At 36.3% G+C, this 72,089-nt stretch overlaps 2 protein-coding genes and 2 long non-coding RNA genes across 5 annotated transcripts in view; 2 read left to right on the top strand and 2 right to left on the bottom strand.

Annotated features, from left to right (window-relative positions):
• Positions 1-9,252, bottom strand: part of LOC131691991 (zinc finger Ran-binding domain-containing protein 2-like) — a 218,233-nt gene extending 208,981 nt beyond the window's left edge. The window contains exons 1-2 of one of the 2 annotated variants that reach the window (XM_058978811.1): positions 9,019-9,252; positions 8,610-8,902 (exon numbers count right to left, since the gene is read on the bottom strand). In XM_058978811.1, the coding sequence (XP_058834794.1) occupies positions 8,610-8,902; positions 9,019-9,098 (373 nt within the window). In that variant the 5' untranslated portion in view covers positions 9,099-9,252. The remainder of the gene's footprint in view (positions 1-8,609; positions 8,903-9,018) is intronic. The other variant, XM_058978810.1, reaches the window with a different exon arrangement.
• Positions 9,253-32,961: 23,709 nt separating this feature from the next.
• Positions 32,962-33,842, top strand: LOC131692327 (uncharacterized). The gene is made up of 2 exons (XR_009305960.1): positions 32,962-33,412; positions 33,499-33,842. It is a non-coding gene; the product is annotated as an uncharacterized LOC131692327 (long non-coding RNA).
• Positions 33,843-35,680: 1,838 nt separating this feature from the next.
• Positions 35,681-36,355, bottom strand: LOC131692326 (uncharacterized). Its single transcript, XR_009305959.1, has 2 exons — positions 36,110-36,355; positions 35,681-36,023 (listed from the first exon to the last, which is right to left on the bottom strand). It is a non-coding gene; the product is annotated as an uncharacterized LOC131692326 (long non-coding RNA).
• A 396-nt stretch (positions 36,356-36,751) lies between these two features.
• On the top strand, positions 36,752-70,453 carry LOC131692325 (uncharacterized). The gene is made up of 12 exons (XM_058979308.1): positions 36,752-36,767; positions 54,532-54,685; positions 59,486-59,770; positions 60,634-60,687; positions 60,954-61,346; positions 66,231-66,547; positions 66,645-66,820; positions 66,917-67,191; positions 68,904-68,996; positions 69,056-69,257; positions 69,515-70,228; positions 70,284-70,453. Exons 2-6 carry the CDS (start codon positions 54,535-54,537, stop codon positions 66,362-66,364), a joined length of 1,017 nt encoding a protein of 338 aa, XP_058835291.1. The 5' UTR covers positions 36,752-36,767; positions 54,532-54,534; the 3' UTR covers positions 66,365-66,547; positions 66,645-66,820; positions 66,917-67,191; positions 68,904-68,996; positions 69,056-69,257; positions 69,515-70,228; positions 70,284-70,453.
• Positions 70,454-72,089: the final 1,636 nt, after the last annotated feature.

Genomic DNA, 72,089 nt, shown 5'->3' with positions numbered 1-72,089 from the left:
TACCATTGCGACCACTGTGCGCTGGGCTGATAGGGTATCAAAAAATCAATACAGAGAAAATTCGGATAATATCCGAATATTTAGCATGAAATTGAATAATATCTTCAACCTTGCGAGACCAGTCATTTATCATCTTTTTTGAATGATTTTAACACTCCCCCCTCTCTCATGCCATTTCATCCCATGATAGGTTCGTTGCATCAAACCATCTTTGCCTCAAACTTTGTAATTATTTTAAGACAAAGAACATTTTCTTACGAGAATTTACATAAAAAATATTCTGGTTAGAACCAGGCTTGATTTCCAACGCACTAAAAATTTTTTAGCCTTGAATGCACTGATTCAACGTTAAAATCAGCGAAAAAGTTGTGAATCCACTCCAGGTCCTAAAGAGGAAATCAACGTTTTCTTGAAAAAGGCGATACTAGCAGTGACACCATTCAAAGAAAACCAACAGTGAATATTTCCAGACTTGGTTTTATTTCCTATTTAAGAACTATTGTGTTTTTTTCATCCTAGATTGCATGATTCAGTGATCGAAACCCAAAACTTCATAAAGTATTTATAATTATTAAATTAAAATTTGTTTTTGCTATTGAAATTGACAAAATGATAGCATCGCTCCTTTGGCGATTGTTTACTTTTTCAGTCCCACCTATGAGCATTGAAGTATCGCCCTTGCGTTTTTTTACAATAACTACCGTTTTACAGCACCGATTTATTCCGGGTTTTTTTCAATAGCGATCATTGTTACTTTTTACAGCTGGTATCAGCTTGATAATCCTAAAAAAATACGAAAAAAACAGTTTCGCCTCTAAACTGTTAGCAAAAAAAGTATCGCCCTGTTTGTTTGCATGGAGCGAGGAGGGCGAAACTTTAAATAAACAAACAAAAATACAATTTCGCCCGTTGTATTTTTTGCTGTAGTTTAAGAAAGCAATATCGCACAATCCAAATTTTTAGGTTAATTTGTTGCGTTTCAAAGCCCTCATTCGCATGTATGAAAAAAGCCTTACGTTTACATTTGTAAGTATAGCCCTTTTCACAAAAAAGCGTTGAAATAATTTTGCCTTAGGAAAAAAAGATATCGGTTATGAAATTTGGTATGAAATTTCATACCCTGAACTATCAGCAGAATTTTCGCAATTGTTTCACCAATTTCTTCCATTTTTTCGCACTGAGCCACATCTTTCACACCTCTCATGGCCATTCGTTCTCAATCCGAAACAAGAATTAGTGATTTAGAAGAGAAATTCAATAATATGTATTGTTCATATTTTTTGGTATGAATTTTGTCCAACTTGTGACATTCGAAAACACAATGGAATTTTATAAAAAATATTGAACATGCACATTATAAATTATAGGGTAATAATACCGTTCGCAGAAGACTAGATGTTTTAAGACGCCTTTATTGTATAACAAGTATGGTCCAGAAATGTGTTTTGCGTATGAAATTGCATACGCTAGGACATAATGGGTTAACGATTTGCTTTTCTCCCAATTCAAACGCCAAAACAGCACAATAGAGTAGAGCACTCTAGTTAGAGTGTGGCCAAGAGGCCATGACGCATCCAAACGAACATGAAATTTGACGTCAAATACGTCAGATTTCTGCTCGTTTGGATACGTCAAACGCGTCTTGGCCGCACTCTAACTAGAGTGCTCTACAATAGAGTACTTGACAATCTGTAACTGTATTAGTGTGTTCAAGGGTTTGTTTTCCTCCACCTGTCATAGATGGAGGAAAACAAATCGAAAATAACTTTTCGGTCGGATTATTTTCATGATGGATTATGGCCAACCGGAATTGTACGTCTCACGAATAAGTTGTACAGCGACATACACTGAAATGAAAATATCTTTTGTATTTATTAGATTTGTCATATGAATCACACCACAATTATTTATGTAGAATTTATATGAATACATATGAATGTTACACAAAGTTCATGTTAAACCTCAGTGATATCCAATAAATTTGAATCCAGCGCGGTCAATATGAATATGATTAGAAAAGCATATTCAAGTTATATGAATAGCTAATGAGCTCAACCATCTCGTGGGTGTAAGTAGTGGGTTGTAAAACGAAGCCTGACAAGAAAAACAAAATGGCGGACCGAAAGCAAATGTTTTTGTTTGGTAAGGGTTTTTAACAAAATTAAAATGGTAAAGATACGTTCTAATGGAATTTTTTTTATTTCCACCAGGTAATGGTTTCGAATTACACGAGTTGATATTCTCTTGAACAACTAACCACAGAAAACAGACATCAATTTCAAGCTTTTAATTTGTTTGAAAAATAAAGATACATATTCAAAGGTAATTGAACTATCACCACCAAATGCGAAACTGTCGCAATTTCGTTAAGTAGGTGAGTGTTACTGAATTTAAAGGCTGGTCATATAGAAATTAAAAACGGCCAACATAGTTATGCACCGAGTTAGGATAGGCTGGTATGGCGTAGGGTTGGGAAAACCGTGGCTTTGCCTGAAGTTGCCATTTTCTCCTCATACAAATGCTTCGATATATATATATATATATATATATATATATATATATATATATATATATATATATATATATATATATATATATATATATATATATATATATATATATATATATATATATATATATATATATATATATATATATATATATATATATATATATATATATATATATATATATATATATATATATATATATATATATATATATATATATATATATATATATATATATATATATATATATATATATATATATATATATATATATATATATATATATATATATATATATATATATATATATATATATATATATATATATATATATATATATATATATATATATATATATATATATATATATATATATATATATATATATATATATATATATATATATATATATATATATATATATATATATATATATATATATATATATATATATATATATATATATATATATATATATATATATATATATATAAAGAAAATTGTATTCGACAGAAATTTGAGCCAAGTTCCAGCGCATCACAATCGTTTTAGATTTGCTATAGGTCAAATTTATCCCGGTTTAATTTGTTAATGGTATTCAAATCCATTGGAGCAGTCATACTCAATATATATATAAAACCTATCGTGTATTTGCTTTCTTTTCCAACTGAGCATGAGCATGACGATCGTAAAATTCGTAGAAGTAGCCTTCGTGATTGACCAGAACAAGCGAATGAACGATAATCAACGGATGGAGCCTGGAAGTAGCTATCCATCCTCTATGTGCACGTTTCGAAAGTTCTATACGCCACGTCTTTACAGTAATCTGGTAAGGAAATTAATGTTATTATAGCAAACGTGGTTATGGAGATTCTGTATATCTCTGCATCTCTACGTTTACTACGGGAAGGAGCTAGTGAGATGGGGTAAATAGTTACAAATCTGAATCCACCTTGATAAGCGATACGATCTATGTAACTCGGAGAAGAATTAGCGCGTGTTTTTTACTCTGGGCAGCTGGCTGTCGAGAATTTCAAATCAATTCGGAAATTCTGAGATAGTTAAAAATGCAACTTCATTCACGGATAACCGATGACCGGGAGTATAACTTAAATATGAAGTAAAAGAAACTGATTTACTGATTTAATATGGCAATGTGCTAAAATAGAAAATGCCATAAATGAAGAAATGATTCTAGTTTTTGTTGCCTCTTACGAAAACGTTATGTTGCTTCCTTTTAAATTTCTTTTAAACTTAACCCGTTGCAGTAACGCTACTAGATTGACATTTTAGAAACAATATTTAATGTGACGACTGCGTAATTAAAACTGTAGAATTTATTTGTTTTTATTAAGTTTTATGATAGTTTTGAGCCGTATATAGATTAGAACAGTAAAGTAAAAAAAATGAACACAAGTATATTAAAAATTGATGTGCATATGAAGTCTTTTATGGGTTGTTATATTGGACAGCATTCCATTGCTAATATAGAAACATTAAAGTGTCTCAACACAGACATTCTTACTACAAGTAGGTGAAAAGGTGAAAAGTTTTTCGATAGCTCTATTATAAAAAAACAATGGAATATTCTTTAAATAGTTTTTGCAAACAAAAATACCGAAAATACCGGTTTATGATGGTTATAAAACCGGTATTTCGATATTGAATATTTGGACGGCTTTACCGGTTCTCGGTAACGGTAAAACCGGTACTCCCAACCCTAGTATGGCGGCTAAAAGTGTTGACATATATTAGTTGAAACGTTTACACAAGTACTATAAACTTGTTCGAACATGGATCTACGTTCTTTGTAATAAAACTATCAACGGTCAATATTATTGTTGATAGCCTGTCAATTGAAACTTCTGCGATATCGTGTGCAAGAGGGGATTCCAGATAACCTACAGGTTCGCCGAAATGGTAATCGAAATGAAAAATGAAAGGGTTGTGTACAGAGCACGACCACGGTGACATGAAAAAATGTATGCTACACTTTGCTATACACCAAATATATTACAAAACCGACCGCTTCTATAAATCCCATATGAATCATAAATGTATGCCATTTGTAGATGCAAAGGCTTTAAATCTAATTAAACAATCATTCTACGATTAGCGTGCGCCGTGGAATGAAATGTCAAACGCGTCCATGAAGTAGAAGAGAAAGGTGAGCAAAATTGCCATTTCCTAATGTGTTGGTATTTTGTCTAAAACATTTGGTATGCTACCAGGCCTACCGAACGTAAATATCAATAGATGGACAAAATTACAGTTGGAGCTCAGTGTTTGTTTAGTTTTATTATTTCGGGAGTTTATCTGTGTAATTTGTTTGGCATAATCTGCGTTTTAGTGTTGCGAAATATTTTTTCATCAGTTTTCATCGTACAAGTGGCATACTTAATTTCAACTACAATATTGCTGGAACTCAGCTACAACGCGTTGATCACGTAAAGGACACATCGAAATGCGTAACACTAACTACGCTTCCAATAGTCCAATTATAGTGATGGTTCGTCGCTTCAACGAGTTTGTCGAGCACTTCGTCTTTGATACCAATTCATCACAATTCCGTTACCGTTTGCTGTTAAGTTAATTATTTTTAGTTTAGTTAATTAAGACTTATTGTCAGTTGAACACAAATTTTTAAATACAAATGTAATTTCCTTCTGCTGAAAAGGTAACACACTGCACATTGGTCCCAAAGAGAAAAAAAGGGGTTTTTTAGATTGCGTCAAAACTGTTGACTTTAGCAATGTGGTGTCTTTGAGAAAGTTTCTTGGAGTAGAACTCCCCTTCTTTTGGTTTTATCGGATTGATGATTAATCCCCCGAATAGTGAGTTACGAAATTTATTTTATTCAATAATTTAGATAGACAAATACTTCAGCAAAGTTGTAGAGAAACTAGTTGCAAACATTTTACCTGAAGACTCTAACCACAGAGAACAGACGTCCATCTTCAGCATTCAACTTGTGTAAAATCTCTAACGGTTTCGAAGGTAGTTGGGATATCCAAACCAGGTGCGCTACTGTCGTCATGTTTTTTTTGTGGCTGAGTTCAACTGAATTGACAGCGGTTATTCCTCTACCCAGTCAAACTAGTCCGGAACCGGTTCGGACTTCCAGCATGAATTCCAGCTCAAATGCATCAACCGATGGTGGCGCTAGTGTTTATCGTATATTAATTCAAATGTTTACACACGTTTTTTAAATATTTTTGTTCGATCATGGATGTCTGTTCTCTGTGCTTTAACTCTCTATTTTTTCATGAAAAACATGCAAATGGTTCAACATTTGTTCAGAAGCACGTCCTAGTTCTAATGATAATTTTAAAGACATTTAATTTCCAACGACATTTTGATCATGACTATCGGTGGAGAAATAACGGAGTAATTCGACTTTGCCTAAATTAGGAATTGCTCCCACGACTCTTAAGGGGTTTATGTGGCACTGCTACTATGATCAGCATCGCACCACAGCGGTTATTTCGAAAGAGAATTTTCCGCCTTAAGGGCTCATGCACGACAATTTCCAATTTGGGAACAATTGAATACGTTGCCATTTCCCAATCGATTTTAATAATCAAAATGTCGTTGGACACGAAATTAAATGTTCTTTCGAAGTATCATTAGAACTAGGCCTCTAGGAAAATGTTGAACCATTTGCATGTTTTTCAAGAAAAAACTCAAAAATTTGGCAATTTTAATATTGTTGTCCAAAAATGGCGCATTATTTCTTACAAAACAGCATCATATGGCTACCTTTGGGAAGGTATATTTTTCTTCTAACTAGAAATGTTGATAAATCGCAAATCGGCTGAAAACTGACAGCGCAATTAATTTATTGCAGAAAGTCCCAAAAAATGGTTTAATTTTGCTATAATTCAAGATTTTCTATACCCCATCTTTAAAATAATTTTTTAAAATGCATTTGAAGTGCTTTACAACCTGTACTAGGTCTCTTGAAAAGTTCAAAATTGCTGTAGCACCGTGTAATAAATTGAAGATTTTCCTTCCTAATTGAGAAATGTTGCCACATCTACTATAATGTATTGTAATGTACTGAGAACGAGAGCTTGAAAAAATTGATATCCCTGCGTGAACTTAAAAGAAAACAAAATTCAATTGATGCCCGCTACTATGAATGAAATGTATGGTTCGTTCCCCTTGTAATTCATTCTCCCGACACAGCGCATTCAGGTTCAGGCATGTTCGGTTTTAGAAGCAAACTGAATTTTGTTTCTATGCCAGCTCGGAGAGGGATTATTGAGCAAAAGTTCACCAGATATAGATTCTGCAGTTCACTTATGCTCGAAAATGATAAACGGTACATTTTGAATTTTGAAGACGAGTAGTCTGCAAAAGCTTTAGAGCCTCAAAAAAATTGAAAAAAAAAATTCCTTCAATCAAAAGTTCCATTTCACCACTGCACAGTGGTCCAGATCGCTAATTTAGGAGGAATTTTTACTTTCTGACAAACCTGTATAATTTAGCCGTATCATGTCTTAGGATGAATTTGTTAACAAAAAGTAAAAGATACGACAGTAATACTAAAAAAACGTTTTTTTCAGGAACACCCTAATCTTTTTTTTTAATTTCTTGTATAACAAAAACTAAAAGAGATAGAGCTTTAATATATTCAACAAATTTATTCAAAATAAGTTACTTTACAACTTTGTGGAAGACTGTGGAGCTCTATCTTTCATCAGTAAAAAGTTTATTTTCGTATTTTAGATAAATTAGAACCACTCTAATAACTATTCCAATAAAAAGAAGCATCTTCTGATGTACACAAAATCATCCTAAGACATGATACGGCTAAATTATACAGGTTTGTCAGAAAGTAAAAATTCCTCCTAAATTAGCGATCTGGACCACTGTGCACTGGTACCAATGGTATACAAATATGTTCTGAATTAAAAACTATTAAATGTTTAATTTTTTATTAAGATTACAGTTGTTTCACTACAGTCTAAGAATGACTGCATTATTTTAATTAAGAATAATAAGACGATCGGTATACTATGAATACCATAATTTTGGAGCACATCCGAAAACAATCAGTTCAGATTCATATAATAATTACGTAGAAAAAGCTCTTTATCTAAATAACTAACATTTCTTATAGATTTAATAAACCATCATACGCTTTAATACGTTAAATATTCCTTATACATTTATCAAATTGTCATATACATTTCATTGGACCACCCAATGTTTTTAATATGATAATTATCAGATAGTTATTATATGGTGCGCTGATAGATTTGGGTCTGACACTGGAATTTAAATGTTATATGGAAACCTGATATAATTGAATTTGTGAGGAATGCAACATTCAACATGATATCCATATAAGTTTGATATACTTTTGAAAGTCTACTGTAGCAATCATTGGAAATTCCAATAGTGCTGAGTTATATGAATATCATATAATATGGATGTAGCGATTCCGCTCAGTGTAGAGCATTTCAACACCATTATAAATACTTTACGAGAGCTAATTCAAATGTTTAAATTGGCTGACAGTTTTATATATGACAGCTGGAGGAAAACAAACCCCCAAGTAGTGTAAGTGAAATCATTTGCATAGAACTCTATACAAACGCAGCTGGATAAGTCTATAAATTGTAGGTGGTAATACAGTTGCCATTGCCACTGCCGCAAAGGCCCAAAAGCATTGGTGGCATTATGTTTGTCACTGCCTTAGAGGCACGAAAACATATTTGATATATTTGTGAGCAATCAAAAAGGCTCTTTTATAGATTACATGTAAATCCATGTAAAAACTGCATATTGGACTAGAATGACCCTAACAATCATATTTATCTTATAATAATTGATGAATTGTAATTTTTACAGAAAGATTGAGCTTAGAAATACCAACTGTTCTCAAATGGTCATTTTGGGTTTGCTAAGGTCCAAAAAATTATGAAGTCCTTTCAATAAGTATATGATTGCAGTGGAGGAAAAATAAATTAGCGCCGCGTAATTATTGAGGAGAAAAAATAAGAATTGTTGGTAGCAATATAGTTGCCACAGCATTATAAAGAGTTAAGGCCAATATTAATAATCTTGTATGAAACTTGAAAAACATCTTACCGGTTCGTTCCTCCACTTCGCAAAACCGCGGTGCGCTACACAGGTTGCATGTATGGCGGCGTGCCCAGTTAACATTGGCACATTTGCTGCATTGCCAATCTTCAGCACTGAAAAGACCGCGAGACTTTTCAGCAGCCACCTTTCCTATCTCGATTCCTACTTTTTTTTTGCTGCCACAACTAGGATGAGACTCAGCACCGCTCCCACTGCTACTGCTGTTACATTGTTCGGATGGTCGTTCGCGGCTGCATCTGTTACATTGGCTACGACGAGCAAAATTCAAATTTTTGCATCTGGTTGTATTACATTCAATCACATATCCATAATGTAGCGTTGTAGAATATAAACAAGAGTCAGATCAATATTTTTTCTTGAACCCTTATTGAAAAACCAAGACTTCGTTCCTTACTCGTTATCCGGACAAATCCAATCACCATCTTTACTGGATCCAGTTCTGCGAACATCTTCCGACTTGCCCTTAGCGCTCATTTAAGGTTTGGTGAGCTTTTCTGTGGATACGTTTATAACAAATTTAATTTTAATTATGAGGTTTACCTTCTATTCTGATATTATTTTGGTTTGTTCCTAGGATAGGATAGGATCCGCAAGTAGGCTTCTTCTTATTTTTGCCAATCCCTGTAGTAAACGACACACCCCCACACGACCAATGTTGCCAAAATATTTGATTTGTTTCGGTCGTGTATTTGTTCTGATTAAAATATTCTATATAATGTACCAATTTCACACTTCTGGAAAAATCAAAGATTTGGTCTTTATATCCATTTAAACGAACATAACGTTTTTTTTCATCGGAATACAGCAAAACAAAATAATATATATTTGTTGTTGGACATTTCGAAAAATATCTCCATGCCTCTTCATTTTTGTATACCCGAATAGAAATGTACAGTAACAAAACCATGAATTTCACTGTGACAGTACAGTAATTTTACAATAATTTACAGTAAGCTTTAGTGTTATGCTACTATACAAAAACAATAAACTTTAACGTTTTTACAGTAAATTTCAATGTAAACTAGACTTTTACAGTGAAAAAGGGGGGGGGGGGGGGTGGTTATGTATCTTAACATTAAAAAATCAATTTTTCTCCATAAATTTTTTTCGAAAACAGTAAAATTTAATGTGAATGCACTGTATCAGTTTATTGCTGAACAGTGAAATTTATTGTTACATGAAATTTAATTGTAAATCTGCTGTGAGAACTTGGCATCGAACAATGTTGAAATAGTAATAATTACAATATTATTATTTTATGATTGTTAGTGGTGTAAATGCTTTTGTAAAATTCTATCCGGGTATTGCTTTCTGAGTCAAGTAACCTCTGTCACAAGAATAATCTTCTCTGTTCGGATTTATTTTAAATATTTAATTTAAACTACTTTGCTGCAAGGTTTAATTTTTGATTTGGAACAATGTATAGGCGCTATAGGTTTGCTCCAGTACTTCATGTGATTTTTTCGGAGAAAACAGAAGTATAAAATACACTCTCCTATTTACACCGATGATCGATGCAGTTGAAAACTGTAAAATTCAACTCTATCATTAATACCAAAGGAAGAACAAGAAGCGGTTTCCGGGATAACTTTCTCCCTGTTTGCTCCAAAGTACTTTCAATTTACTCGGTGCTGGAACTAAGACAAATTCTACATGAAGTTCAAAGTATTTTCATACTTACGCCTGTTACTCGGTTTGATTTCGAATAGGCATTTCTGCATTATTCCGCACACAGAACAGAATCCATGATAACCGCGCTACTGGATCTCTGGGGAACTTCAGTTCTGGATAATCATATTATGTTTGTTTTCGTCTGACAAATAATGCCTTGCACTTCATAATTACAGACAGATGTTATGGCAAGAAAGCGGTATCTCGAGAATACAAAAAAAAACAACACAGTAAGCAATCGTCGTTTTATGTTTTATATCACAATATGACAACACTTCCAAGCAGCCCTTTAGTGCTTTTAGTTTCCAAGCCAAACGTTTGCCGATGTCTCTTTCGTCCAATCACGAGCTGGTTCAGAATTGGTTCAAAAACAGGGGACAGAGTTGACGGATCCTATCAGGTTTAAGGACGACTCAGACGATACATCAGCTTCCGTCAACGTCAACGGAACGTCACCGTTCCGTCAGGATAAGTTACATGCAGTTAAATGGAGGCATTCACACACAACATCAACGGCACGGAACATTTCTACGTACGGCACGTGTGAACGGGCGCAAGAGAAACGAATTTAACTTATCCTGACGGAACGGTGACGTTCCGTTGCCGTTGACGGAGCTGATGTTTCGTCTGAATCGCGCTTTATTCCAATCTAATGGCGATTTCGCTTGAACCTGAAATTGAGTCAGGTTCTAACCCCAACCTCTGTCAGTTCATACGTTTTGACAGCAGTTGGGGTTAGGAAATGACTCAGTTTCGCCTCAAACAAAAACCACATAAGTCCGCTATTGAGATATACAGACTTTGACAGTAGTCAACATATAGTGGGCCTAGCCGCCTCTGGACTTATCCAGCTGCGTTAGTATTGTACCGCTTTGACGTTTAATTTAGGAGGAAAACAAAATCATTTGCACTGCGAATTGGGAGGAAAACAAACCGCTTGTGGGCTTAAGGGAAGGGCGGTAATATCCCCATAGAAAATTTGACAGTTGAAAGATTGCGCGATACACCGATGAAATCGGTTGCAAATTTAGTCGACATATCAATTCAACTACCAGTCCATACCAAATCGGTGAGTGCCGATGTATGTTTCTCCTCGAACTACTAATCGGCAGATTAAATCAGTATTCGTTGCCAGCTGATTAAATCACTAGAGGAATCGGTAAACAAAGTATTGCTTCTTGTTGCTGATTAATTTGAGGTTATAGTTCAAGTGCTGGAGCTTATATTCACAGTTTTATTTGCGTTGTTAACAGAGAATTCGTGCAAAGTATAAGGCAAGTGGAAATATAAGATTTGATTAGGAACACTTAAAATGTCCAGTAGATGGAGTGTATGGAGAAATCGAAAAAAAGCAGAGAGATTTAGGAAGTACGACCAGATTTATCGGCAATGCATGGATTCTGATGATCCGGAAAACCATTCGGATGAGTTCGGATCCGAAAGCAATGAGCCTTGCACATCTGGAATCGCAAATGAAAATTCATTCGAACAATATTTGGAAGAGAGTCCTGAAATTGAATGCGGTGTTAATGGCAGTGGAAAATGTTGGGCACAGTAGAGGAAACTACTATTCCCCTGAAGTGTAGGCTTGCTCATTTTGTGTCCCAGTTTCACCTAAGCGTCGAAGCCACAAAGTGTTAATTAAATATCCAACGTGCCAAAGTGACGATCTACTTTACTGGAAATTCCAATGGATAAAGTAGTTCCGAAAAAAGTTGCACCCGGTGAATATATTCACTTTGGTATTCAAAATACTATTTACAATTTCGCCCAAGATTCAATAGTTTCAGCGATGCTGGAAATCATTCTTGACATCAATATTGATGGACTTCCCATGGCAAAGAATGGCAGGTGTTTGTGGCCAATTCTCGCTGCTTTTCCCGATGTTCGGGATATCTCACCCTCTGTCATTAAATGTAATTCAGGTTTGAAAGAGCCTTCTAACTTCGACGATTTCCTTGCTGATTTTGTGTTGGAAGTTAATGAGCTATCGGAAAACGGTGTAGCACCACAGACTAACAGACATATCACTATGAGGGAATTCCCTCAAAAAACATCGATCCGACAATTTTCCCAGAACACTAGCTCCACCTTTTATTCACAGTCCCAAACACTCATTTACTGGTGGGTTACCCCTCAGGTTTGCGAACAATTTTTCACTAGTGGTCTATCCCCCATATGCTTGTTCATATGTCAGTGGCGCCATAATTTCAAATGTGACCACAGTCCCAACTACAAACATATTTAAAATGACCGTTAAAGCGGGCGAAGTTTTGTTTTTGAGTGTCATGTCTGTCAGTCTGTGGTAGCACTTCAACGTGAATCTGAAAAACCAAAATTGAAATTCTCTATCCGCTTGTTTATATGTCATCGTCCTGCAACCTGCAAAATAAGCGGTGTAGTATCACACGTTAGCAGACATGGATGCCCCAACTGCATTCAGATCGGCAATCGCATTAATCGAGTGACCGTCTATTCCTCCGAGGAGTGTTTTCCTCAAACTGATACCTCTTTTCGTAGGAGAATCTGTCCTGGCCATCATAAAAATCAATGTGTTTACGGAGTGGAACGGATAAATGGTTTGGATATGGTTCTGCAATTAGGAATTGATTCTATGCACGCTTGCCACCTTGGTGTTACAAAAAAGTTGCTGGTGAGTATGTTGGAGAAACTAAAAAGACCGTGTTATTCAGGCCAGAGATTACAGAAGTCTGTCCGAGAACAAGCTGGACGGTTCTGCTCTGATCTGGGAGCCTTCATTCCACAAGAATTCGCTCGATGTCCAAAAGCTTTTGAAGAGCTGCCACATTTCACTCCTACAACTAAGCAGATAGAATTGGCTCGAAACTTTTTGCGAGAGTTTGTGCAAGAGTTTTCTAGGTTTTACGGGTTAAATAGCCTAACACATAACGCCCGATTATGTTGAACTATACGGAAATCTTCCATCCATAAGCGCTTTCAAATATGAAAACTTTATGCAAGAGCTTAAACGAAACCTATCGAAGAACCATCAACTTCTACAACAGCTCCATAAGCGAACAGTTGAACAAAATAAACTAGCCGAGGAAAATGCGCATCAAAAGCAGTTTTTCGGAAAATTTAAGCTAAAAAGTAGTTTATTTGGCTGTGCCTTTGCGTATCGTTCTTGTTATTTCAATAACATTACGATTCGTGCCAATACCAAAGATGACTGCGTATTGATTGGTGGAACTCCAGCAAAGGTGATCTGTTTCGCACATATCGAGGGTCGTAGCGGAATAGTATTTCGAGAATTTTCGGGATTGCGACCATTTTTTCGAAAGCCCATTGATTCGATGGAAATTGGTGTATGGTTTGCTACAAAGATGGACGAGGAAGATCAGTTTGCTGATCTAAGCAGTTTGGGTGAAAAGCTAATGAAACTGCCTTTCAATGATAGTTTTCTAATAATATCATTGTTACATTTAGGATACGATTAACTCTACCTAACCATGTTTTATGTTTACATTATTTTATTAGAGAAAAAACCAAATAAACCTTCGAAAATATCTGGAGAAAGAATTCGCTCGGCTTCATTCGAGAATCGATAGAGGTAAGCATATTGTTTCATGTTATTCTGATCATATGTAATAAAAGTTTTCTTTCGTCAGTGGAACAACAGGAACGAGATATGCTAGCGCATCAACGAGCCACCCGAAATCTTCTGGCACAGTGTTGTGATCAGCTAGGAGAACTAAACGAGTTCATGAAACAAAATGCGAAAGTGCCGGAAAAGGGAACATTCCCCATCCGAGCCAAACAGGAAATTGCTGCAGCAGCTCAAAAAATTTTTTTAGCCCAGGGCAAACGGAAAATCTAAAAAAGGAAATAGTCTATGTCGTCAACAGTGCCAAGAAGGAAGAATGGTTACGAGCGGTAATAACTGATGAAGTAACATCGGGGTTTCATCGATCTGAAGATATACGAAATTTGAACTTCATTAAACATATTATCGGTGAGTCAGTCTGCTTTGTACGAAAGTTTTACTTTTAATTAAAATGTTTTCAGAAAACATAACGCTATGGTACAGCAAGCGAAAGCTCGGGTCTACGCCCAAAGACGACGTGATACCAAAAAGGTACAAGAAAATGCTCAATCCACAGCAAGAGGAGATCCAGTAGGTTCAAAAAGTAAACGATCGGTTCTGCGATCCAGTACCGCTGAAAATGAAAGCGATTATAAAGAAGAATGTACAGAAGCAGACACTAGCATCGCTGAATCGGCATCAGGACCAGAGTGCTCCGATCGCCAATCCCCATCGCCAGCATATTCTCCCATGAAGATGATCGAATAGTTCCTGCTCTAATCCTTGAACATTTTGTATTACACTATAATTTAATTTCTTTACCATTTCAAGCGTAAAATAAAAATATCATTCAGTGGAACATTTTGCTCTATCTCTCTGTTTAATCAGGACCCATCGCATGATTATTTCTATGTTAATCGTTCGATTAATATCACTATTTAATACAGTTTGATCTGCACTGTACTGGAAATTGTCTGTGTATTAATCAGTGTATTTCGTCGCATTCAGTGCATGTGTATTTGACTGTCAATTTCGTATATGTATAATCTGTGTACTTCGTCGCTTTTAGTCTATCGATTTGGTGTGTTTTCGAAGGTCGATTTCGTACAGCTTCGCATCGAGGGACGCCCTTTATAAAAAATCGTAAAAGACGATGCAACAATCGATTGATTCATCGGTAGAAGGATCGGTCGATTTTACCGACGGAAACCGATTTCGTCTGCCAAAAAATCGACTTTTTTTCTATGGGGATAAAAATGCGAGATCTCAGTGTGTGTATTTTAAACGTCAGATATCTCACTAGGTCCATGTCGCCCGTGCAATAGCATTGGGTTGTTTTTATTTTAACAAAGGCAGATGTTGGCTAGGACAAAATGGCTGCCTAGCAGTAGGCTGAAGACAACCCAGTAAAGGTCAGCCGGAACTGAACTGGAATTCTGGCTGGTTCCAGTTCGTATTCCGGCTCCAGTGACAACCGATTCTAACTAGAATTCCAGTTCATTTCCGGCTGAGCTTAACTGGGAAGACGTGACAATCGGTTTCTTATTTTTCCTTCGACATTTTTCTTTTCACACATTTTCACTATAGTTACTATATTCATAGTTAGGCGGACACAAAAGCTGGAAAACTCTCCCACATTCGGAAATGGCTGCCTCAACAAAACGCCTGCTTCACGGCTACCAGGCCCGATTCAGTGACGTTTCCACTTGGATGTCAGATTCCAAAATGACAAGTAAAATTCGCCCGCTCCAAATGTGTGCGCGGTTATTACTTTTTTCCGCCATTGTGTAGTTACCGGTTAAAAGACTTGCATTGCATTTTTAAAGTATTTTTTCTACATTGGTAAGTATTCAATTTGTAACTATAAGGACCGATTTCTTTACTGTCGCTTAACACTTAAGCCAGGTTTAAACGTACTGGTGAATCTGGTTTAAAGTTAAGCAAGGGTGAAGAAATCGGCCTAAAGGTTATATTCCCAAATACACCTGAACTGCGTCGGTTGCTTTTGAGAAAGCGTCTCTCCGATGCCATTTCCTTGAATACCTCGTTTCCAACGTCGAATTTTGGTTTTGCCAGAAATTTGTACAAACCTACACGTAAATAATAACCAAATCTATCTCCTGGTGGCATCGGGTCGTTGAATACCAAATCAGTAAAATGAAATTAAAAAACAAACATTTATTATAAATTATTTGCTTAATCATTTTAAGTTTTTCGGAGCACAGAGAACAGACATCCATGATCGAACAAAAATATTTAAAAAACGTGTGTAAACATTTGAATTAATATACTAAAAACACTAGCGTCGCCACACCAACCTATCCCAACTATCCGTCAAATCGATTCCGGAACCGGTTCGAAATCCTGGATGGATTCTGCATGAAATCTAGCTCAAAGAAAACAATCGATTCCGACTCTATCGGTTGACGCATTTGAGCTGGAATTCATGCTGGAAGTCCGAATCGGTTCCGGACTAGTTTGACTGGGTATAGGAATAACCGCTGTCAATTCTGTCGCACTCAGCCACAAAAAATCATGACGACAGTAGCGCACCTGGTTTAGATATCCAAACTACCTTCGAAACCGTTAGAGATTTTACACAAGTTGAATGCTGAAGATGGACGTCTGTTCTCTGTGTTCGGAGGGTTCGCCGCCAATTGTCTTGTGCAACATATGTATACACCTTATGCAGATTATCTTGAATCTGTTGTGTATTTGTCAAAATTTAACCACACAAAATATTAACCTTTTGTTTCAGAGTATCATCGTGCATGTGCAGAATCAAATAAGCGTTGGATTTGCAAAAAAGCTATGAAACTAGAAAAAAAATAATTAGAATTATTCTAGAAAAAAACTGCGGTGGAAGTTTTCGGAGCTCCATTGACACGTAAGGAAATTGTGGAGGAGTTTTGCGAATTCGCGAATAGGTAAGCATTTCGATTTTCTCAATAAATAATACTTTATAATCAAAGGATTGTTTTTTAGTTTATCGTGAAAAATTTCCGGCTGCTAACCAGCCAAACGAACTCGAACCGGTAAGTACTGATTTTTAGCAGTTTTATAACATATATTTTTTATATAACGTTCATATTCGACTCGAATCATATTGAAGACTTTTTTTTTCAATAGGCCCAATTCACAAAAGAGAGCCTCTCTTTGTTTACTTTCTCTTTCGCAAATTACTCGGTCACCTTTCTGATCTCCTTTCAACTGTTTGTGTGATAACCTAGTAAAAACCTCGGTCTTTCGAAACATGCTAATAAATGTTTAAAAAGTTTTATGGTTTGCAGTAATAATCGAAAGAGAAAGCAAAATAAGAGGGCTCTCATTTGCAGATTGGACCTAATGAAAAAATGTCTTCGTATGCCGTTTTCATTGAAAAACACCGGAATAAATGTTCTGCATGAAAAAGTGACGTTTAGGATCGAGTCCAAAGACTTGAAGCGGTGCAAAGCCGCTAAGAAACCGCCAGGCGAGGTGGTCATAATTTCGCTATCGAAAGCGCAAACAAACTTGTGATCCACTCGTTTGCCCGGTATACTCAAGCATAGGATCTATCCCTATAGTTTAAGGACAGTATGAGAAAAAAGGCATTAATAATGTTTATTTAGTAACAGGATAGTATTTATTAGCATAATTTGTGTGCTGTCCGACTTCGCTGCTTCTTAGGCGGACTTAAACTAGACATCACCCCTATGTTTGAGTAGCAAATAGATCACAGGTTTGAAATAAACAAAATGCATGAAGTGAATAAGCTGATAAAGAAAATATTTGCGAACAGAATTAAAATAACGTATAAAATGAAGTTATTTAATAAAACGACAATCCACCCAGCAGTGAGATGAGACATTTCTTACACATACCATTGTTGGATCATGTGAAGTAGGCAGTTTTTTAAATCCGACAAACGTTTAAACCTTCGAACGATGTGTTGAACGCACATCAGTCAAAATGTTAAATCGTTATTATATGCTCCACCTACTTTTAGCAAATGATTTAATCGGTATGTGATTTAACTAAATAGCTACTCGAAATTCTCTTTTCGGCAAGTTTAACATACCGTATAGTATATATAACGCACTACTGAGTCATACGAACTATTCCGTTTTTCCAAACAAGCTTGTCTGCCGAGTATTAACAACAATGTAACATGACATTAGTGCACATACATGGAGGAAGAAGAGGGGGGGCGGTTTGGTTATCTAATTTTTCGACTATCACATCACATGATTTGGTATTCTTAAGATATGTATAACAAACAAAGATGTGGCACAAGGTGCTTAAAGCACACGAACATCCTGTCAATCCTATTCTTTATTGGATTTTCTTCTCTAAAGATATCACCAAATGATGTATTGGCAATTTGGTAAGAGCGTGAAATAACATATGAATTTTTGAGATAAAACACTAAAAACGAATTTGAGACGTACTAGTGGAGCAGGGATAATAACAATTTGCAGTATGGTTGGAGGGCAAATGTATTTTAGATCATTTTTTCTGCGAGACATTGTTTATAGGTGGCCCCCAATTAAAGAATATTTCATAACGAATATCACGTAACGTCGATATCAGATTGAGGACAAGTTCCCTCTGGTTCGTGGAAAATTGGGAAGCATCATCAATTTAAGCACAGAGAACAGTTGTTCATCATAACAGTTTTTGCAACCGACCGAGACGGTTGTGCCTCCAGGTGGAAGGTTTTGTTCTCGAGAGAGTGACGGAGTGCGAGACGCTGTATGCGTTATTGTGGGAGAGAGAGAGAGACCAGCTTGTTAAGTGAGTCGACAGTTGATACGTCGGAGGCGTGGTCAACGGCATCCTCGACAAGTGGTGTTTTGACAGCAAACCGCGGGTAGACGAATTTGCCTACCGCGGTGGAAGAAATCGACAGTGATCGTGCATGTACACACAGAAAAAAATATAGTGTATTGGTGTCGTCGGGCAATTCTAATCGACGAGAGGGAAGCGTCACAGGTAGACCCATTTGCTCTATTTGTCTACCGCAGAAGTGGTACGACGAATAAGGAAAACAAGTGGCACCGAAAAGTGCCGCATCGACAGTGGGATTTTCGCAGCAAGCCACAGGTAGCCACATTTGTCTACCGAGGTGGTGGAAACAGAGAGAGCGCGCTTGTGGTGGTGATACCGACGAGCAGCTTAATCGGAGAGAGTTTTGAAGTGTTGCAGGTAGGACTATTTCTCTACTGAAGAAGCAACGCGACGAAGAAGGACAGCAAGTGTCACATTGTCAAACAACGGGCACCGAGATTACAACGTAACACATGAGGTGTGTTCTACCGGTGTCTTCGTCACCTAATAGATAGCAGATAATAGGTATATTTTTCATTCCTTTTTGTGATAGTTTTTCTTACTAGGTAAAATGGATGAAGAGATGGGAGAACGAGTAACAGACCCTCCCCCTAAGCCTTCTGCTGAAAATGTAAATCCGACTAGAATTAAAATTTACCCAGAGTCGTCAACGGGACCATGGATTGTATTTATTAGGCGTAAAGCAAAGGCGCTAAATATCATTCAAATTTCTAAAGATTTGACTTCGCGATTCTCGGATGTAAAAGAGATCGTCAAAGTTAATAAAGATAAAATACGCATTGTCGTTGGTAGTCTCAAACAAGCCAATGCAATTGCTTCTTGCGAGCTTTTTACGCGTGAATATAGAGCGTATATTCCTTCAAAGGATATTGAAATTGATGGGGTCATCACAGAATCGAGTTTGACTGTTGATGACTTAGTTAAGCATGGGGTTGGTCGTTTCAAAGACACCATACTTAAAGACGTAAAAATACTTGTATGCAAGCAATTGCATTCAGTATCACACGAAGGAGATAAACAAGTTTATCGACTGTCTGACTCATTTCGAGTGACTTTCGCTGGGTCTGCGCTGCCCAACTATGTCATTATCGATAAGATTCGTCTCCCTGTTCGCCTTTTTATCCCTCGTGTAATGAATTGCCTTAATTGCAAACAGCTTGGCCACACAGCCACTTACTGTTCCAATAAGGCACGGTGTGGCAAATGTGGGGGTTCTCATCAAGAGAATACATGCAATGAAAATTCAGATAAATGTTTAATGTGCGGAGAAAACTCGCATGAGCTCCCTGCACGCCCCATTTATAAATTGCGTGAGGATAAAATTAAACGATCCTTGAAGGAGAGGTCTAAGCGCTCCTATGCAGAAATGTTGAAAAATGCTACCCCTAAACCCATCTTCTTAGAACTTACACATCTCTATTTTCGGAACAGTCTGACTCTGACGGAGCGTGCGAAGGTACATCATTTGTTTTACCCGGAAATTCCAGAAAAAGAAAACAGTCTTCTTTTCTCAAGCTGCCAAGAAAGGGCCTTAAAATTTCTCCACCAATAGATAAACTGCGCCCAAAACCGAAAAATTCCGATTCAAAACCGAAATCAATTCCGCCCGGTTTTGGGAACGTACAATCCAAACAGAACACCATTACTGGAAATAATAAAATTTCGACTTCCTCTGAGCCACAGCCGGGGGTAGGATTATTGAAATTTTCTGAAATTGTTGATTGGATTTTTAAAGCATTCAATATTTCTGAACCACTAAAGAGTATACTTTCAGCTTTCCTCCCAACAATTAGAACATTTTTAGAGCAGCTGATTGCTCAATGGCCCATCCTTGCAGCAATTATATCTTTCAATGGTTAATTCAACTCCTAAGGTGAAAGACTCCATCACTGTTTTACAGTGGAATTGCAGAAGTATCATACCAAAAATTGATTCCTTAAAAATTTTACTGCATAATTTAAAATGCGATGCTTTTGCTCTATGTGAAACATGGCTTACCTCAAACATTAATTTCAACTTAAATGATTTCAACATTATTCGCCTAGACCGAGACACCTCGTATGGAGGAGTGCTTCTAGGAATTGAAAAGTGCTATTCTTTCTATAGAATTAACATCCCCTTGTTTGCGGGCATTGAGACTGTAGCTGTCCAAACCAACATTAAAGGCAAAGACATGTCTATCGCTTCTATATATATACCTCCCAAAGTTCAAATTGGACAACGTCAAATTTTTGAGGTAGTGGAATCCATGGCTGCTCCGCGTCTGATACTGGGAGACTTCAACTCGCACGGCGTATTGTGGGGTTCCCTCTACAATGATAATCGATCCTCTTTGATATACAATGTGTGTGACGAATTTAATATGACAGTTTTAAATACTGGCGAAACAACACGCATCCCCAGACCTCCTGCACGTCCAAGTGCGTTAGATCTATCTCTGTACTCGACATCACTTCGGTTAGATTGCACGTGGAAGGTTGTACCTGATCCTCACGGTAGCGATCATTTGCCAATCGTTGTTTCAATTAGCTGTGAATTAGGCCTTACGAATTCAATCAATGTCCCTTATGACTTAACACGAAATATTGATTGGAAAACATACGAAACATTAATTTCCACTTCTCTTGCTTCGACAGAAGAGCTACCCCCTACCGAAGAATATGAATTCTAAGCGGGTTTGATTATTGAAGCAGCAGAACAAGCCCAAACGAAATGCAATCCTGGAATGACAATAAATAGACGCCCCCCTAATCCTTGGTGGGACAAAGAGTGCTCTGATGCATATGAAGCTAAACAAGTTGCCTACAAAGAAGTTATGAAACAGAAAGGGGGTATACGCGAGAACTTTGAAAATTATTTCATTTTGCAAAACAAATTTGACAGTATACGTCGTGCCAAAAAGTCTAGTTATTGGAGACACTTCGTTAATGGCTTGTCAAGAGAAACATCAATGAGTACTCTTTGGAACACAGCCAGAAGAATGAGGAATCGAAACGTGACTAATGAAAGCGAAGATTTTTCGAATCGTTGGATATTTAATTTTGCCAAGAAAATTTGTCCAGATTCTGCTCCTGGGCAGAAAATCACTCGCGATGCTCCCACAAGTAACGATTTCATAGATTCGCTTTGACAATGATGGAATTCTCAATTGCACTCCTCTCATGCAACAATAATGCTCCGGGACTAGACAGAATTAAATTCAACTTGGTGAAGAATCTGCCTGACCTAGCAAAAAGACGCTTGTTGAATTTATTCAATAAGCTTCTTGAGCAGAACATTGTCCCGCACGACTGGAGACAAGTGAGAGTTATCGCTATTTCAAAACCGGGAAAACCAGCCTCCGATCATAACTCGTATCGACCGATTGCAATGCTATCCTGCATCAGGAAATTGTTGGAAAAAATTATCCTACGACGTCTCGACAATTGGGTTGAGGCGAACGGCTTGCTATCAGATACCCAGTTTGGTTTTCGGAGGGGAAAGGGAACGAATGATTGTTTGGCGCTACTTTCGTCAGAAATCCAACTCGCTTACGCAAAAAAAGAACAAATGGCGTCTGTGTTCTTAGACATAAAAGGAGCATTCGATTCAGTCTCCATTGATGTTCTCTCGGAGAAGCTACATCAATGTGGTCTTTCACCGATATTAAATAATTATTTATACAATTTATTGTCAGAAAAGCACATGCATTTTTCATATGGCGATTTGGCGACACTCAGAACAAGTTACATGGGCCTCCCACAAGGCTCTTGTCTAAGCCCCCTTCTCTATAATCTTTACGTGAATGACATTGATAATTGTATTGTCAGCCCATGCACTTTAAGACAACTTGCAGATGATGAGGTGGTTTCTGCCACAGGACCAAAAGCTATAAATTTACAACAACCATTGCAAGATAGCTTGGATAATTTATCAATTTGGGCTTTAAAGCTGGGCATCGATTTCTCTACGGAGAAAACAGAGTTGGTCGTTTTCTCAAGGAAGCGTGATCCAGCTCAGCTTCAGCTTCAGTTGGTTGGTAGAACGATAGCCCAAGTCCTGACTTTTAAATACCTTGGAATTTGGTTCGATTCTAAAGGCACATGGGGAGGCCACATTAGGTATCTAATAACGAAATGCCAACAAAGGATAAATTTTCTGCGAACAATAACTGGATCATGGTGGGGTTCTCATCCAAGTGACATGATAAGATTGTATCAAACAACAATACTTTCAGTAATGGAAGATGGGTGCATCTGTTTCCGTTCAGCTGCGAACACTCACATTATTAAACTGGAACGGATACAGTATCGCTGTTTACGAATTGCCTTAGGTTGCATGCAGTCGACCCATACGATGAGTCTTGAAGTACTAGCGGGAGTTCTTCCTTTAAAAGACCGATTCTGGGATCTCTCTTCTCGTTTACTTATTCGATGTGAGGTTATGAACCCACTGGTAATTGAAAATTTTGAAAGACTTGTCGAGCTTCAACCCCAAACCAGATTCATGACAGTGTATTTCAATCACATGTCACAAGAAATAACGCCTGCTAGGTATGTTCCCACATACGTCAATATACTAGATACTCCTGAATCCACCTTATTCTTCGACACGTCCATGCAAGCAGAGATTCGTGGTATTCCGGATCATCTACGCTCGCGGGAGATCCCTAAAATATTCACAAGTAAATATCAACACATAGACTGCCTTAAAATGTTTTACACTGGTTTCGGTATTTTCAACAATAATTTTTCAATTTCTCTCAAACTTGCAGAACCCGCCTCTGTTTATATAGCGGAACTAGCAGCAGTTCACTATAGTTTGCAAATAATTAATACTTTACCCCCGAACCATTACTTTATCCTCACTGATAGTCTCAGCACAATTGCAGCTCTACGCTCAAAGAGGATTGATAATCACGATCCATTCTTTTTGGGGAAGATACGAGAATCTCTGAGTAACCTAACAAGAAAATGTTATAAATTTACCCTAGTGTGGCTCCCCGCCCATTGCTCTATTGCGGGCAATGAGAAAGCTGATAATTTAGCCAAGATTGGTGCACTAGATGGTGAAATATATGAAAGACCCATCGCTTACAATGAATTTTATAGCGCTTCTCGACAGAGGACACTTGCTAGTTGGCAAACATCTTGGGACAATGGAGATATGGGACGATGGCTACACTCAATTATCCCTAAAGTATCAACGAAGGCATGGTTCAAAGGATTGGATGTAAGTCGGGACTTCATCCGTGTGATGTCTACGCTCATGTCCAATCATTATACTTTAGATGCGCATCTCCGTCGTATTGGGCTCGCTGAAGCTAATCATTGTGCTTGTGGAGAGGGTTACCACGACATTGAGCATGTTGTTTGGTCCTGTACTGAATATCGTGAAGCCAGATCACAATTAGTAGATTCTTTACAAGTCCGAGGAAGACCAATCCATGTTCCTGTTAGAGACATCCTGGCGTATCGCGATCCTCTATACATGGAACTTATCTATCATTTTCTAAAAACAGCGTCTGTCAAAATTTAATTAAATTCATCTCCTCGTACTCTCATCCAAGGCTAATCATTCTTGGTGAGTGTGTCCTAGAATATTCAGTTTTTAAATTTAGACAATAACAGAAAAAAGTAAATAAATACACCCGAAAATACTAGATCATTATGAAATACAACAATGTAAGGAAAAAAGCAAACAATAAAGTGATTTCAGTGTTAGTTTTAGACAAATTACTAGTATAGTTAAAATTAGTCTTAAGGATTTTTGTAACGTGCTATGTAAAAAAAGAAACTGGCGTAAAAAGCTTTTGCAAATGCCGTGTCAAATAAACGTATGAAAAAAAACAGTTGTTCATCTCAAGCATAAAAGTTGTGTAAAAGCTTTATGGCACATCCAAAGGTAATTGTGATGTTATCACCAGAGGTGGTTCTGTCGTTATTCCGTTTATTGAATTGACAGTGAACTACACAATTGATGTCCAAGTGACCGTCATAATTATATTAGGATATGCCAGTATGTGACCGTAGTGTTCTAGCGGATATGTGTTCAATTGTCCAAACAAGTATTTCAAGCTTGTTTGTTCGAAGCTGCCTGTTGTAACATATTAAAATCAGCAATCATTAATACACACTAGAACAGGAATAATAACTGGCAGAATAGTTGCAGGGAAATAGGTATTCGTGGACAGTACGGTTACCAGTGCTCTCTGATTTATTTAACAGTCGATTGATCCGCTTCAGATCAAGGGGACCCAAAAGAAGATCAGACATAAAATAGAAGCGGAATCAACGCGAAAGTTTAATTGCATTATTGACGACTTAGCACGCGTTGTTAGGAGCATGATACATTGGACTAGTCAAAATAGAGGACTTCGAGACAAATAGGTACAAAAATCAAGTCCTCCTCCCGAGGACCGGTGTTTACTTGGCAGATAGTTCCAACTTCGTCCGATTTTGCAAATTTTTTCTCGCGGAACGGACCGAGATCCTTTAAGCTATAAGCTGCAGTCCTATCAGCCCGCTAAAAACATGACATTATGGCACATACATGCCGACATAGACCCAATTTGTTGAGCTGAGTCGATTGGTATATGTGATTCGGTCCTCCGAGCCTCGGAATAATTTTTAATTTTTTTTAGCAAATTCCATACATTCATTTTGTAAGAAATGTAAAACAATGAAGATGTATTGGAGAGCCATCGTTTCAGAAAGTCCCAGCATCTGAAGAAGTGGCTAAATAAACAATGAACTTTCTAGTGATTCTATTCTATTTTTTCGCCTTTTAGTTTTTGCTCGTTTTATTTTGCTGGCGTCGTTAAGGTTGGACAGAGAAAGGGTAAAATGCGCAAACGAAAAAAGCAGTTTTTTCCACACCGTATGTCAGATCTTCATAAAATCAATCAGCAGTACTGTAACAACATTCTACATACACTGATTGATTTTTATGAAGATCTGACATACGGTGTGGAAAAAACTGCTTTTTTCGTTCGCAAATTTTGCCTATTCTCTGTCCAACCTTAAAGTTGTTCTGGTGTCTCAACTTTATTGAATGGTCTTTAAATGGGGCTAAGGGTTAGAGCGTAGGAAAAAAACGCATTGCGAATTTTTTTAGAAATTTGGGTGAAACGAATTGATCGAAACTTTTGTACATTAGGGTAACCAACCAATTTTGGACGTGAACGTCAAAAAATATTTGCTTGCCTATGTTTTTTAATGCAATACATGTACACTGAGCAAAATTTACTTTCAGACATAAGGATTTTAAATGGATTTTATAAGTTTGTCTTATGATTTGGAGGGGAAATTTTCCAAATCCATCTCTTATTATTTTCATAAGACAGTCTTATGAAATTTATGAAAATGTCCGAATGAACGCCATAGGTGCCCATTTATGAAAATTGCTGATATTTATAGGCAGAAAATATAGTAGAAATAATGATTTCCATAGAACAGTCTTATGAAATTCATTACAATGTTCGAATGAATGTCATAAGCTTTTTTTATGGATATTATTATACATTTATATAAAAAATAGAACATGGCTGACATTTCTCGAGCATTTTTAGTAGACAAAAAATCAACAGTAAAAATCAACCTTTAGAGGATATTAGGCTTTACACCAACCGACATAACCCCAAAATGAGCCGGACGAACTTCGTTTAACAATTTTCGGTGATTTGTTTACATGGGAGTACGTGAGTTTGAAATTAACAGATGGGAACCCGTTGCACTCGAACTCACGCAACTGACAAAGTAAACAAACCACCGAGAATTGTAAAACATTAACGTAATTCATAATGAGTTCATTGGTATGGTCATCTTGTTGAACTAAATTCGGGACAAATGAACCGCCAAGTGTAGATCCCTTCAGAAGATTGAAGAGAAAACTCATTAAATGGTAAAATTTGTACATAATGAGCAACGATACGTCAATATTTCGTGGGAAACTGGGCTTAGACAACTGAATGATAATGATTGTTACTTCTCAAATGATTTTGATAATCATAAAATACGCGTCAGACACTAATTATATGCACAACTTATTTCATTTCAAATAATCGGATATCTTCGGTAAAAATCATAACCATGTAAACAGATTTAATGCTCACAGTAATTTATTCAATGACATAAAAACAATTTAAAATTGTTGCAATTTGACTGAAAATCTCACTTCTTTTGTTTCAAACAGCGGTAATCAAAAAGTGCTGAAACTATTAACTCCTGGTTGGCCGTCCAGGCCAGTACTGAATTCATAAGAAACAATTATGAACTTTTCACAAAAGTGACGTTTATGAAAAACAAAATACAATTTTATAGAATCAATAACAGATCTCATATGGGTTTCATGAGAAAATCTTATGAAATTCTTAAAGGCATATATTGGAGCGAAGTCATAAGATTGTTTTATGAAATACATTATTTGTACGTCTATAGAGTGCATGAATAAAGATCAATGAATACATAAGCCTGCCTATGACATTCTAAAGCGTTCAATGACATCGTCAGAAGGTTGGTTCATATGCCGAGACTTATGAAATTTTCAGATGCTTTTTGCTCAGTGTACGAGTCTGCTCCATAATTACTGTTCTTGAAAGAAAACTGTCAATGGAGGTTTTATACATTGACATAAACTCGAAAATAACATTTCTTCACAGCATAAATTTTTAACATTTTGGACCCTTCCACCAACGACCTTCCACACTAATTCGGACAGTGTTCCAAGCATATTTTGGACACACTGAATATGACTGAATATATTTTGGAAACAGTGAAGTTTTTTTCTACTAAACTGACCTACTGACTCGTTCTCTTTGCAGTATATTTAACCCTTAAATGCGCAATGTTGTTTTAAAACAACATTGCGAAAACCATCTCAAAATTATCATAGTAACGTATTAAAACTGTGAGACAATTGTCAGCATATTTGAAAAAAAAATGGTTTGCGCCTTTAAGGGTTAATGCATGAAAGAAGAACATAAGCAAATCAGTGACTGCCAATCAAAAATGGTCATTAATCTTTATATGGAAGGCTGACTGCATGAAGTATTTTTTTAGTTCTATTATTTTGAGAAATAGAAAAACTTTTGGTAGAATTAGGTTACTGCAGCAGGCACGTAGCCAGAGGGGGGGCTAGGGGGCTAAAGCCCCCCCCGAAACTTTTCAAAAATAAATTTAAGAAGCAACATGTTTTTCGGTAACTCGTAAAAAAATTGTATCTTGTTTGGTTTCAACAAATTAATGGGAGAATGGTGAGGAAGATTGCTATTTCGAGCCACCGAAGACATCGGTCACGATATCTACTCAGTATGCCGAGTCTGATAACACACTTCCTTTCATATTGTGTGACTCGTCGGAAGAACAAAAGAAACTGTTACTTTAATTCTTGCTGGGGTGATCCGTCGGATGATTGAATCGTAGAAGCAAGAAGTGGTGCTCCAGCCAAACGTGGAGGCTATTGACTTCTGGAATTTTTGCATAACCGAATTTCATGATGGGGAATATTTGCTGAAGGTGAAAATAGAGGTTATGCTTACGAACATCGCCTTTAACGAGTTCTACCTTGTCAGGCATTCAGTACTTATGTTACTCAACAAATTAGCCTAGGCGAAACCAGTCATTTTGCAACTTGTAATACGTGGTTGATTCTCATATATATGGATGATGAGAAAATCAATGTTCGTCTACAAGATCTGATACTTCTTACTTGAACCGCGGGCGAACGACCAGGAGGTTAAAGCCCCAATAAACAAACTTAACTTCTTTGAACCGTGGCTATTAAAAGATTCCTGTCACATTTGGAAAAAATGTAATTTATTATAAAGGACTCATCTAGGAATTAGACGGGTAGGGTCAGCTAGGATTTCGTCCTAGCTGACCCTGCACGCACAAAACGCAATGCGATAATATCATCATACACGTTACATCTTTGCACATCCATAGTCTCCAATACGATTACCTGAAAAACAAACAATTGCCAAATTTGTGGCTGCTGTTCATATAATATTGACGGCAAAAACTGCGTCTAGTATCTCAAAATTAACAGTCAGCATCATCATTGAGGAAGTCGACACTGGTGGCCCGTAAGGGGACAAAACAAAAATGAAATCAGATATTCGCGAACTGCCATGTCCATAGCAGTTACCACGATAATAATACGGAAGTGTACAAGATTGATATGAACGACCACCAAGACGCGGTTGGTTATGAAAAATATTTCTCAATCAGTAAACAGGTCAATCGCACGAGATCTGTTGGACAACCATTAGCGTTTTATCATTTTCATTGTTTACATCGTGGAAATATATTAAAGACTCAAGGCTTCATTTAGCTAATGCATTGAACCGACTCAAGTAAACGAATTGTATAATAAAAAATTAGAAGTTTCATAGAAAACTGAGTACAAAAACTGTCCCAAAATTAACATTTATCGCTAGTAATGGTATCTAACAAAACTCATTTTATGCTAGATATTGGCCTGAATAAAGAAAGTTAGTTAAATCATACGCAAATTGAATTTCTGTAATAGATTAGAGCAATGTGCGCTTAATATAAACGTCAAGCATCTTCCAAACTGTTTTCTTACATTCTTTAGCTAAAAATAATTGACACGTATTTTTTGGTTTGGCTAAATATTATATTTTTTTCAAGTTATTCGCTTTTGAACTTTTGAAGTCTATAAAATTGAACATTTTTCAATCACTGATAACTCGGAAACGACTCGATATATGGAAAAAAATATTAAATAAAAAAGTTGCGTTTTCAAATAAGCTTACCAAAAAAATCACAATTTTTTTGTTATATAACTTATGAAATTTGCAACAAATTGAATTTTTTTAAGGCTGGACCAAATTTTTTATTTATTATTTTATTTAAGTATTAAAATCGTGTTAAAAAGATTGTGTAAAAATTTGGCAGTGGAATTCTTTGCGAGATATTACAATTATAAACATAAAACATGGCAATTTTACACTAAACGCCCAGCGAAAGGCCTGTTATAACTGAAATGTCTCGTAACACTTCGAGTTCCATTCTGAATTTTTCACATAATCTTCTTAATATAGATATGTAATCAAAATAAATTTGATTTCGGGGGACTTTAGAAAATATTTGCTTTTGACATGAGAATACCCCCAAAAAAGTCTTAAATTTGCAGAATGCGAGTCATTCCACGATTTACAACTATAATTTTAGTTCCCTTCAATTTTTTTGCACTCTTTAGCTGAAAATTATAGACACGATTTTTTTACTTTGGCTGAATTTGACTTTTTTTTTTCAAGTTATGAGTTTTTGAACTTTATAAAGTACTAGCTAATACCCATCGCACGTTGATGCGACTTTCAACGAAATAGGAGGAAACCATAATTTGTTCCGAAGCGCCTTCTTGTAGGCAGATAATCCCCACCAATAGCACACAAACACGCTCCATAACAAATTCCTACTATGCATAAATTTTTACGGCAATTGGTTAAGCCGTTTGGGAGTCCATAAATCACATACATACAAATATCGACTTTTAATAATATAGTGATTTTTTAAAGTTTTATAAATTTAATAGAATTGGACATTTTTCATTGCCTCATAACTGAGAAACTATTAGATTTCTGGAAAAAAGCATTAAATAATAAAAGCTGCGTTTTCAGAAGATCTCGGCGGATTTTTTTTTGTAATATTTGTTTTTGTTAAATAATTTATGTATTATGCAAATATTAGTAACAAATTTTTTTCAGGGTGGAGCCAAAAAAATCTTTTTAGCTTTTTCAAATAATTTATAATTATATCGAGAAGATTGTGTACAAATTTCAGAAAGAAATTCGAAGTATTTTACGAGATATTTCAATTACAATAGGCCTATCACTAGGCGTTTGGTGTAAAATTGCCTTGTTTTAAGTTTATAATTGTAATATCTCGCAAAGTATTTTGATATCCACTCCCAAATTTTTGCACAATTATTTTAACATGATTTTTAATATTTAAAGAAAATAATAAGTAAAAAATTGGTCCAACTTTAAAAAATTCAATTTGTTTCAAACAATTGCAAATTTCATAAGTTATATAACAAAAAGAAATTGCTATTTTTTCAGTAAGCTCACAACTTTTTCATTTAATATTTTTTTCCATATATCGAATCGTTTCCGAGTTATAAGTGATTGAAAAATGTTCAATGTTATAAACTTCAAAAGTTCAAAAACTAATAACTTGAAAAAAAATCATATTTAGCCAAAATAAAAAATACGTGTCAATTACTTTAACTAATGAATGCAAGAAAAAAAAATGGAAGGAATTCAAATTTTGATTGTAAATCAGACGTGGAATGACCCATATATTTTGATCCTATTGATCACCAAAGATCCTCCTTCCTAACTGGGGTATGCCAAAAAATTATGTTAGCATGATGCATTAGAACTGGTAATAGTTACAGGACGCCAGATCAAGAAAATAGAAGTTGAACCATCTACAATTCGTTTGCTAAATCAGAAGATTTTGTGCAAATTTCGACATTCTCTTCGATCGAACATTTTATGGATATTTTTCTACTCATTTCGATTTAGCGTCATCTACACCTTTTAAACGTGTAGCTTAGAACACCTTGCGTTTTCCAGCACTGTCAAGGATTGTCATATTCGGTTAGCGCATAAATACTGAGAACTCTAGAATATCCATTGTTGCAACGAGAGTAAATTGTAACTTGTAAATAAAAATAAATAATAAAAATCAAATTAAACATCAATAATTCGTTGATGTACTATAGCCTTTCTTGTGACAAAGAACATGGATTGTCTTAGATTTGGCTTTGTTTTCATTAAGAACTTTTCAAAATTTCGTTTAGTTTCTAGTGACAATATGAAGTAATTAGAACTAAAAGCTTTATGCAGGAGCGGGTAAAGCGTAGTTGGTAAATTGATTACCTTTTACGCAGCTCATCACGGTTCGTTCATCAATCCCGCACATGTAGGGTTAGAAATTTTTCTAAAGAAATTTTCTAACCCAAAAAGAGGCGAATAACCATAAGGTTAAAACCTGTATAATCGAAATAAAAAAGCTTTATACAATAATTTTTTAAGCCCCTCCCGAAATAAACTCCTGGCTACGGGCCTGTACTGCAGACTTAACAAAGCAGCATTAAATGTTATGCAATAGTGTTAACAATAATATATTTCGTGTAACAATTCATCTGTACCAGTATTACGGAGTAACATCCTCAAGCGGATGATAAATCAAGGTTCAAAGTTCGTCAGGAATCTTCTTGTACTAAATATTAATTTTTAATTATTTTGTTTACGAGGTGGTTTCTTGTTATTCTTTCTAAGCTCAGTTTTTCTTTATTTCTCTTCCTTCACTCTCCTTTTTTCTTCAGTTTTCGCCTTGTGGTACTCAACTGTTCGGCGCAATGTTAAAACAGCAGGACTACGTCGCTTGAATCGTGATGTTCCTGTTCGTGTGAGTGTTTCAGGCGATTCTAGGAATTCAGCAAGCACACTCTTATTATCATTATTTAGCTGTGATATGTCTCTTAGATTTGTCAACATATAGCTCGTCTAATTCAACAACGAACTACAAATATTCTTCAACATGGATTTCAGAAGTCTACTCTTTGGTCATATTATGGTCTTCAATGAAATGTTCCTCAATCGTTTGATTTTCGACATCCATAGGTTTGAACATTTTTAAATAATTTGACCAAAAATAGCAGGCGACCTACTGTTACGAAATTTTTCACTTTTTGATTATTCTAACTCGATAAACAAATAGCTGTTAAGAAAGAAAATCGAGGGGTGTCCAAAATAAGTTGATATCAATTTTTTAAGACATATTGTGGACACCATTTATTTAAGATTTTTTAGATAAAACATTACGAAGAAACCTTTTCAAACACGTAACATGCATAATACCAAATCAGACAAACTAATTAAATCGGTAAAAAAATATTATAATAGACCTTTCTCGTCAAAAAATTTTATAAGCTGAAATGCTTCATTTTTCATCCTTAAATCGATTCTGCGTATTCTCGTGAGAATTTGATACCTCCAACTATTGAAAAAATCAAAAAATCTTCGAAGTGCCCATTTCACCCAGCATTCTTATGCCTTATCTTACCTTGTTTCCCCATACTATTACACCATTTGGATGAATTTTTCGTGGGGAATAAAAAAAATTCCTGTCAGTTACGGCAAGTAGCCCAGAACAAAGTTCTGGCGGGCTATTCGCCGCTTGCCAGCGTTCTTTTAAACTTGCCTAATCGCCATTTCGTTTACTGGGTTGCTATGCTGTAAATGAATTCATTTGAGTGCAGGAATGCCAGGTGCCCAGATTAATCTGTGTTTTACAGATGTTCAATATTTTGCAAAGATTTTTGAAATGGTACAGATTTCCACAGTTTTCTGTTATAATGAACATACTAGCACAGATTTCTCAATTTTTAGTACCTCGTGTAACAAGAAACTATAAAAAAGGTCTTGGCGGCTTCTTAATTTGAGACAAAACCCGCCAGATTTTTACAAATGCTGCGCACGGATATAAAAATATTACCTGGCAGCCATGTTTGAGTTTGTCAAAAATATTGTTTTGATATGAGTGAACTCTCTCTTAGCCGTCCGCAAGTGACACAACAAGGAACTTTCTGCTAAAATGAAAAGAAACTAAAATATTAATCCACATTATTTTTTTCTGTTGCACGTAGGCACGGAAGAGCCTAAAAGATAATATTAACATATGTTCGATGTAACGGTGAGCGTATTCAGGTCAATGAAATGGCATTTAAGGTAGGTCCCAACTGAGTCTGATAATTTGTGTAACCGTTTTCATTTCAAAATGCATTTACTAAATCGTTCTTTCGTTGCTTCGACAGAACAGTAATAAGCAAACATTGGAACTTGATAGCTATTGGTGTTACGTTTTTTTCGTAATACTCGTTTCAGCCAATGGTTCGGCCAAGCAATTTCAGGAATATACACCGGCTCACCAGTGTTTTTCGAATGACGGAAAGTTAAATCGCTCCAGCAGGCACCGCAGGCACCAGCATACATCTCGATCGGGTGTGATTAGCCAAAATAACTGCAATGTACAATCAACAGAAGACTATTGACAACGTTCCGTGGTGCGTCAACTGAAATTACAGTGTATATTACATTTGTGATACTAAGCACCAATAAATGCCTTCTGGACCTGTATGCCAGAACCGTGCCATATCTAGAGGGTGCCTCCTGCTTCAGTGCTGCAGCAGCAGAAATGGATTTAAGTAGAATTGATACTGCCGATGTGTCAGTAACTATTCTATTAAGTAAAACTATAATTATTGCCGTTTTTGTATGACCCCGAAACTGGGTCTGGTTCTAACTTCAAACGCTGTTAGTTTATACATTTTGACAGCAGTTAGGGTTAGAACCTAACTCGTTTTCAAGGAAAGACAACATAAGAAATGCACGAAAAGATTTATGGGTTATGTTAATATGCCACATCGATAGTTGTCTAAAAAGGAATAAAATATACAATACTTATACTATCAAGAATATTTTATATTTGTTTTGTTATTGCAACCTTGTTTTATAAAGTTCCATATGCATAACGCATTGAATAAAATATTAGTCTCACGTTTGACATTTTTGATTTGCTCTTACAAGCGTTACATTTTTTGCCCATTTTGTTATTCAATCATGAGTGCGAATTACACGATCCGTCAGTCGTCCATCACCCTAGAGTATGCAACCGGTAAATGAAAATGACGTGAAACCGTTCACGTCATCGGCATGGAATGTTTTGGCTTACAGAAGCATGAATTCCAACTTATCTGAATGTAACGATGCGTTTAGTTCACGTTATTTTTCGTTGACGGAAGCTGATGTATAGTGCGAGTCATACTTTATTTCACATTAAGACAAAAGGGGCCAAGCACAACTGACGTAGCATTTTGTGGGGTATGTTGATTTCGTGACGAAGTGTGATGAAGCGGAGGATAGAGTTACCAGTTGAGCGAAGTAGCATTAAGTTTCAAAATAAACTTGATAGACATCCAAATTTATTGATTCCAGAAAGGAATTACCCCATACCCAGAGGAAATAATCCATAGGATTACCAAATACATTCAAGAAGACATCTTTCACGCGGCCAGTTGGCGATTCGTGGAATTTCAAGCTCGTCGACGGACACAAAACGGTTCGCTCTCCTGATGGCTAGTAGAAGTGCGATTTACACGATACATCAGGCTTCCGTCGCCGGTACGTAACGTCAGACCTAACCTCCATTTTTTCTATTTTTAATTCAAAGATTAAGCATTTCTAAGACCATTCCCGATAAAATGAAAATTTTGAGATGTGTGCTCATTTTTTTACGATTTTTGAAACTTTGAAAAATGCAAGAATGTTGAATATATTTTTCACCAAGTCAAGAATGGTGAGATGCAAAATTTCTGTTTCGGCAGCACTGTTTAACCAAATTGCTGTTAAATTGTTGTCAACACTGATAATTAATTTTGGTGAAATGTGATCGCATGTTCATTCAAGCTTATTAGCTATTTGAGCGTAGTCTTAGGTTATGTTTATGTTTACATTGTAAACATAAACATAACCTAACACTGCGTACAATCCGTAGAATGAGTTTTTTTCGGTTTAACGCTTACTTTTTTCCAATAGCATCAATTATGCCAACTGGGATTATATGCCGTTCACTTTCTAACCTGGTCCCGGTCAACTCATTCGGCAATCGATTCGGAATCCTGAATGGATTCCAGATCAAATGTAACAACCGATTGAGTCGAAATCAGTTATGGTATGTGAACTGGAATCTATTCAGGGTTCCGGAACTGGTTTGACCGCGGAGTGCTTTCGGTTAACAATTATCAACCAACCCAGCAAGTCAAGAAAACTCCAGATCTAACGCCTAAAGTGGTGTCGGCTATCAAAATCCCGCGACCAACTCTAGCAAATTTGTTTCGAAAAAAGCAAAGTTAATAGAATAGTTACTGACACATCGGCAGTATCAATTCTACTTAAATCCATTTCTGCTGCTGCAGCACTGAAGCAGGAGGCACCCTCTAGATATGGCACGGTTCTGGCATACAGGTCCAGAAGGCATTTATTGGTGCTTAGTATCACAAATGTAATATACACTGTAATTTCAGTTGACGCACCACGGAACGTTGTCAATAGTCTTCTGTTGATTGTACATTGCAGTTATTTTGGCTAATCACACCCGATCGAGATGTATGCTGGTGCCTGCGGTGCCTGCTGAAGCGATTTAACTTTCCGTCATTCGAAAAACACTGGTGAGCCGGTGTATATTCCTGAAATTGCTTGGCCGAACCATTGGCTGACACGAGTATTAAGAAAAAACGTAACACCGATAGCTATCAAGTTCCAATGTTTGCTTATTACTGTTCTGTCGAAGCAACGAAAGAACGATTTAGTAAATGCATTTTGAAATAAAAACGGTTACACAAATTATCAGATTCAGTTGGGACCTACCTTAAATGCCATTTCATTGACCTGAATACGCTCACCGTTACATCGAACATATGTTAATATTATCTTTTAGGCTCTTCCGTGCCTACGTGCAGCAGAAAAAAATAATGTGGATTAATTTTTTTTTTCTCTCTTTATGGCTCAGACCTGTCGGTCCATAAAGCCAGGTCTTGTGGATTGTTGTGTTGCTAAATGCATCAATTTATATACGTTTCGAATATATTTTGGTGATCTGTGAGCAAATGTAGTGTGTGGGTTTTTCTTGGTGTATTTTGGTTTTTATGGTTGATTTTTTTGTATTTGGTTACTATAACTCAAACATTTTTGTTAATCTTTCGTAGATACTGAGCTATTGATTCATATGTTTCTGGTTTTGTTTCTGCAAGGATTTCTGTGAGCGGTTTTTTATTACTTAAATATGAGAAAGAGATTCTAATGAAATTGAACTTTTGACAGTCGTACAAAAGGTGAGTGATGTCTTCAGTTATTGCGCATTGTTCGCATCGGTCATTTGCAATCAAGTTCCATTTAGCTAGTCGTTCTTTTGTGGCTGTATGTCCTGTTCTAATTCTAGTCAGTCTTATTATGTCTATTGTTTGTAAGTTAGCCTTTGTTAGTAGTCTGTTTTTAAACCAGGGATGTAGTGATACTTGTTTTGCGTGTTCGTAGTGAAATCTCCCTTTTTCTTCCGAAGTCTTAGTGTAATGTTCTTGCCATATTTGCATCAGTTCGTTTCTAACTTTCAATTGTGAACCTCCCAAACAGAAGTTTATGTCATCTATTATATTTCGTTTGGTGCCCAATTTAGCTGCGTGATCTGCTCTATCGTTTTCTGTTTGTCCTATGTGTCCTGGGATCCATTGGATATAAATTATGTTTATTTCTGATTGCATTATGTTGTTCAAAAATTCTGTGATTAGATTGTTTTCGTTTTTATTCTGTTTTTGTAGTAATTTGCAAGCACTTTGTGAATCTGTGAATATTGTCACCTTTTTGATTCCCTTTTGTTTTACATATTCTGTCGCCCGTAATATGGTAGTAATTTCAGCGTTCATTATCGTGAATCCTGATTTTAATCTGCCACTATATGAGATTCTTTCCTGAGGGTCATAGTATCCGTATCCTACTTTGTTATCAATTATTGATCCGTCTGTGTATATATGATAATAGTGTTGATATTTTTCTTGTATCAGTTCTTCCACTATTTGTTTTTGTAATTTTATCGGCAGGTTGTTTTTTGTAGTCCGCGTATTTCACTGTTTATTGTTAATTTTCTTTGTAATTCGTCTTTATTTGTTTCTAGGATTTTTCGTTTTTCCATTTAATAGAAATGGTAGTTATTAAGTGCTGCTGCTTTCTCTAGATATGATGTGTGTTTTGGGATTTGATCCATACTCATGATATTATAGAGTGTTTCAACTATAGGACTATTGTTAAAGTACATCATTTTTGAAATTTGTTTCATTGTTAGGTATTCGGCTCTGAGCTTGAGAGGTAATTCTCCTGCTTCGTATAGTAATACATGATTTGGTGTGGACTGAAGTAATCCGAGTGATGTACGTAATGATAGATGATGCACTGATTCTAATTTTGAAAAAACTGTTTTTGGTGCTGCTGCTATTATTGATAAACCATAATCTAAATGTGGCCTCACTATTGCTTTGGATAATCTTAGCATTTGGTCAGGGTGTGCTCCATTTCTTTTTTTACTTATCATTTTCAAAATGTTAATCTTTTTCTTAGCCTTTATTATTGTACTTGTAATATGGTTTTTGTATGATAGTTTGTGATCTAATTGTATACCTAATATTCTATGACTGGTTACAATGGGGATTGGGCTATTTTGTATTTTAATACTAACATTTGGATTAAATTTGTTTGTAAATATTATGGAAGCTGATTTACCCGGGTTTATTTCCATACCTATACTTTTAAAGCTTGTAGATAATCTATCCAGAAATCTGCACATTTTGTTGGCTGCTGAAGCTACATTAATACCTGTTGAAAGTGCTGTGAAATCGTCTGCAAACTGTATTAGTTCCTCAGCTTCTTTAACTGTTGAATTCATTATTTTCGTATATATGTTGAACAGCAATGGTGAGAGTGGACAGTCTTGGGGGAGTCCCTTGTTTGTTGTGTTTACTATTTCCGTCCCGTCGTGGAGGGTTAAAATCATTTTCCTTGTTTTTAAATATTCATATATCCAGTTTGTTATTTCATATGGGATTTTCTCTTCAATCAATACATTCAGTAGAATGTCTACTTTTACGTTGTCAAAAGCTTTGCTGAGATCGATAAATGTGGCTATGATTATTTTTCCTTCTCTTTTCGCTTGGTGTATTCTGGAGACTATTGTATTTACACAGGTGATAGCTGACGTACGTTGTTTGAAACCAAATGAATTAATGGGAATAATATTGTTTTGCGTTAGATAGTCTGAGAGTTTGATTTTTACTGCATTGTTAATTATTTTAATGAGGATACTTATAATTGATAGTGGTCTATAGGAGGTTGCTATTGTTTGATCTTTGCCAGGTTTTAATAATGGAGTGATTTTTATTGCTCTCCATTCTTCTGGAATTCGACATGTCTTCAGTACTTCGTTCAACAGTTCTATTATTCTGATTTGTAATTTTAAATTCATGTTTTTGAATATATAGAATGAAAATTCGTCTACACCGGGTGTTGAATGATCTTTTTTTGATTTTATTATGTTCAGGATTTCTGTGAAGTTTATTTTGATGTGACTAGAAACTGGTTTTGGGTTGTATTCTATTTCTTTTGTGATGGTAGGAAAATTTTGGTGCATGAATATGTTTGCCAACTGTGGACTGTTTAATAAGAATTGGTTGTTTTTTGCAGGTCTGCCTCCGTTTATCATTCTAACCGTGTTCCATAACTCTTTTTGGTTCATATTCGGATCTATTGTATTTATTAGTTCATTCCAGCATTTTCGTTTTTCTGTGCGTATTTTCCTTTTAAGTATGGCCCTTGCTTGTTTGAAGTTTACGAGATTTTCAATTGTGTTGTTTTTATGGAATTCCTTGAGTTTATTATTTTTTATTTTTAATAATTGTTCTATTTCTGCTGTCCACCACTTCTTTGGAGTTATGGTTTTATTTTTTATTTTTAGGTAGTATTTAGATGGCTCTATTTGTTCTTTGATTATCGGTGAAATGTCTGCTGGTGTGTGGATCATGTGGGGTTGTAGTTGGTTGATTCTTTGTATTGCTTGGTTTTTGTTCAAGTGTTTAGTTGGGATTTGTTGTGGAGCTGTATTTTCTATTTCGATTTTGATGACTCTGTGGTTACTGTTAAAATCTTCGTTGATTACAGTCCAATTAACTTTGCTAGCTAGATTGGAAGTTACAAATGTTAAATCTATCGCTGAAGGTATTGTATTCGGTGCTTTTATCAGGGTGCTAGTGCCGTCGTTCAGTAGTATACAGTTTGCGTTCTCTATTAATTTTTCGATTAGTTCTCCTCTTGGACAATTCTGATGGCTATGGTTCCAGAGCTGGTTATGGGCGTTAAAGTCTCCTGCTAGTATTGAGTGTCCATTATATTGTTCTAGAGTATTTAATAAAGTTTGTAAAGGAGTTTTAATGTCGTTGTTATTTATTGGTGCTGGTGGTATGTAAAGTGATGTTATTAGGAGTTTGGGTATAGTGTTAATTGTTTCTATGGATATTGCCTCTATCGGGTGTAACTTAGGTAGTTTGACTTCTTTCACTATTATATCTTTTTTAATTAAAAAACCTACTCCTCCATATCCGGTAGTGCAAACTTCTGCAATGAAGTTATAACCAGGAAATCTAAAGGTTTCTTTAGGTTTCAACCATATTTCACTTAGTATTGCTATGTCTATTTTTTCCCTGTTCAAATATTCTTTTAATAACTCTCTGGTGTCTAATGGTCTAATACTTGTGACATTGTTTTGTATTATAGTAATGTTTCTGTTTGTGTTTTGATGCATTGTGCGTAAAAGTAATATCTATGTGTTTAAACAGGGAGTGTTATTGGTTCTTTTCATTTTAATGATTTTATTCGGGTTGAATTATTGAATTTAGTTGGTTGCTTATGTTTATTAATAGTAAGTCCTGTTCAATTGCATCAGTTTTGTTTGTATTTTGCATGATTGTGTTCTGTATAGCTTTTATTTTATCAATTATATTTGTCATATTGAACTGTTTCATTATTTCATCTTTGATTTGCTTGGCTATTATTTCAATTTCAGTTGTTTTGTAGGGATTTGGCTCAAATGTTTGCGGTATTTCTGTTATTTTCTCCGGTTGTGGGAATGTTTTTGGTTGTGGTTCGAATTTTCGTCTCTCTTGTTTATTTTGAATTGGGCAACTATCTTGTATTTGCACGTTTGGAAGTGCCGGGCATTCTTTTAGTGATTGTATTCTTTGTTGAACGGATGTGTTAGTTGGTTTTGTGTATTTTCGTGAAGCTTCGAAGTAAGAAGTTTTGTTGACTGCCATGTCTTTCCTAATCTCGTCTTGTCTATGTCTTTCCGGGCAGCTTTCGTCAGATGCTTTGTGTGTACCCTGGCAATTCACACAGACAGCGACGGTTGCTGTGCATTCCTTTTCGTTGTGTTCAAGTCCGCAATTGCAACAACGAGGTTGCTTCGATTTGCAATAGATGTTTCTATGTCCGTAACGCCAGCAATTGTTACATATTTTAAGAGGGAAGATGTATGGTTCACAAAATGAGTTAATTCCGTAAATTTTGACTGAATCTGGTAATTTTTGTCCTTTTACAAATATTTTTATTGAGTAGGTTGGTTTGAATGAGTTTTCAGCTATTTTCCTATTGATTCTTTCAATTTTTGTTATTTTAATGTTGTCAGCTACTATGTTTTCTAGAATTTCATCTACTGAAAGTGAAGGCGGGACGTTACGTACTACACCAATGCTTTCTTTAAATCTAGTTGGGACGAACCAAGTAAATCCAAATTTGTCCTCGAGCAGTTTCGAGTTTATAAGCTGTTCTGCGTCTCTCGAATGTTATCTGAAAACGGCCTCTGCCGACTGTTTTCAGCTCTAGATATTTTTTTACACCAATGTTTTGTAGCATTTTCGCTACCTCCATTGGGTGGGGGTATTTTTCTTTTTGTTGAAATTCTCTGTTATTCTGCTGTTCTGTTGGTGTTTCTGTCCTCCTGTATTCTAGTATAAAGGTCGTGTCGATAGTATTTCTTACCCAACCATCATTGTATTTTCCGTCCGCTCCGTTAGGTTTTTGTTTGCTTGGTTTTTCAGTATTCTTATTTGTATTGTCCGAATTTTGTTGATTTGTTGGTTTTTTTTTTTAGTAAATCCCGGTTTTTGTCGTATTCCGATTTATTTTTCATCGTGTTTGGATTGGTTTTGTTTCGTTTTGTCTTCTTTTCGTCCGTCTCACCGTCGCGTTCTTGTTCTGTCAGATTCTGGTTCAATTTCCTTTTCTCTTTCATGGCGTATGCTCCTCCGAAGAAAGAGTTATCGCCATCTTCGTCGTCGTCGACAATCATACACACGCTTTTTACACAGCGTCTCGCACTATAATCTTATCTTCAATAGCTCTAAATCTATGAATAATCAATCAAATGGAGTGAATAAACTTACTTCCACACAGTATATTTACACCTCTTCGTATCACCAAAATAATCTATGGAAAAATTTTCCACGTGTTCGCGCCTAAATCCACAAGCCCGTTTTATTTTCCGATGTTGTCGCTTCAACGGTTTGAGAGAGAATGATTGTGGATTAATATTTTAGTTTCTTTTCATTTTAGCAGAGAGTTCCTTGTTGTGTCACTTGCGGACGGCTAAGAGAGAGTTCACTCATATCAAAACAATATTTTTGACAGACTCAAACATGGCTGCCAGGTAATATTTTTATATCCGTGCGCAGCATTTGTAAAAATCTGGCGGGTTTTGTCTCAAATTAAGAAGCCGCCAAGACCTTTTTTATAGTTTCTTGTTACACGAGGTACTAAAAATTGAGAAATCTGTGCTAGTATGTTCATTATAACAGAAAACTGTGGAAATCTGTACCATTTCAAAAATCTTTGCAAAATATTGAACATCTGTAAAACACAGATTAATCTGGGCACCTGGCATTCCTGCACTCAAATGAATTCATTTACAGCATAGCAACCCAGTAAACGAAATGGCGATTAGGCAAGTTTAAAAGAACGCTGGAAAGCGGCGGGCTATTAAAACTTTGTTCTGGGCTACTTGCCGTAACTGACAGGAATTTTTTTTTATTCCCCACGAAAAATTCATCCAAATGGTGTAATAGTATGGGGAAACAAGGTAAGATAAGGCATGAGAATGCTGGGTGAAATGGGCACTTCGAAGATTTTTTGATTTTTTCAATAGTTGGAGGTATCAAATTCTCACGAGAATATGCAGAATCGATTTAAGGATGAAAAATGAAGCATTTCAGCTTATAAAATTTTTTGACGAGAAAGGTCTATTGGAGGCAAATACATTAAGAGGGTCCAAAATATGTAGGAGTCCAAATTAGGTTGGTTACCCTATATTGCATTATTTCAATAATATTCTGTAATTTTTCTATGCAAAAATATTGACAAGCGACTCGGCGACAAAGCTTTTTGGGGAACGTATCTGGTAAAAACATGATTTGCAGTGTTAACTGCCGTTCAAAAACTGTTTAACCGATTTATTTCAAACTTTGCACACACATTGTATGTAAAACGTACCTAAACTCTACGTTGAGTTTTCAGGAGAATTTTTCAATTAAGGTGGCTTCCTACTCATAAAATAGCGGATTTATTTGTGAAAATAGCAATAGTTATGCTGTATAATGTACAAAAGTTTCGATCAATTCGTTTCACCCAAATTTCTAAAAAAACGCAAGCAACCCTTTACCACCCCCCCCCTTTAGGTAATTATTAGGAAACTGCAACGTTCTATTTACTTTCGATCAGTGATTCTCAACATGGGTTTCGTGGACCCCTAGGGGGCCGCGAAGTCGTTGCTGGGGGTCCGCGAAGAAAAATATATTTTCTGAGTGCATGTTGAAATTTTAGGTCTTGCTTCTTAGCAAACTGAAAATAACATTTTGATAGCATACGGAGGGCCGAGTGTCATATACCATTCGATTCAGTTCGTCGAGTTTTGCATATGTCAGTATGTGTGCATGTGCGTCTGTGTGCGTGTATGTGACCGCAATCTCATCCAATTTTCTCAGAGATGGCTGAATTGATTTTCACAAACTTAGTCTCAAATGAAAGGTACAACGTTCCTATCGGCTGATATTGAATTTTTACTGGATCCGAGATCCGGTTTCGGATTTACAGGGTGACGAGCACGATCACGCAGCAATCTCGATTTTAAGAAATTCTTCAATGAATGTGTTAAGGTGATTTTTTTTCCAAAATGTGTCCACAACTGCTTAGTATTGTATTACTAGGTCACTAACAACTATTCAAAGTCTCTTTGGCCACATTGGCCACCATCATCGGCACGGGAAGCCGCGGCGGTAGCATCCAAATTCAGAATAACAGTCACATCGGTTTTTTCAGAGATTTGACACAGGCTTGACCAGTTTGACCAAACTTAGTCTCAAATAAAAGGTTTTTTATCCCCGTAAATGGTTATTAAATTTCATCTCGATCCGATATCTGGTTCCGGAGATACGGGTTGTGGCCAGGGTTGTTAATCGATAATTAATCGTCATCGTCGATAACGTTAACCACCCGTCAACGTCATCGGAAACTCCGTTAACGATAATTTATCGTCGGATTCATCGTCGTCGTCGATAATTCATCGGTGGTTATCGCGATACATTTTGCGTTACTTTCCCGTTTATTGGAGTTGAAGTTGATGCGGTTAACTTTCAATTGTTTTGAAATAAATAACTATTGGAGGACATGTTGTTGGCAGTTGAAAATCAATAGTTTTGGACATTTTCTATGCACAGGGGGGTCCGACGATGTGTCAAAATGGAATTTTTTGTCAACTTTTCGGGAGAGTTTTATATTGAAGGGAAAGTTATTGGCAGTTGACAATCAATAGTTTTGGACATTTTCAATGCACAGGGGGTTCGACGATGTGTCAAAACGGATTTTTCCAACTTTTGGGGAAAGTTTATTATATTGAATAAGTTATTGATAAGTGAAAATCAATAGTTTTGGGCATTTTCAATGTACCGTCGGTGCGTCAAAATATAATTTTTTTCAACTTTTCGCGAACTTTTTATATTGAAGGGCAGGTTGTTGGCAGTTGAAAATCGATAGTTTTGGACATTTTCAATTCACAGGAGGATCCACCAGTGCACAGTGTTTCCAAAGTGGCAAAAAGGTGAAAGAAATTCTTTGAACCACGAAAAACATTTTTTAGCTATTGTGTCTTCAGCAAAGTTTATTTATATTTTTTTTTGCATTTAAAAAGTATTAGTTGGGTGATTAATCCCTCTAAAGCTGAGCAGCAAGTTTTTGTTTGGTCATTTATGAAAATAAAAAAAACTTTCTTTGGCAAAGTTGTCTTCGCTGAAGAGACTATGTGTCTATCTGTCGATTTTAAATTACATTTGTGAAGATTCATTTGATATACCCCTGAAAATTGCTTTTTAAAAATACTTTTCCTGGTAATTTTGTAGAATTTCAAAATGTTCCAATATTTTGTTCAGCATAAGAAAATACAGAATTTTTGTAATGTAAGTTTATTTGTATCTCTTACAACTTAGAAGTTATCGAATGTTTTAGTGCCCAAAAAGCAATATTTTGGTATGGAAGCCGCAAATTTCCGCAGACGAATACCAATACGAATCTGTCAAACAAACACTATCAAAATCGTTTGGTGGGGTCTAGCCTACGTTCAAGTCAAATTCGAGTAAATTCCTTCTTTAGCATATTTTTCTTATCTTGTAACTGGCCAGCCTAACGAGCTTCCGAGGTAGGTAAGCGGGTGGTTTATGCGCCACTCTCAGTTGAGAGACCACCCACCTGTTATAGAGCTGCCCGGCCTAGTGAGACCCCTCGGGAGAAGGTTCTGGTTTTCCTCTCTTTAGGAAGGAAGCAAGCTAGCTGGAGACACAGTCCGTCCGCGTCGATGATCCGCGTGCTGTACGAGCCAAAGATAATCCGAAACGGCTAATGCGAATTTATTCCGAAACGAAGATTACACTCGCGGGTTGTTATCATCACTGGCAAAGTCCAAACCGCCAATTCGATCAACCAGAGTTCGACTAGAGAGTGATTCTGGATGGTATCGGGGCCAACCTCCCCAGTAAAAAACAAAACAACCAAAAAAACTAACACGACACGATTTAACTAGAACTGAAAAACTTCACCAAGACGACAATCAGTACATTTACCCTACGGGATGTAGTTTTCTGCTATATCACAAACAGCACATTTTCGCTACATCACTACCTTTATTTATACAAACCTCCTTCAGTTTCTCATTCCGATATTCGTTTCAACCTAGCTAGGCAGTTTTCCCTTCCCTTCAATCATCCTCTCTCCTATCTAGTGCGACGCAATACTACCCATTGTGCATCCTCTCGAGGTGTGCTTTGTTCAGTGCTGTGCTAATTGAACGGCAATCTATATGGGAGAGCCACGGATGGCAAAACTGGACTGTAGGGTACGGCCGTCTATGGTGACCCCATGCGCATGGACATCACAAACATAAAATCACTCTACTCACGACCTAGGTTTTACGTGACGATGTTGGGCGGGAGACGGCGATTCCTTCTACTGCTGCTGATGCGACGTGCGATCACTTCTGATCGCGCCTAATGTACGACGATAGTCTTCACCGCCGATTCGTGGACTGCTGGCGGGGTAGTGCCGCCAAATCTCCCGGTCGTCACCGGAAAATGTACTGGGTGTGCTGGTACTGCGTTTCGGTAGTCGAATGGTCCTGCCAAGGCGCGGTTTGACGGATGCTGCCTTCTTCCGGCCACGTGTACCACCGGGACCAACCTTGAGACGAACCGTGGGGTCAACAGTGGTTACCAACGAGGAGATGTGATGCTTTGGACGTTCGACGGCTGCCACGAACCTGTGAAATAGATTGCCGTTGCACGGGAACAAATAAGCACAAGCACATTTTTTTGGTAACCAAAACTACGGGTTTACCTTAAAATCTTCTTCGGCGCTCACAAGAATCGCCAAGCTAATTGGGTTGCACTATCAATTGCTATTCTGTTAGGGAAGGGAAACTGATTATTGAACTGGGTGAAACTTTTAAGGCCGAATTTAATTACCACGCTGAACACATCACGGCGCGAACAAATGACGAACCACTCTTGCCTCTTCCACTGATTAGTTCAAAGTGGTTTATTGGGCTTTGAAAATCCTCAGATTAACCGCGGTTTGAAGGTCTTCGTTAGCGGATCTGACGTATTTTCCCCGAAGTGGACAATAGCGACATTCTCGATTTCGCATTAACAGTCCCGAGTTTCCCCAGCTGCATAACAGCATCTCATTTCTACGGGTGGCTTCAAGTGTGCCAGCCCGTCGCTTGCCAGCCATCAGAGTGAAACAGACTCTTCACTGAAGGATGCAAGGGTTCGTGAACTCTTGATAAGGTCGATAGCCTCTTCCGGTAGCCAAATTACACTCCCATCGGTAGCGACGCTAGGCAAAGCGAACTACCAATTAGCGCGTGCGAAGAACGGTGGTAACTCAAGTGGATTATAGCAAGTCTATTTTAAAGAAGTCTCTCTCGCGCTACCGTAGCAGCTCGATTTTATGAACGCGGTAAACATGAATAACGAAAATTAAATATTAATAATATTAAACAAAACTAAGTTAAATTATAACTACAGAACTATATACATTTACATATTTACAATAATGTACTCGTTACAATCTTAGAGATGCAAGATATACAAAAATAATAATACTGTACTGACCTGCTTAAGGGAAATTTTTACTAAATGATCAGAACGGGTTATGAGGCTTTGTCGAGGGACTAAAGAAGAATATTTTAACCGCTCCGATTTATTAAAAAGAAAGAAAAAATATGTTAGTCCAGGTGTTTGCGTTTCGACTTCGTCTCTTCAGAACCAGAAAAAATATGTGCCGATTTTGCCAATGTTATCGTTTTATCAGCCTAAAATTCGCCGAGGGGCTGATAAAAACGGGTCTTCACTGTATTCAAAAAACGACTAAAACTCTATTATGAGACCGTTCATAAATTACACTACATATTTAAGGGTAAAAGAAGGAAGAATGAAGCATCTTGTTACATAGTGTAGAGAAGAAACGAAGGAGGGGGCTAAAAGCTTCCTAACTAGAAAAGGTAATTAGATATATATTGTCTTCGAATTAAAAATTTTCCGTACAGACTAAATTACTATACTAACTTAAACCTATTTTCAATTTGAACATTTCTCTACTTAAATTAAAGTCAAAATGATGAAAAACGCTATTGAAAACCTGACAGCAAACATCTACCGGGTTATTCTGGCCGTACTGTGTGCGATGAGTAGAGCGCCGAAAGAAGTCCATTCTCTGCAGAGACTTACCAGAAACGTTGAAGTCCAGCTTAGCGAGAAGCAGAGGGCAGTCGATATTGTCAGCGAGAAATCAAACATTGGAAATATGTATGTATATTCTCTTTTTTAAAATCCGAAATCTTCTAGTTTAAATTAAAATTATAATAAAATCTGTTAATCACCACACCATTAAAATGTGTAGTGTAATTTGTGAATGGCCTAATAATAGTGGTTTAGAAGTTTTTTTCAATACAGTACAATTTTGCGTGCTATAAATTACTAATTACACAATAGCTCAAAATTTGTTTTTTTCATGGTCAAAATAATTTTGATCACCTTTTTGCCGCTTGGAAACACTGTGCACCTGGGACTCTTCTGTGCACAAACTTACTCGAAAAGTTGAAAAATTCAATTTTGACACATCGTCGGACCCTTCTGCGTATTTAAATGTCCAAAATTATTGATTTTCAATCGCCAAAAACTTTCCCTTCAATATAATACACTTTCCCGAAAAGTTTAAATAATTTCATTTTGACGCATCGTTGGACCCCGCTGTGCATAGAAAATGTCCAAAACTATTGATTTTCAACTGCCAACAACATGTCCTTCAATAGGTATTTATTTCTAAACAATTGAAAGTTAACCGGATCAACTTCAACTCCAATAAATGGGAAAGTAACGCAAAATGTATCGCGATAACCGATGAACCGACGATGACGATGAAAACGACGATACAATTATCGACGATGACGATGAAGGCGACGATACATTATCGTTAACGGAGTTTTCGATGACGATACATTATCGTTAACGAGTAACGCCGATAAATTATCGTGGAAAATGTATCGTATTAACAACCCTGGTTGTGGCCTGCAGTCACAAAACAAATTCCGATTCCAAAAAAGGTAAAAATTTCACTAAAATGTCTGTCAACAACTTACATTTGCAGTTCCAAGTCACTAACAGTCAACCGAAGTCTCGTTGACCACATTGACCACCATTGACGGTTTCGGAAGTGCTCGGGAAAGTGGCCATCTATCAACATTGACAAACTCACATCAGTTTGTCGGGGATGGTTGGCCGATTTTCACAAACTTAGTTTCATCTGAAAGGTATATATAACGCACCCATAAGCTGCTATTGAATTTTTAGTTGATCCGACTTTCGGTTCCGGAATTATGGGTGGAAGAGTTCGGTCACACAGCAAATTCCCATATAAACTGGTACCACCGTGATATCCAAATGATGTAAAACATATTAAAATGAGTGCAACTTTACTTTGATTTGCGGGTCTAGATCACATTGGCCACCTATGATGGTTTATGATGCCTCCGGGAACCCGCCAAGTTCCTAAACACACCTATTCCCCAGCGAATTCTTGACCCATTTTTACAAACTTGATTTCAAATGAAAGATACAATAATCCCAGTTAAAGTCACATCGGGTTCTTCGGTGATGACTGAACCGATTTTCTCAAACCAAGTCTCAAATGGAAGGCAAAATATGCAGTTGAGCATTGCGTCACACCCCCCCCCCCCAACCTCTTGCCCTTACACCTCTATCCTTTATCACTTTCCCCTCCCTTGGACCACCCTCACACTCGCATTCCCTTCATTCACTCCGTATACCGAAATAAATGAAGGATTTCTGACGCACCGTCCACTCTCACTCTGCACAGTGGATCCACTCCATCCAAAAGTTGGACAAAACCTCAAAAGTAGTTTAAAATGTCTGAAAATATCATCTAAGGGTAATTTTGGTGCGCTGAACTCGATTTTGATGTAAATAGAACGCTAAAATGAAAAGTTGGCAGTCTAGGGTTGTTCTAAAAGTTTTTTTTTAATTTCGCAAAAGTAAATTTGATCAGCTTCTCAAAACAGATACTTCATAAGTGAACAGAAACATTTTGATTTCCTAGGGTTGTCCTTAGTAACAAGTTAGCTAGGGTGGTTCCAAGTTATCGAAATCTGGTGAATAAAAATGATGTAATTTTATACATTTGTTTATAGATCTTCAGTCCAATCTGAATACCAGCGTAGAAAAATCATCCCTTCACAGCTCTTTAAGAGATAATCCTCATGTACTAATTTCTGAACGTATGCCGTTAGAATAGTTATAAAAAATAGCATATCTTAAGGTGTTTGATAGAATGCCTTAAATTTTTGTTTTATTGGTTTATTTATAGTTATCGCCAAAGCTATTAAAATATGACAGGTTTATTTGATTTTAATGAAGATCTCAAATCATGCCCTACTATGCTCTATTCACAGTTGCTCATAAGATGCATACTGCAGCTAAGCCGCTCAATATTTTTTCATTGATTTTCAATTCCAATGATATGAATATCTCTCCTACGAAAACATCCTGAGCTTACTTTGCACTGTATGTGTATGCTTTGAAATAGAGACGTGAGCGTTTTTGCATGAAACTCTCATCAATTTGGAAGTGAATTATTGAGGGAGATTTTGATTGTGATAAATTCAATAGGGAGTTTGCACTTGAAAATAAATGCTGCATTACTGGCCAATAACTAAAAATCGGGTAAAAAAGAACACTTCCCACACTCACTTGTTTACCTTACATCGGTCACCAGTAAAGCTAACGACCAATGCCCACCAAAGAGATAGGATTCAGGGAAAGATATGATAATAGTTGCAGTTAGTTTGCCCCGTTGGCTTGCATTTATTTGAATTTTCTATACTTCAGATAACTGTGAAAATGTAGAAACTGCAAGACGGTTAAGGCATACTTATATTTGTATCAAGGAAAATCCCCCAAACCCTGAATTTACAAGCAGCGTTCAGAAAAAAGAAATCCACCGATGTATAATAATGAAATCAAAAATACCATACGTCTCCACGAAAAAACTAATTTTTCAAATGTCCATATATCAACCTTCGGCGCAAAATGGAACTAAGATTTTTGAAAACTAGATAAAATTCTACGTCAGTTGTACTAGATGAGATCCTTCAACACGTTTTTACCGATAAAGAGATGATACTCTGAATGTAAATAAGTCCGCTTAAAACAACATAGTTATATTGATTTTATTGGTAACTTTTTAAATACTCATTATTTCTAAAATCTAAATACATCATTGAATTCCTGAGATGATTTTGTATTAGAAACGCCTATATGTGTTGTTAAATTATCATTGTAGTACCTATTAAAGCGAGACGAATTAGAATGAACAAAAACTTTTGGCACTCAAATTCTTGCAGATTTTCAAGGCCTTGTACGGTTCAAAAAATGTAGTACTTATGTTTTTTAATCGATTGACTCAAAAATTTGGCGAATACAGCTTTAGGTAATGTACATTTATAAAAATAATAAAGAGTGTAAAAATCGACAATAAATTTTGGAGGTTTTGACCGGCCCGGCCACACTCTGCTCTGCTAACCCTACAACCCCTCCCTTTCCAAATCCATTACCACAGCATTTCAAAATATGATCGCATAAAAAAACATTGAACCCATGCTGATTAAGCTAATTAAATATTATATTTTTTGTTTAAAGTGAGTCAGCGTCGACTTTCGTGGTAGCCGTGGGATTATCATAATAATATAGTAGACATTTCCAGAGTTATATTGAATATAACTAGCTAATGGATCATAGTTAGGATAAAAAAGAAAGGTACAATCGCATCACTAGGTGGATTAAAATAGGTTTTTTTTCGAGAGTTGTCCTACTGGAGCTGTAGAGCTAGGTTCTCGGAAGGGCTCCCCGTCAGAATCACATACTACAATTTGCAGACGAGACAGGCAATATCGCCAACTAAAACACTGCTTTAGGCCAATGAGCACGCGAAAACGGACGTTTGTAGGTTCGCGTTTGAGACAGCGTTTGAAACTTCGTAAGTGCTAAAAGGTTCTCCTTATTGCCGTGGTGTTACCAAGTTTGCGCGATAGCGAACGTAGGTGTGCGTTGCCCGATCAGAAACACATAACAAAAATATTTCAAAACTATCTCGCGTTGTTACTTGTTATGATTTTCTGTTATTTTAACTACTAACGAGACCAAATTTATAACACAGCCTACTACGAAAGTTGCATTCTGTTATAATCTTGTTAGTGCATTCTGATCGGGTGTTCATCGCGAAGGGCTTAAGCGTTCGTATGTTAACGTGTTTGTCACGTGTGCTCTTGTTCATGTGCCTTCGCGTGTACAAGACTGTATTTTGTAACCGTGTGGCCATTCCTATATCCGCGTGCGTTCTTGGATGGTCACGCGGACCTTCATTCTGATTCATATTCTGACAGGGAGTAAGTTACTCCATATCACTAGAGTCCTCGGTCATGTCACCATGTAACGTGGTGTCCAATGGATATGAGAGCTCAGCTGATATTCATTTGTTTAGTTCAACATCAATTTCATGATAACACTGAATCAACAATTTGCATCCACAATACTCGATTTGTGGCTGCAGCTCTCCGACGTCGGTTACGCCCAACACTCGCCAAATCACGTTCCACCTGGTCCGCCCATCATGCTCTTTGCGCTCCTCGCCTTCTTGTACCAACCGGATCATTAGCGAACACCATCTTGGCAGGATTGTTGTCCGGCATTCTTGCAACATGCCCTGCCCACGGTATCCTTCCAGCTTTGGCCACCTTTTGGATACTGGGTTCGCCATAGAGTGCAGCGAGCTCGTGGGTCATCCTTCGCCGCCACACACCGTTCTCCTGCACACCGCCGAAGATCGTCCTTAGCACCCGTCGCTCGAAAACTACTAGCGCTTGCAGGTCCTCCTCGAGCATGGTCCAAGTCTCTTGGCCGTAGAGAACCACCGGTCTTATAAGCGTTTTGTACATGGTACATTTGATGCGGAGGTGAATCTTTCTTGACCACAGTTTCTTCTGGAGCCCATAGTAGGCCCGACTTCCACTGATGATGCGTCTTCGGATTTCACGGCTCACGTTATGGTCAGCCGTTAATAAGGATATCAAAATGCTCCACTACCTCGAAGGTATCCCCGTCGATAGTAACGCTGTTTCCTACACGCAGAAAAATAATTTTTAATGTCAAATAATATGAGGGTTGAAATAATAAATTTACCAAGTTGTTCTGTGTTCAATAAAAAATACATGTTTATATAAATAAGACAATTGTTGAAATAATGCTGAAGAATTTATTGGATCAAACATGGAAAATAGTTGGACCAACAATTTTTTTATTGATTTTATCATAACAACAATCGAAACAACAAACAACTTTGTTGAATCAATGAGCTCATTTTGTTGAATAAAACTAATAAAATATTTGGATCAATGCATGTCAAATGTTCAATACAAAAAACATTTTTGTTAAATCAAATAATATCTTTTATTGTTTTAAACATAACAAATATTTGAATCAATGCATAGCATATATTGAAGCAAAACCAATTTTATTGTATATAAAATATGCCTATTATTTAATAGGAACCAAAGGCCAACTGTCATGGTGACAAATTTAGAACAAACCATTATTCGCTGACAACAGATAACATCAGTACAAATGAACCTCACAAAGTAAATACTTGCCATTGACTTATTGGCCTTTCTCTAAAAACAGGCTACAAACGTATTAATTTTACGCAGTCAAACCATTCTGGAACCGCTTCGGAATCCTGAATGGATGCAGTATGGCCCAGTCAAACCCATTCCGGGATCGGTTAGGAATTCTGAATGGATTCATTATGAGTTCCAGCTCAAAGGCAACAACCGATTCCGACTCAATCGTTTGTTGCATTTGAGCGAGAATCCATAAGGGATTCCAAACCTGTTCCGGAGTAGGTTTGCTTGGAACGAAATAAAATTTTATTACATGCAGCGCATACGATTCCAATCACCGTCCCTTTATGTAGTACCTTTAGCCGTGCGCGTGGTTTATTCCAGATATGCGCTATAATGTAGTGCTTCAGAGTCTCGGCTTTTCCAAAAAGATTGCAGAAGGCGCACGAATACGCTTTGTCTTCCTGTTGGACCAGAGATGGTGAAGTACAGGAAACTGCCCTCTCGAACGGGTGTTATTTATCTCTGGTGCGGTGACGTGTTTTCAGTTCTGCGATTGTCGTTTTTAAGCCAAACAGGGTGTTTTGTTTGAGTCCTGGAATAGAGGAAGGCACCATAAAACGCACCGTGTGCATTCGACTTAATTTATTCACTAACATTTGTGCGACATCATGATTATTTTCAAGCTGCACTTGCGCCCTTCGAGTCCGGAAAATCTGAGCACTATAAGAATTTACCGAAATCTGAATTCCCTGATTTAAAAATAGCGAATTTCTCCAGCATTGACGCACGTGGGAAAAGTTTTCTTCTTCGTAGCAACTTTTATTTTTTATTTGTTTCAATTCAACAAGGACTGTTGATGTAATGTATTCAGTCCTTTTGAATCAATTAGCTGCATGCTTTTGTTAGAATCACTGATTTGTTTGGAACAAACAATAATTTTGTCGATCTTCGAAAAGCACAGATAACAAAACTTGTAAGATTGATTCAAAAGATATTTTGGTTGATCTAACCAAAAAATTAAGTTTGGTTTAATAAATTCCTTGGTTCACAATAAAGAATTTTTATCGATTAAAAATGAAGAAATAATTTATGGAATCAAACATGCACAATTCTTTTGCGTGTAGTCGGATCCTGTCGTTTTCGGTTCCGCCTACTGGCATATACTTTGTTTTGGACGTATTTACCACCAGTCCGACCTTCGTTGCTTCGCGTTTCAGGCGGGTGTACAGGTCTGCCACCGTTGGAAATGTTCGGGCGATAATGTCCATGTCGTCCGCGAAGCATACAAATTGGCCGGATTTCGTGAAGATCGTGTCCCGGCTGTTGAGCCGGCTCGTCGCATCACACCTTCCAGAGAAATATGTACCTCAGAAGATGACGTAGAGATTCCAGCTTCTGAAGCGACCAAAATAATACATGTCAAAATAAATGACACTAATGTATTTATGACCATACTCCACAGCGAATGATGCAGTACGAGTATTTGGATGAAGATTTCGAAATGGAAATAGAGAAACAGAGAAAACCAAAAAAGCAAAAAACAAGCAAATGCACCGTGGACCAGATTGACAACAAATATTCTTTAAGTTTCAAGCAAATTCAAGCTAGCTATGCTGGTAAGTTTAGCTTTTCTCTTACTTTACACCTTACATTACTAGCAGTGTAATTTACTATTATTATAAAGAGATTTAGGTGTTTTCTTAAATGAATTCTGTATTTTGTGTGGCATATATCGCATACTAATTATGTAGAAACTGGCTACATGCAATAGGGCATAAAAACATTCATTTCCGAATTCTCAAATTTGAACAATGTTTTACCCCCCCCCCCCCCCCACTTCTATTGCAGTATGTATTTGTCATTAAGACAATCAGCACCGGTGCGTAAGCAAATGCGTGTGTATTTTGATTACGCTAAACGATAATAATATATTTAGACACCCGTTTTCGCACCGGTCGTTGGTAAATAGGTTGCCAAAATAATAATCTGTTTTCACACCGGTAGTTGTTATTATAGTTACGTTACATTTTTTGCAATCATGCAATAAAGTTTTTTTAATTTTTTTTTAAATTATATGGATTTAATTCGGTGAAAAAAATATAGCTAGAAAGAAAATACATTTATTTATTGAATTCAATAAAAATCATTTCAGTAACAAATATCATTCTCTTTTCCAAAAAATATTTTATTGAAATGATTGCAAAATTATTCAAACTGGAAATGTTTATTGAGATTAAAAGTTAATTATTGTTTGAATGCAAAAAATGTTCGTACCATTAATTTTGCCGATTGAAGCAATAAACATTGTTTAATTGAATTCAATGAGACATTTTTTGTTCAAATATGTTATAATTTTCCATGTAATAATAATTATGAGAATTCATACAATTCTATGAACTAATGTTTGCCCGGCAGTTATTGTCTGAAGCACATACTACGACAGTTCCGAATAAGGAGTGCAATGAAGAAGATCTCATCCTAGATATTACGAACAGACTTGCGGTTGAAAAACTTTTCGGCCATTCAACGATTGTTTTGCGGAACCAGTTTTTACGAACGATCGGTTTCGAAGACTTTCGTTTTTTGTATTTCGAAGCCTTTGAAGAGGAGATAATACTAGGGTGTTGAGCCCCTTTTCGCCATGTTTCTATTATCACCCTACCCATTTGAAACCGTTGGTTAGAGCAGTGTCTGCCATCTTTGTTCAACGCATTGAGTCAAATGGTAGCGCAGCAATAGGGGCACTCGATTCGAGTTTTCGTTGCGCTTAAACACGAGAATTTCACTGTTTTCAGCGCATTTGTGTTATTATATTGGTTCTTAACAACGAAGCAAAGCTGTTGATGTAATTTTTTTTCGTATTCCATTGATTGTAGGCCGAGAAATTAATGAATTAGTGAGGCACCCTGCTTAGTATGGTGAAAATGGGCACTTTACCCTATATTGAAAAGCCAGAGAAAGCTGGGTTTACTGAATTATGCGAAAGCCATCTGACATACGTCCTTCGGACGCTACAGTCAAATATATTCGGATTGTGAGAATCCTGCTATACCCCAGATAATAGATGCTTAGACAGATTTTTATATAAATTTTTAGCCCAAATGTCCGTCATCTATGGTAATATTGCAGAGAGTATAGTTGAGTAAATATATCTGCGTTTTAAGAATGTTCAAAGGCAATTTTGATTCGCAGAATAGTGGGCTTATTCAGGAATACTTGGTACGATGGACTGTACCCACTCGAAATGGAAACATTACTGTACAACTTGGGCAGAATAGTATACAGTAAAACAAAGATAGTGAAGTGGTAGCATTTTATGCGTGGCTTCAATAATGATATTAACTTGCTGAAGAAAACTTCGTTGTTTTCCGAGGTTGATACACGGAGTACGTTGATATAGTCATCACATCTCGTCTAACTTAGAACTATAATCAGAAATCAGTAGTGGTTGGCTCAAATGGCACGTTCCCAATGTAGATCCGAGCTTTGTGCTTAAAAGATAATTATCAAAATTCACGTTGAGGGGGAGTTCCAAACCAATATTCACCAAACACATCTAGTGCTCGTGAACAAAAGGAGTATTGTCATCTATTTCGTGACAGCTGTGAACTGCGCTGAGCCAAGAATAGTTTCTCCGGACATCAGCAAGCAACAACTAGCCGCTAGCCGGCGCTGCTATCGGCCAACTGACTTCCAGTAATCAGTATACGGATCTTGCGTACACCCAGTAAAGTTCAAACGGAAATGGCTGGTTTTAGTCCATATTCCGGCTCCATTGATAAAACCGATTCTAACTAAAATGTGTCACTGAAGCCGGAATGCGAATTAGAACCAGCCAACATTCCGGCTGAGCTTAACTTGTAGTATTCCGGCGCCAATAACACAATCATTTCCAATTAGAATCGGTTGTATCACTGGAGATGGAATACTAACTACAACTACATCTACTTCAAGAAATAAACATTCCCAAGTAATCAATAAGCATTATAACGTAGCCTAATATCTGCTTTAGATCCACATAAAAAGCTGTCCTAAAAGCCATGAAGCCCTAAATACTTATATAATGCTGATATTATGCCAGAAAAGGCGAAATATAGTGCTATTACTGTGCAGAGATTGACAGCTCGTTTCTGCAGTACTAATGCTATTATATAGCAAAAGCGTACGAATGTAAAATTTGAAAGCTTTATATTGGCACTACTAATGTTATTAAAAACTTCAGTTGGTTGTCATTGTCCGCCATGGTCTTAAAACCATTTCTTATGTTTCCTTTCGGTATGATGAGCAAAAAGGAAAAAATTTAAAATAAAATATTCTGTTTAAAACCGTAATTGACTCTGTTCCAATGCATTGTAATGAATATCCTTAATGGGTTTTCGTTCTCACATGATATGAATGTTTACGAAAATTACCTTTAGTAAGTCTCGAACTGAGGTACCTTGCCTCGTCCTTCACGGTAAGTGCGCTGCGTTTGCTTCCTGGACTATATTGTATATGTTCGATTGAAATGAAATATGCCGAATATAATCTCCAAGAAGAGTTGCATAACAAATAAACCCACAGCATTACAATAGCATTATTTCAGCTTTTTATTTGCTCTGTAATCGCATTAAATGCACTTGCAAAGCTTACATGCTTTAAAGATCCTTGAAGCATGTACGCGTTCTATCAGCTTTATATACGCATATAGAGTAAGCTATAATGCTATATGTCGGCTGTGCATTTATGCATTATTGATGCCAATATAGAGTTTTATTGCGTTGTTAATGCTGTAATGGAGTTTCAATGCACCATTAGTGCAAATGTATAGCCAATATAGTGCAATGGCTTAATGCTTATGGTTACTTGGGTTAAGTGCGTACCCTGGGCCAAATTAGTACACACGAATTTGTGGCAAATTGATACAGTGTATCAATTTAATCCAACATTTTGTCATCGATACGGTAATTCCAAAGATGGAATCAAATTATCACTTACTGTTTAATATAATAAATTTGGTTCCAATTCATCAGTATGGCAAATGACCGAGCCAAAGGATCCTCCGGCGTTTACCATGGCCTGACACAGGTCATAATCATAGGTATATTAAACAGTCGAACGTTCGAACATTTTCGAACGTGACGTTTGCTGCTTACCAAATTGGTCAACAAATCCACTTCCATGTATCAATAGTTTGGATAAAATTCTCGAAGTAAGTCAAATACTATTGAACGACTTAACAAAAGTAATTATCCTTGAATCATAGAATATTTCTACATTGTTCGACGTGAAATTCTTCTAGCAAATTTGTAATAAAATCTCTTGCAACAAACAATTTTATTGTCCAACAATAAATTATACAGTTAATTGACATTTCGTGTTATTGTTTCTATGAGCAATATAAAAAATGTTTGAATGCATTAAAAATATCAATTTTTATAATGTTAAGTACGACCGTCCAACCCCGTCTAACCCTGCCATCTCTTTTTTCACAAAATAAGTGAATTTTGAAATTTTATGGAGAAAGGTTAAAATTTATTGATTTTGTATTGTAATGTAATATTAGACTGTAGCATAAATTATTGTTATTATTGTATCTTCCACTTACTACTGGACCTGAATTAAAGACTTTTGCACAAGAAAAATTCACGCATTGTCTTTATTTTTGCATCTTACTTTCCACAGTTCCATTTGTTCGCAGCGTTTCCTCATACATTCCATTTAGATTTTTGGTTTTTTGATTTGACCCATCAATCTGATCCTGGGACACATCATGACAGCTTGACATAATGCTACATCTTCCAGTTCAATCCAAGTTGCTTCGATGCACTCATTTTTACTTTCACGCAGTAAATATACAGCATGATCATAAATATGTGTTATTGAATTCAAACAAATACTGTTCATTGCATCAAACGACAAAATAATTGGTGTGAATCAAGGTTTGAAAATATATTTTCATTAAAACAACAATAAACTTTTAGTTTCAATAATTCTGTTGCAATTTCAGTAAACTTTAAATAAGTGTTATTTAATTCAATCATCGCGAGACCCTATTTTTCACATTTTCCTTTGCTTTGCTTCCTTTCTACGAATAGCAACGTTGGCGTCAGTTGGAAGAAGTTATCATATATACGCACTCGCTATAAACCGAAACGATAAGTTTCCATTTCCCAACCTGTTTACGAACCGCCGGTGCGGTGTCGTGTTATGATGGCGGTTAGCAAATCGCTTTTACCCACGCTCCGGTGCTGTTAGTCTAACACTATGGGAAAATACGAGGGAAAAATATATTGTCATGTTTTATGTTTGATCGCAGCGACATTTTTGAAAACACCTATAGCTCTAAAAGGATATCATGTCTTTTTGGTATACTGAAATGATGGACTGAAATAATCCACTACAACAAATACTGTATCAGAATATTAAATTTTCAGATCTTGAAGCAGAAGATGAGTCGAACAGTGCGACAGTTGGGTTGGCCGTTGAATCGATTGATCTTCAGACACAAGATGGATCTAATAGAGAGTCTTGTGCGACAGCTGGGTTGAACGACGAAGTGATTACACCTTCAACAGAAGATGAATCGAACAGTGCGACTGTTGGATTGCCCATTGAACCGTTTAAATTTAACACAGAAATTGGAACTAACAGTGCGACTTGTGCGGCAGTTGGTCAGAACATTGAATCGGTTGCTACCTCATCTACTCTACCTCACCTTGGTAAGTTGTAATGTAGTATTACGCATAACTGATAGCTAGAAATTGTGGCGCACCAATCAAAAGAAAACTTGACACCGATTATAAATTTACGCTAACAATTTTCCGCAAAACTTGAAAAAAAAATGTAAATACTTAGCTTAGTGTTTAGCTAGGGTTTGCGGTGGTTGCGGTTACGATCATGGCTCATATTGCCATTCTACGCATAATTATCCCATGTATATAGGGAATCCCATAGAACTTGGGACAAATATGCTTATAACGGCTGCATAGCCATGGTATAAATCATCAACAATGTTTCCCTTCAGCAGTTCGTGTCTTTTATCAATTTTGCAGCTGCAAACAATTTTTAAGTTGGATTTGTCTGACTTGATTAATGAAGAAATAATGGAAATCCATCCAAAATAAAGAACGCTATAATTGTTTAAAATTATGCCACCATTTCGGAACGAGGATGGATTTCCACATTTCAATTTTACACCTAGACTCAGCCTTATGAAGTCAAGTAAAGCATACTCGATGCTTAAAAATTGCGAAAACGTGACCTGATTGTTTGTTTACTGCTCGATTGGCAATCGACCATTTTAATGCATTATTGGAATTGCCTAAATTGATGACTTTAAATTGTGCCTACACATAAAAGAAATTGCCTGTTTGAAAATCAATCATTTCATGTTTTGTAGTACAGTTGTACGGGCGTGTTGGCAGCATAAACAAACCATTATTAGTAAGTTTGCTTGAACTAGCGATTTACCTAAATCATAGTGGTAAAAAATAAAAAAAAATGAAAACACTCAACTAGCCCCTATCTCCCCTACACGTATAAAGCTGAATAGTAAGATAACCTTTAACTCAACTACTTTCAGGTGAAGGCGATAATGCGGCTTTGAAAGCGTTGGTCGAAAACGTTTCGTTACTCGGTATGGTTTGTTCAATTATTTTATATTTATGTCTTTAAATTTATCGAATTGTGATCAGTTGTTCTTAAAAAAGGTGTTTACCCTTCGTCTAATTACACTGTACTGATGTAGTATATGTTGTAAGTCTGGTCAAATACCTACCTTCAGTTCCCTATATCAAATTCATGCTTTTGAATCTTTTAGACTTTTTGTACTTTTTGTAACATGAATATAAGCTAAGACGTCAACAACTGACACGATTTCATCTAATCTGTTTATTTTTACAGTAAAACTTCAAAGACAAACGTTTAATTGTTTATACACACATCGAGAAGCTATGGATAAACGCCTCAATCGAATGGAAAATACTTTGAATGAATTGGTACCAAAAAAAACGAACTCATCAAAAATCACTTGGCCAATCCCTGATAAAGGTTGTTTAGTCGAGATGGAGAACGCTTTACGAAGCGGAGATGAAGCTATGAAAACGGCTCTCCATCACAAATTTGCGAATACTGGCAAATCATTATACGCTTCACTCCACGTTAACTTAGAAGGACTTTTCAAAAACTGCGGCCGATGGACATGGACCGGGGCGGTACCCAACAACATGATGAGTAATCCAAACGCACCACATTCGAACGCCGCAAAGGACTTAGTGATCATCGATGTTTTAAAGAGTAAGAAATCATTACTATGTTCTATTTTTTGGTTTTAATATCATCCTGGTCGGATAATTCGGATATTCCGAATCAAGACCGAACGTATTTTAAATTTCAGGTCTTGGGACGCCTTTGTTGAGTCTCTTGAACGTTCTATACACGTGCATCTAAACAACTATCCAGTGCGGGATCTGCTCCAAGATATACGTCCTCTTCAGGGTTCTCTGCTGAACCTAACTTTTTAGAGATCTCGAATTTCTTTTCGCACATCGTTTTACTTCGTTGGATCCACAACTTTTTCATCATCCCACGGAAAACCGATTCATCACAATTTCAACTAAAAAATTAGTTGAGTTTTTGGTTTCGTCTAGTTAATATTTGGGCGAACTAAATTTTTGTTGAAAACAATAATCCAACGTTGTTGGTTTGATGCTGTCAGTTTCAGTCTGGACACGAACGTTTCATCCTAGCACAAAACTTAAAAAGCTAAAGCACAAAACCTGAAAAGCTACATGAGCTAAAGCTTGAAACGCTTGTCTCAGCTTCTAACGCTTGTTTTAGTCCAGACACAATTACATATGCCGTTACACTACCTTTTCAGCCAAGACACAAACGACTAGAATTCAACTAATCTCATTGTTGAATTAAACTGCTTCATCGTAAAATACAACATAGGATATTTCAAACGTTTTGTTTCACCGACCGACGGATGAAAGGTATGGAATTAAATTGTTGAAAAATTCCGTATTTCAGTAATTCACACGTAAATATAATACAGAGTTATGTTTCTCATAATGTTATCTTTTTATAAACTGCAATCTTAAATGAGACGAAATAGCCAAAGGTATTTAAGGATTGTTGGAAATTGATTGATTTGAATTTTAGAATAAAGGTACATTTTTTTCTATTTAGTCACAAACACTATCCAGCACTACAAAAAAAACTTCATACTTATTCCACATCTAGTTTGGAATCTCTAACGATGAAAAATAATTATCATATTACATATTACATTGGTTATTAATTGAAATGTTACTATATAATCGACTAAATCCGAAATAGAATGATTTTGACAATTTTCGACAATACTTTCAATTTTCAGTGCACATGTATTGAAAAAAATGTCAATAAAAATCATCCCTTTATTGAAATGTTTTTAAAGAAAAACTAGGTAAAACCAAAATGAGGTCAGTTGAATTTCTGTTTTTTTTGTGTACTGGTTCAGGTAGTTGCGTCCAGGATAAAACAAGCTTTCCAAGCTGAGACAACTACCTACGTGCTTAACCGTTATGCCCAGCGTGTTGCTGTCGCTACCTTGATGTATTTCAGTAAGGTGTGCATCTTAGCTACTTGCTGTCATTTCGTATGATGTGCGTCTTGAATCAAAATCAATAATAATTTTCAATAACTATTATTTGAGAATCTCTCAAAATTAAGAGAAAATTTAGTTACGTTATTCATTTTTCTGTTGAAATCAACTAATTAGGAAAACAAAAATTTGTTTTGTTATTTTCTTCATCGAATGGCTTTCAGCCAATACTCATTCTGTTTGTGCCTTCTCTACTCGTAGTCGGTTCAATAGCAACTCAAAGTACTGGCCCGCCAATTATTTTTGTACACTAGGGCACTGAGGGAGCCGAATAAATCCTCAATGGGACGGCACTGGGGCAAGTTGGTCGGATTCCTTTCTTTCGGCACGTACAGTATCGTTTTCTGCCCAAGTTACTTCAGCGTCTTCTTAGCCTTGTCCGGCCAGAAGACGTACTTCCCATCATGATGCTCCTTAAAGAACGGCTGAAGAATTTTCTCAAGACAATCCTCATGGTACAATTGTTGATTAATGGCCAGACCGCTTGGCTTGAACCACGGCTTTGAAATCCCTCTGTCCGATATGGCGATGTACAGCATAATTTTTTTTTCAAATTTATGCTTAAACTTATATTTTACTTCGGGGGGGTTGTGGCCGACTTGTCGTTGGAATAGTAGCTGTCATTTCCTGGAATGTGGGTCTTCGAAAGCGGAAAGTAACTTTCGTCGTCCAGCATGAACGACGTCCTGCGGTAGTTTTTCGTCATCTTGAGGCTTCGGTAAATCAAGGTATAGGAGCAGTGATATTTTCGGCCGGCGTCACGCAAACTCGTTCCGTCATTGTTGTCGAACAGCTTTTTCAATGCTTCCTTGTTCTTCGCCATTATCTTCGCAGGACGGCCGCTACCGGCCTTCCGCTCCACGCTCATACTTCGATTGACCATTAATTGACCTTCGGTTTGGTAGCAGCTTGGCAATAGTTTTCTCCTTAGGAGGAAATCTATATATATATATATATATATATATATATATATATATATATATATATATATATATATATATATATATATATATATATATATATATATATATATATATATATATATATATATATATATATATATATATATATATATATATATATATATATATATATATATATATATATATATATATATATATATATATATATATATATATATATATATATATATATATATATATATATATATATATATATATATATATATATATATATATATATATATATATATATATATATATATATATATATATATATATATATATATATATATATATATATATATATATATATATATATATATACAGGGTGTTTGGTTCATGGTTAAGAATCTCTCGAGGGGTGATAGACTGTCATATTTGGAGAAAAAAATTGTTCTACACATACCCTCAAATCTCAACCGTTACAGAGTTATTGAATTTTTTGTGTAAAAAACTTATTTGTCTGAAAATACCTCTAACTTTAAAAGTATACTTTGTATTTTAAATGTTTTAGTTTCATTCGAAAGGTGAGAAAATTTCCTATTGAATGATGTTCTCATATCTTTTAGTTAATTAGTTTTAATTACCTTTTAGCTGTAAAGTAATTAAAAGTTAGTGTTTTTGAGGAGATTTTTGCTAATTTTCTCGAAATAATGAAGTATGATTATAGCAATATCCATTATCCAAAAGTTGGGTTTTAGGACGATTCATAATTCGTTCTTGGACGTCATATTCCTATCTCTTCTCATTTCTTTGTAATTTCATTACTATACTTTTCCTGTAACCGACTTGCAAGTGCTTAAAAGACTCTAATCTAAAAAATATGCTTTATATCGTTATTTACAAGATTTCATTGGAAAGCTGAGAGAATGTCCTATCAGTGTATGTACAAATATCTTTTAGTTAAGTGTACCAAATGATTTTTTACTAACGAAATATCTAAAAATTTGTGTTTTTTGGAGAATTTTTTAATTATTCTAATTATTAATCAACAAAATTTATCGTTACTCTTGTTCATTTGATGCCCCTTAATGTTCTCTATAACTTTTGATTTGACACTTTGTCTATATCTCTTTTCATTTTGCTGCTATTTAATAGTTAACACAGCATGACCTCGCCGCAAATGTAGTTGGTTCGAAATCGTTATTTTTGCATATGAAACGATATGATAAAAACGAGTTTGCGTCGAAACCAAAAGAGATAATTGGATGGAATCAAAGAAAGAACTGTAGAACTTGCTGAGATGCATTATTTTCATGATAATAATGGTGATGTTTATTATTTACAATTTTAAGAAAATTAACGAAAATGCTAATGATAGCACTAACTTTAAACTAATTTACTTTTAAAAGAATACTAAATTCACTTAACTGAAAGGTATTAATACATTTTTCTCTGTAAAATTTTCCTGGCTTTCGAATAAAAAGAAAAACAATACAATAAGTGCAATACTTTTTCAATTAGAGCTGGTATTAGTGAAAATGAGATAAAAATATCCAAGTTAAAAAACCCAATCTCATGAAAATAAGAAAAGGTAGATGTATCATGTCAAAGAACAAATTATGCAGCTTTTCAAGACTAACAATCTGGATTATTAAAATGATGAGGTTAACTATTAGGATTTTCAAGAAATGAACGAAAAATCGATTAAAAATGTTTAATTTTCAATAAATTATTTGAAAAGGCTACTTAAACTCATAAGCTGAAACATGTGATGGCATCACTCAATGCGAAATTTTCTCACCTTCCCAGTGGACCTAAAATATTTGAAATACAAAGTATACTTTTTGAGTTAGAGGTATTTTAAGACAAATAAGTTATTAACACAAAAAGTTCAATAACTTTTTAACGGTTGAGATTTGATGGTATGTGTAGAACAATTTTTTTCACCAAATATGACAGTCTATCACCCCCCGAGAGATTCTTAACCATGAACCAAACACCCTGTATATATATATATATATATATATATATATATATATATATATATATATATATATATATATATATATATATATATATATATATATATATATATATATATATATATATATATATATATATATATATATATATATATATATATATATATATATATATATATATATATATATATATATATATATATATATATATATATATATATATATATATATATATATATATATATATATATATATATATATATATATATATATATATATATATATATATATATATATATATATATATATATATATAGATAGATAGATAGATAGATAGATAGATATAGATATAGATATAAAAGTCAAAGTTTGTATGTATATGATTTATAGACTCCCAAACGGCTTAACCGATTTCCGTAAAAATTTGCACACAGTAGGTATTTGGTATTGGGCGTGTTTGTGTGCTATTGATTGGGGATTGGATTCTTTCCTCCTATTTTGTTGAAAGTCGCAGCAACGCGCGATGGGTATTTGCTAGTATAGCATAATAGTGAAACCGCTTTTTACGCAAGCATTCTCCAATCATCTACCCTATAGTTCCGTATACATCTATATTAAATATTAATGCACAATTATTCTTATGCAGGAGTGTCAATGGAAGAGTTCAATGAAACGAATGAATCCGTTACTGCATGCATTACAAAAAATTTCAAAAACATGAACCAGGCAGCGAAAAAGAAAACGCACCGAGCCTCAGAGAATATCCTGCATCAAATTTAGTAAAGAAAAGTATCAATTTAGAGAAGAGAAAAACATTTACGAGAAAAAAAAAATTAAAAAATGATTATTAAATTCTGAACGAAATAGCAACTTATTGCGGCATTGTAAACCAACTATTTTTGCTACCTGTTAACTACGTCACTGAAAATTCCGACGAAACCGAGCCTAGGACTAGTGCGATGAGTAAGTTTGATTCAATAAGTACCGAACATTCTCTCCTTTGTTTGATTTGATTTAATAATGTATTGGAATTATTCAAAATTTCCTTTGCTTTTTTTAGTTTTAGTCCGTATACAAGATCGTATATGCCGGGATATCGGAAGCCGAAAATATCCTGCAGTATCACAATCATCAGTAGCAGGAATAGCGGTCCATAAAACAATTTTTAGCGTGTACAGCTTTCTGGATTGCAAACGCTCATCTTAGTTTGATTTGACTTTTGCGCTACATGGCCAGGTACAATAGAATCTGCAACCTTTTATCATCGATACGATTTCAGCATATTTGCATACTATATACAATCAACCGACATTTTGTTTCGCGCTGTTTTAGATGGTGTTGGTGTGGTCAGCAAGTCAGTTGTTGGAAAGCGAACGTACCACAAAGATCACTAGACTCGACAAGATCTATACAACTTCATACCGCTGCGTGTCACATGCATAACACACGGTTGATGGATGATTTACCGGTATCAAGCAATAGGAGACCCTGCACTCGAAGAGTAAACGTTTAGAACTGGTCCGACTGGATGAATACGCTTTTGCAGACGGAGATCTTCGGGGGTTTCCAGTTTCTGATGTCTTTCCGCTTGATCGGTAGAACAAGAGGTTAGTATTGTGGGATTTCTCGTTACTAGAGAAGTATGGTACAGTTAGCATATCTCCTGAATACTGATTCCTTCGGATCATGGGTGGAAGCTCAAATTGAGTGCCAAGAGGAAAATTAACTTCGCATGTCGTTTTCGACATGTTTTTGCAACGACGCACTGTGGAATGAGTAGAACAAAAAGTTGGACAAAATGGGGAAAAACAAAGTTAATTTTTTTTATGAAACTACATTTTTTTAATAGACACCATGAACCAGTCTACTAAAATTGAACTATTCAATCAATTGGGTGGGCATTGCGTAGTTGGTAAATCGATTGCCTGTACACAGCGCACCTGTGTTCGAGTCCCGACCCCGCACATAGGGTTAGAAATTTTTCATAAGAGATTTTTCTAATTCGAAGAGGCGAATGACCTTACGGTTAAAACCTCTATAATCGAAATAAAAAAAATAGTATTATACCAGAAAACGTTTCTAATGGCCTATTTTAACTACTCTAATGCTGGACATATCGAAGAAAAAAGTTAAACTATTTTGTTTTGAAAAATAACGGTACTTTATTTTATAATTTCAGTACAACCTGTTTCGCGATTAAAACACTTCACGAATTGAGTCAAATGTAAAAAGTTGAAAGATTATTAAACTATAAGCACCTATCAGTCAATCGCAGTCGAATACTCATCCGACCGTTCATTTGACTGCAATTTGAAAATAGTAGTTTTTACATAATTTGGGACTTTTTGTTGAACTTAAGCAACTATAGGTCTTATTTCAAACCCTCCCTCCAAACCAGCGGTAAAGGACTTGAAGAAAAACAAAGACTCAACGGGGATTGCTAACGTAACACACTTTTCTGGAATATACGGTAGTACTTCCGAAAAGAAGTTTCCTATTGATTTTATTCTTAGTTAACGAACAAAAAGAGTGTTTATTTTCCAATTTATTATTTACCAAAAAATGAGATTTCCTTACCTTGAGAAAATAATTTCTTTTCTTCGTCGACACAAATAATTCCTTAATGCAGTAATTCATATCCGCATGTCAATCTTTAAACAAAACATACACAATGATGAACAGCATAAATTTCGACTGACTTTTGTTTGAATGCATACAAAGTTGTGGTATTTACCTGTATTTACATATTCAGTTAAAGACTATCTCTTAAAACTTCTACGTTTGGCTTTGAGAAAAATAAATAACACGGTTTGGAATGGTTAACAATCCAGCAGAGTAGTTTATGTAATGACCCAATGCAAAGCCAAATAAAATAAAATCTGATAAAAAGTGGTCTACAAATGTAACTATACCCAACAATCACAATAGTTTCAATTAGGTTAGGTTTTCAAAGAAATATAAGAAGCAAACAAATTTCACACTGTTAGGTGGATGTTTTATGGAAAATGTGCTCAAAATCATTTCTTTAAGCTTACCATGAATTCTAAACACAAAATAAGACATAGAACAGTAGAAAAGAATTTGTCCAACTTTTTGGCCTATTTACCCCACAGTGCGACGTTTTTCTATTATTGGTATTTACGGCATACTAGACAAACAAAACTAGCAAGAGAAACAGGTGGAACTAATATGCGTTTGTCGTCAAAAGTTCTCGAAACGCATCTTTTGCGACTAGTTAATTTTCGATGGTGCATACTTCTTTTCATGTTACATTTCCGTTCAACATTTATCGTCACTTTCTACCCACTGGAAACTCTAGAGGAAAGGATAAAGTACCATGTTAACCTATATCCCGAAATCTCCAACCAGAAGGACCACACTTCAATGATTCCGCTAGCCTACGATGTACTGAGTATGCTTGTTTTATCCATAGATCTTTTGAACTTTATTCACAAAATTCCACTTTTTCAGAACAACGCTTACTCAAGTCGCTAGAATCAACCGATCTCAACAAACTAATTGTCAGTAATATCCCTAAGCTAATGGAAAACGGAACCACCGCCATAACCGCTACCTTGGACTTTTTGGAAACTTCCATGCGCTACTATCCGGATCCAAGTGGTCCATCAAAAAATCGTATCGAAGAATATCTCCTTTTGGTACAGAAAAATATGTTAGTAAAAATAAGTTTTTTACCGCTAGCAAAAAACAACCAACGCATACACTTATTTTGAATATAAAACTTTTATTTTGATTACTATTCTTCATTAGCTTAAAAGGAAAACTTTTATTTTGATTATTATTCTTGATTATTTTAAAAGTTTTACTTTCAACCTAATAGTAGGCGTTGGTTGTAGCGGAACCTAGGGCGACTCTGACCTAAAACCGAAATCACCATTACTTTTACCAATATTTTTTTTCTGTGTGTAGACAGCGAAGATCCCCCCGTTGTGGACCGGACCGGCACATGTTTGCTTTTATTACAGCAACGGGGCGGGGACCAACACGGTAATCTACAGAAGAAGACCTGGGAAGTGTATCACAGCAAACTGGTCGACACAATTCATGATCTGCTGGGAAGTCTTTCCCCAAATGCCGGAATCGTTTGAAGTTGTTGGAAATCTGAAACACCTCAAGTTTCCCAATTTGTGGTAGACGAGGAACTGATAGCCGGAGCTCTACGGGTAGTGACTAGATTATTGAAGCGATTCCCCACTTGAAACGAGTCATCCTCGAACTGTATCCCGTAATGAAACCTTTCAGACCGATGGAAATTCTTAATGTGATTCTCCGAGGGCATGCAGTCAGTTGTCAGACTATGACACGAAATTCTATCCAGGAGAATCTGGCTCTCGGGATGTTTTTGTTTTAGGTTCAGGAGCAAATGTTGAAAGTGTTGGATGCTTTGATACTGGTGTTGAAGTCACTTATGCTATCGTTTGGGATTCTAGTGACGAATTTGATACACTGATCGTGTATGACAAAGGCAGAATAAAGGCCGGGGCAAAGTTTACGAGAGCGTGGTACTGGCGTGCGAGAAGAACAACTAAGCCAGCGGAATCGAGGCGATTGGTGACAAAGTATTGGAACATATCGTATAACGTCGTATGAGGCCGAGGTCACGCTTCAGGTCAACGCTAGTGAGTGAGTAATGTGTTATTTTAATTCTAAACAGCGGGTAATGATCTTTGATCCGTAGGCAAAAACTCTACCAAAGCGAGAAACCTCAAAAGCAACAGGACCAATCTACCAGTTTGGCTAGAACCCATTCCAGCAATCCACTTGACAACTTCAAGCTTCTGCAAAAAGACTCCGGGAATGAAGACCTCTGTTTAGCCGCGTTATGTTGTCTTAGCAAAATATTGGAAGTAGTCGGTTATTTCAGCACACAGGAAAAAATTGTGTCCCTCTGCTTTTCGGCATTCTCCCAACTAAACGCTGGATCAGACAGAACCTCTACTGTGAACCCCGTTGACGAGTGGCACTGCTTGCCTCTCTGAGCGTGCTAATTATCAATGCTCACCATATTTGTCTACTTCCATTGCAGTGCTGAATCGTTTTATTCAATCTAGCGGAAGTTCAGGATCCCAGCGACACGGTGTATTTATTAGAACAATTTTATGCAAAAAAATTCAGCATCTCTGAAACTTCGGAATATGAAAGAATGGGCTTTCCCCTTTTATTTGAAACTAAGATCAAAATAATCCGTCGGGGGGTCCAGAGCAACTTTTTTTTGAATTTTTTTTTTTCGTAACAATATATCCCTCGGCATGATACTGTACCTTGATGTGGTTCGGGGGCTTTTCCACCAAAGCAGTATTACAGTGATTATATCACATAAACTTGGAATACGATTATTTTCTTTTTAGTTAAGCTACATTGTGATCAATTTTAGTACTTAACTTGGCGACCTTTGTTATCCACTGCCATGGTCAAATAATATACAATGTGGGTTTAGGGCCCAATTCTCTCTACAGGCACCTCATTCCAAACGTACAAACGTGGCCTACGCGATAACACAAACCTGGTCACAAATACGAACGCTCGCGATCTCGCCAATATTCAAACACCCCGATTGATTAGGTGAACGTTGGAGCCTAAGAATCTAAGCTCGCGCAATCATGAATCGGTCACGTCCGGAAGTCTCCGCCCTTGATCCTTGCAGCCCAAATTCATGCCTTTAGTTGGACCAATAGAAATAAAAACTAGACAAGACGTCCACGCGCGATCATTGAAGAATACGCGAACATGCGAATGGCCACACGCTTATAAAAATAATGTGTCCACGCGAAGTTACATACCAGCACACGCGACAAAAACATCCACATACAAACGCTCGAGTCCTTCGCGATCATCCACGCACGACCACACCCACGATCTCATAAAAAGTATAACACCCCGGTGACTAAGTGAATGGTTTAGCACTTATAAATTACCAATCCCGGTCTCGAGAGTGAACCTCCAAATGCCCGTGTTCGCGCGATCATGAATAGGTTTCGTCCGGAATCCCCTATTCTCGGCCCTATTAGCATAATTCCAATGTCTTCAGGTGGACCAATCAAAAATATAATGCTCATATCCACTAAACTACATAAAAATCGAATGTATACACACAAAGTCACATACACGCGACAAACAAATATAAAAATGCTTGAGCCCTTCGCGACCATCCACGCAACCTATACTCGCGCTCTTCCAGACATTATAACATCCCGGTGATAATATGAACGTCTCAGCACTTGTAATCACTCAAACGCAGTCTCAAGCGTGAACCTACAGTCCCCCGCACTCGCGCATTCATGAATCGTTCAAGTCCGGAAGTCTCTATCCTCGATTCCAGAAGTCTAGGTCCACGCCTTAATTGAATCAATTAACTCTACAGCTCCAGTAGGACAACTCTCGAAAAAAAAATCGGAATATTATTAATACTCAATAACAATACTAACTCTTCTCTTTATTTTATTTTTTCTTATTTTCGGTCTCATGCGTTATATTCTTGTGATGA

The sequence above is a fragment of the Topomyia yanbarensis genome, chromosome 3 (assembly GCF_030247195.1).
Source record: "Topomyia yanbarensis strain Yona2022 chromosome 3, ASM3024719v1, whole genome shotgun sequence".
In the NCBI taxonomy this organism is placed as follows: Eukaryota; Metazoa; Arthropoda; class Insecta; order Diptera; family Culicidae; genus Topomyia; species Topomyia yanbarensis.
This window is presented reverse-complemented; position numbering and strand designations above follow the sequence as displayed.

Bases quoted from the DNA above. Each gene is read 5' to 3' on its own strand.
- LOC131692325 (XM_058979308.1), top strand. From the start codon at position 54,535: ATGATGCAGTACGAGTATTTGGATGAAGATTTCGAAATGGAAATAGAG. The intron at 60,688-60,953 runs GTATGGTTTGTT...TTATTTTTACAG, and splicing joins CGAAAACGTTTCGTTACTCG to TAAAACTTCAAAGACAAACG. The intron at 61,347-66,230 runs GTAAGAAATCAT...ATTCTTATGCAG, and splicing joins GATCATCGATGTTTTAAAGA to GAGTGTCAATGGAAGAGTTC.